The sequence below is a fragment of the Eleutherodactylus coqui genome, chromosome 5, assembly GCF_035609145.1.
Source record: "Eleutherodactylus coqui strain aEleCoq1 chromosome 5, aEleCoq1.hap1, whole genome shotgun sequence".
Classification (NCBI taxonomy): Eukaryota; Metazoa; Chordata; class Amphibia; order Anura; family Eleutherodactylidae; genus Eleutherodactylus; species Eleutherodactylus coqui.
The window spans coordinates 50,306,387-50,378,475 of record NC_089841.1 but is presented as its reverse complement, the minus strand read 5'-3'; positions in this window follow the sequence as shown (position 1 = coordinate 50,378,475).

The following is a 72,089-nucleotide window of genomic DNA, read 5'->3' as shown; positions in this document are numbered from 1 at the left end:
ATACAGATAGATTAAGGCTTTATATACTATCCTACTAAAAGTAAGTGGACCCTTGAACAAGAATCAAAAGTAGCATTTATTAATATATGTTAATACTTAGTGGGGCGCTTTTGGTCCTAATGACATTGGATACTTTCCGTGGCGTACTTGCTATTAACATCTTATACTTCAGCTGGTATTTCCCTTCATTCATCCTGCAAATGTCTGCTGAGTTCTCTCAAAAACGATGGATGCTGTTCATATTTTTGACCTGACGTTTTTGGTCGGGATCTGTGCAGCCGGTCCAATCTTGGAACATCTATATACTCAAACTAAAATAAAACAGCTTTGGATCTGTGACAAGGCACATTGTCTTGTTGGAAGTATTTCTGGCCATTCCCAGAGTATTACCATATTCTTAGCAGCACATTATTGCCTAGAATGTCAGGGAACACCTCCTATTGTCACTACGACCAAAAAACCGAGAACATGCCATGTACAACACCCCAGACCATAACGGAACCTCCACCGTACTTAACTGTTGGCACAACACAATCAGGCAAGAGGCGTTCCCTGAGTGTCCTCAACACCCAGGTACAGCCATCTCATGTGAAGACGGAGTAGTGTGATTTGTCATCCAATAGAACGATCTTCCATTGCTGAACTGTCCAATGACAATGCTCCTTGCACCGTTGTAAATGGACCATTGCTTTTCATGATGGTTGGCTGATGTGTGGCGGCATAACCAGTATATCCCGTCACAAATTTGTCTGGCACCTGCAATGGTCCATATCTTATGTAGTAGGGGTCCCCAACTCCAGTCCTCAGAAACCACCAACAGGTCATGTTTTCAGGATATCCTATGGTAAGAACAGCTGTGGCAATGTCTCGGGCACTGACAATAATTACATCACCTGTGCAACACTGAGGAAATCCTGAAAACATGACCTGTTGGCGGTCCCTGAGGACTGGAGTTGGGGAGCACTGTTATGTAGCATGGCTTAGGACATGTGAGATTTTAATAAGACATGGATAGGAGTGTCCAAATACTTTCAGAAGGATAATGCAGAGTGCTGAACTAATGATGCAGAGATTGTAGAATTGTGCACAGGTTGGGTAATGGTGGATCTAAAGTGCCGTCTCTTTATTGGACTGTGGAACTTCATAGGATAGTAGTATGGCCCTTTAAAATAATAAAAATCCAAAATATGAAACAATTTATCTAGCGCTCAATAATATCTCCCTACCATCACATCCTATGAGGTTTTATCAAATAAGTGCTACTAGTGAAAAACCCGTCATTATAAAAGGTGTAATTAGTACTGATGACCTTCTCTTGATTATTGTACATTATTACACATCTGAGTTTTCATTATATGATTTTTGATGTTTGGCTTTTAAACAAAGCGCCTCTTCCCCTTATAGTGACGGGGCAGGAAAACTGTAAATGTCCTTATTTATATAGAGCGGCACTGCTTTTGGGAGGATGTTGACCCTTTTCTCTTGAATTGGTTATTTATCTAGCGGATCTCCGTAGGCTCACGAGAAATAAACTCCTGTTTTCACAATAATCTTGGTTGCTTTATACTGAGGTCCCCGGCGCCAGTAACCATGAAAACACAGACACTTAACATTATTAGGGACACATTAAGGACAGCGCGGCCGTGTTGAGCTGCGGGTCATGTGGTCCAAGCAGCGACTCTAGTTTATGCGTTGTGCTCATTTCATTCTAGTTAATACAGAAAAAAAAAATCTGCATTAAACAAGAAGGCCCTTTCACAAAATAGTATGTGCAAAAAAACGCTTCCATAATCGCAACACATTTGCTTCATGAACGATGTGCTTTTGCACTAATTACTCAACTTTTTGTGCTTGCAGGGTCATTCACATGGGCGAGGGACACAGAACCACCATGACGCGATTTAGCATAATGAGTTCCAGATGTGTTCTTTTTACCATGGATTTGAAGAGCGTATTGCACATTTGCGTAGGTATTGATTTACACACATCCCATGGATTTCTATAGGGATTTTTGGTGGTCAGATGTGCACAAAAATAGAGCATGCTGTGCTTTTTTTCTTTCTACGTGTGTGCAAAATGCGCACGGCAAAAGGCGTGATCGTAATGAACCCATTAAAATCAATGGGTTCTATTCTCTGCGTATTCCAAATATGTGCGCAAACACGCTCACATGAAGCCGCCCTAAGGGGTTAAACTGTTGTTACAGTCATGGACAGTAAGATGTGTCAAAAATTACGCCAACGTCATCACATGCGCCAAAATGTGCACCACCTAAACTTTATATAGCATAAGGGCTCCTGCACACTTGCGTTTTTCTTGTGCGTTTTTTCACGCAAATGTCAATGGGACTTTCTAATGTTAAAAACGCATCGCAGCCATCTGTCACGGCGCTATAAAGTTTGCAGGTAATTGCAGGCAAGACACGGTAGACATTTTGGAGATTGTTTAGGAAAGTCTCCTTTTGGTAGCCTTCCCTATGAAGTGGAGATGGCATTGCTCATAAATTTTATACATCACTTTTAGGCCCCCTTCACAAGAGCTTTTGCGTATTTGCGGAAGAACTATTGTAGTAGCCCAGTACATCTGTTTCTGGCCCCATCCATAATGTCATAATGTCGTGTCTTTTGTAGGTGCTCTGTGCCAATCGTCTAGTCATTCTGTTATGTGTGTTGCACAGCTGCAGCAAGTAAGGAGGTAAGTGTTTGTATGAGCCTGGGAGATGCTTTTAATGTATCAATTATGTCCTGTCATGAGGTATGAGTGAGAATATAAATAGGAGTACATGAGAGTGGGTAAAGGTCCATTCTTCAAGGTTGAGTCTCTGGTCTATTTTTCTGGGTTCCGGAGAGTGCCAGACATATGGGGGTACCTTCAACTCTCATGTGGTGAAGAATAGAAGAGGAGGAATGGTTCCTGATATTCTGTGTGCTAGTGATCGTGGAGGAGTGAGAGCCCCCAAAAGAGAGAGAGCGTGTTGGTGGTGAGTCAAGGCCAAATCCCGTGCAGAGGTACTCCCTTACTACTGTTCCTACGCGGCCATCCTGTGCCTGGGATCACTACATAGAAGTACTCAAATACTGCTGTTTCCTACATGGCCGTCTTGTGTCAGGGATCACTGTGTAGAGGTACTATCCTACAGTTTGGTTTTCCTGCACCTCCAACTTGTATAAATTGTGCCTTTCACCCTGTGAGGTCTTTAAGTAAAGTTCTGACAGGCCCTAACTGTTCCCAGGGACCTGAGGTCTCCAAGGTCTGCTGCTCATTTCTTATGGCCGAGGGTCATTCTGGTGGCTATCAGAATGGTGGTGTAACTCATGACAACCCCTATTCCTGTTCTCAAGTTTATTGGGCATCCCTCTCCGATGGCTGGCCAGAAGAGGCCCAGCGCTGCCTTGCTACATGCGTCCCTCTGGTAGGAAGCGTGGTAAGTGCCACCGTGACAAGCAACCATCTTACCCTCCCAGCTCCTCAATGTACGCCCTGTGTCCTGTGCTTTTTTACGCACACATCACCGTATTTTACTGTACTTTTTGTGCAAGCAAGGCATGTCTATTTGAAATGGCTAATTAGTCTAATGAGTTTCAGATGTAAAAAGATCATCTAATATTAAAGGATTGCGCCCTGACTTGTTGCTCTTTATGTTAAGTTGGCAGTATGACCCATTATCGCCATGACAGACTCATTCGGGAATAGCAGAGTGCAATGAAAAGCAGTAGGCAATCAACGCATCAACATATTGTGGACTCAAGGGGGTTAAACCTCCTCAAATATTACTGGAACTACTGTACTAACCACTACTGTACTAACCCTAGAAACACCTTATGTAAAAATATGATCTGTAGTGCACGTAGTTCATTGGCATTATGAGGCATTTTGCCATCTGTGCCCTATAAAATTTGGAGTCACTTTTTTTTTTGCTGGGTTCTGACTCTCTATTTCAAGATTTTGAAATTCCAAATAGTAACACCTCGCTCCTCTACTCATTTCACCATTCTGGCTGGTAGTTTGTAAAGTCATACATAAGTTATACAATCCACCCCCAGAGAGGTTGATGGGAAAATACCGGAACAGGTAACACTCAACATTTTCACAGGAAAGAATAACATGCCGGGGGATGTAGATGGTGTTAACTTCAAGTTTTCTTCATTGAATACCAAACAGTGAAATATTCCACCTCCTCAGTAACACTGGCTGAGCACTATAATATGAGAAGTATAGCAAACAATCCAAAAATGTTGTGTTTTGAGGTATTCACTGTGGCTGGAGCACCCATAGGTCCATCGGAAAGGTAATCATCTTATGACTATTGGGATTAGAATGCCTATAGTCATCCAAGATGGTCTATCTGGAAAATACAATATACGCAACATGTTTTGGATCTAGACGTTGCAAATCCCAATTTATCCTTGCACTCACCTTAAAATCTTAAGGACACTAATTAGCTTGGAAAGGTGTTAATCATGGCAGCATTACATATTAACACCCCCTTAATGAATCTCTGGGTAGTCGCTAGCAGTAAACTATGAAGAGCACACTGGCATAACACCTCCAAACTCATTGGCATTCAGCACCAGCTGTCAGTCAGACTGTAGCCTCCAACGAGGTATTTTAATGTTCCTATCGATTGCTATTTATCAGATTATGCCAGTTAATTCTGCAATGGTTGAAATGATGAATGCAGCGTTAACTTAACAAATGTCTTCAATGTTCCATGAGTAAGAATCAGCCGAAGCGAAATAATGAGAAGAAGATGTCTGAGCAGAAAGTGAATGGATTTAATTCAAGCAATGCGGTATCTCAGCCTGAAGGCATGGAAGACGAAGAATAACCGTATCATGAACAAGTCAGATTTCTCTTAAAGGGACCTTTGAACATGGTGTCTGCTCTGCCTGGTAACATGCTGTAAAGCAGGAGCAACTGAGTAGATTAATATTTAAGTTTGTGGGAAAATATTCAGTATAACTTGTTTTTTCCTCTTATATATCTGCTTTTTTCTATACTAAGAAATCAAGTGGGTGGTCCTAATAAGTAAAGGACTGCCCACTGGACTCCTAAGCTTAGATAAAGTGTAGGGGGGTACCCGGTTGTTTTGAACTGTGCAGTTTATGCCTTGTTATTGTTGCTAATATTTATTAGTATTTGTATATACCAGAAGCAATGGGATGAAACTGAAAGGGAGAAGACACAGATTAGATATTAGAAGACACTTTCTGACACTTAGGGTGATCAATGAGTGGAACAGGTTACCACGGGAGGTGGTGAGTTCTCCTTCAATGGAAGTGTTCAAACAGAGGCTGGACAAATATCTGTCTGGGATGATTTAGTGAGCCGGCATTGAGCAGGAGGTTGGACTCGATGACCCTGGTGGTCCCTTCCAACTCTTCAATTCTCTGCGCTCTTGGACTTGAGGAAATTACAGATCTGATGGTCTATTGGTTATAATAACCATACTTTATTAAGTCATAAAGTCCTATACATCAATCCACAGCAAAAGCCCTTCCCACAAAGTGACGCCACAGCTGCCATACCGGCGTCTGATGCGGACATCATGATTGTAAGTTCTTTTTCGTATATATACAGTGGGGGAAAAAAAGTATTTAGTCAGATACCAATTGTACAAGTTCTCCCACTTAAAAAGATGAGAGAGGCCTGTAACTGACATCATAGGTAGATCTCAACTATGAGAGACAACATGAGAAAACACATCCAGAAAATCACATTGTCTGATTTTTAACGAATTTATTAGCAAATTATCGTGGAAAATAAGTATTTGGTCACCTACAAACAAGGAAGATTTCTGGGTCTCACAGACCTGTAACTTCTTCCTTAAGAGGCTCCTCTGTCCTCCACTCATTACCTGTAGTAATGCCACCTGTTTGAACTTGTTATCAGTATAAAAGACACCGGTCCACAACCTCAAGCAGTCACACTCCAAACTCCACTATGGTGAAGACCAAAGAGCTGTCGAAGGACACCAGAAACAAAATTGTAGCCCTGCACCAGACTGGGAAGACTGAATCTGCAATAGGCAAGCAGCTTGGTGTGAAGAAATCAACTGTGGGAGCAATAATTAGAAAATAAAATTAAAATAAAATTAAAATAACGATCCGTGCCACCATATAACAATTGATGAAAATGACTCACCTGGTGCACAGCGGGGTTCTCATGCAGCGTTAAGCACACCCCGCCTGCAGCTGTGGTCCAAGTGTGCCTGTAGTATATGAAGAAACTCCAGATATCCTTCAGTGAAGAAGGAGAGCCGCAGGAATGAAAGATCCCAGAGAGAGACAGTTCCCTCAATGGGTTAAATAAACATGTTTTCAAAAGAAAAAAGTTTTCTTTCCGCGCTCCTCCTGTGAATCTTCTTGGAATAAAATCAACTGTCGTGGCAGACAGTTTTTTATAATATATTTATTCCCAAAATACAAATAAAAAGGATTGCAAGCAAGAAAAGGGTTCTTGCTGCGATAATTATACAACGCGTTTCGGCGTTCTTAGACGCCTTTCTCAAGTATAACAATGAATTAAAAGTACATCTATTAAATAGTGTGTCTTACCTTATGGAGGTGGGAGTTACAGGTGCTCGGCGTGCGCCTTCGTATCGTGTCGCCCTGGCGCAGTGTTTGAGCCGAGCACCTGTAACTCCCACCTCCATAAGGTAAGACACACTATTTAATAGATGTACTTTTAATTCATTGTTATACTTGAGAAAGGCGTCTAAGAACGCCGAAACGCGTTGTATAATTATCGCAGCAAGAACCCTTTTCTTGCTTGCAATCCTTTTTATTTGTATTTTGGGAATAAATATATTATAAAAAACTGTCTGCCACGACAGTTGATTTTATTCCAAGAAGATTCACAGGAGGAGCGCGGAAAGAAAACTTTTTTCTTTTGAAAACATGAATAATTAGAAAATGGAAGAGATACAAGACCACTGATAATCTCCCTCGATCTGAGGCTCCACGCAAAATCTCACCCCGTGAGGTCAAATTGATCACAAAAACGATGAGCAAAAATCCCAGAACCACATGGGGGAACCTAGTGAATGTCCTGTAGAGAGCTGGGACCAACGTAACAAAGGCTACCATCAGTAACACACTACGCCGCCAGGGACTCAGATCCTGCAGTGCCAGACGTGTCCCCCTGCTTAAGCCAGTACATGTCCGGGGCCGACTGAAGTTTGCTAGAGAGCATTTGGATGATTCAGAAGAGCATTGGGAGAATTTCATATGGTCAGATGAAACCAAAGTAGAACTGTTTGGCAGAAACACAACTCGTCGTGTTTGGAGAAGAAAGAATCCTGGGTGGTATCCAAAGAACACCATACCTACTGTGAAGCATGGGGGTGCCAACATCATGCTTTGGGGCTGTTTCTCTGCAATGGGACCAGGACGACTGATCCGTATACATGAAAGAATGAATGGGGCCAGGTATCGCAAACCTCCTTCCATCAGCAAGAGCACTGCAAATGAAATGTGGCTGGGTCTTTCAGCATGACAATGATCCCAAGCACACAGCCAGGGCAATGAAGGAGTGGCTTTGTAAGAAGCATTTCAAGGTCCTGGAGTGGCCTAGCCAGTCTCCAGATCTCGACCCTATAGAAAACCTTTGGAGGGAGTTGAAAGCCTGTGTTGCGCAGCGACAGCCCCAAAACATCACTGCTCTTGAGGAGATCTGCATGGAGGAATGGGCCAACATACCAGCAACAGTATATGCCAACCTTGTGAGGACCTACAGAAAACGTTTGACCTCTGTCATTGCCAATAAAGGATGTATAACAAAGTATTGAGATGAACTTTTGTTATTGACCAAATACTTATTTTCCACCATAATTTGCAAATAAATTCATAAAAAATCAAACAATGTGATTTTCTGGATGTGTTTTCTCATGTTGTCTCTCATAGTTGAGGTCTACCTATGATGTCAATTACAGGCCTCTCTCATCTTTTAAGTGGGAGAACTTGTACAATTGGTATCTGACTAAATACTTTTTTTCCCCACTGTATGTTTAGAATTTGAATTGTTATCTAATGCTTGAGAAAGGCGTATGGAAACGCTAAAATGCATTGCATTAAATTTAGGACTTAATAAAGTATGGTTATTATAGCCAATAGACCATCGGGTCTGTAATTTCCTCAAGTCCCAGACCGGTTTCTCTTTTTTCTTCAATTGGCTTTATTGTAAGCCCTCTGGAACACAGCGGGCTTTATCCTCCAAGACGCCTCTCCAGACCCACTGGAGGAGTAATACGATACGTAGACCTAGACACTAGGTGCCAGTGGATTCCCAGAGGACCTATGAGAAATTCCACCATCCACCAGGTGAGTGTGAATCTATTTGGATTACTTCGTAAATGTGACACAAGACGCTGTTAGATGTCAACCTGTTTGAGTTTAATTCTGCAATTCTATGATTCTATATTTAAAAGTGGGTTACCAGGGAATCTGGCGCGTGGCCCCTCCTCCTCACGTGTTATACCAGACCAGTTGCCAGGATGGTAACAGTGGTTGGTGGACTTCTGAGTGTAAAGACAGCTCTGTAAGACAACTGGCCCCCATGGGTAAACAATATTGTTCGCCCAATGGGCAAACATATCAGCAGCAATGCATAATCTTGTACAAGAGGTGCCTGGGCATCTCAACTCAATCCTGCTCTGCCATTGTCAGTACCTGGCCCAAGACATGGACTCTGTGCCTCAGAGAGTGGACTATTAGAGTGGAAACATTGTACAGTAGTGCCTCAGGACTTTGTTATTGTTAAACAGTTCGTGAGCAGTTTACAGCTTGCATGTTAAAGACTGCGGCCGACTTTGGTCTTGTACTACTTGCTTAAAATGCTTATTAGCCTAAAGACTTTCCGTGGCCTAGTTGTGTTCAGTTAATAATAGTTCTGTGAGTATTAAAAATGTCTGGCTATGAGAGTTCTTCCTGCCGCACACGATTGGTACCATTTAAAAGGTGGTGTGGTGCAGAGTGTTAAGGCAGCAGTATGCAGTCCTAAGCTCTTGCTTATGACTTAAGGTTCAATCCCTGCGTGGTTCAGGTAGCCAGCTCAAGGTCAACTCATCCTTCCAAGGTTGGTAAAATGAGTACTCAGCTTGGTGGAGGGTAATAAATAAATTACCTGAAAGCGATGCGGAATAAGTTGGCGCTATACAAGATTTATTTTAAATCCAGATGGACATGAGTAATAAGAGTAGCATCGGCTGAACTGGCCCAAGAGAAAGCAGAAGACAGGGAAAGACCCCAATCAACTACAAGGCCATCCTCACAACTGCAGGGATTTAAATGATTTTATTTGAAGAGAATGCTTTGCCTCCATTTTTTTTAAAACATTTTTCATTCTTCTAATTTGTTTTTAGTCTCTAAATTAAGATTTTTTTAATTCTATTATTTGTAAATGACTATGGAGGTAGACATCTTGCCTTTGTTTCAGAGATATGCTTTACAGCAGCATCATGAACCATTCACACAATGGACAGGAACTGATCCATTCACTTGTATGGGATATTGTTCTAAGCATACTCCGTAACCTATGCGGAGGTCACCATGAAGGGAAGGGGAGGAGGTGTGCTGTGACCATCAGTTATTGTGAATGATGGATCTTGTGTTATCTAAATATAGGTGTTATCTTTACTATAATCCTTCCTATAGAAGAGGTGGAATTAGGAAGGACAAAATGGGCAAATGATTGGTGGCTCCATCAGGGTTAGACTGGGGCTAAAAAGCAGTCCTGAAACATTATCGACGCTCAGTCTGCCCCTTTAGTGGGAATTTCTTGTTGGAAATAACCAGGAATACTAAATCGAGTGTGTAGAATCCAGTGGTGAAAGAAAATTTGGGGGTTGCTGCATTAAAATTCAAGCAAAGGCCAAGACAACAAAATTTCAGAATTTTTTTTAGCCTATAACCTTCTCTGGGTCGAAACTATACTGTGTGCAAAATTTCATGTCAATCGGTCGTACAGTTTGTGCGTGATGCTCTAACAAACAAACAGACATTGACAGATATATAGAAGACGTGCCGATATGTGCACAAAAATGACGCGTTCATGCGCCCATAGATTGTGCTGAGGCAAGCGTATTTGTGCATATGGTCGTCTGAAGATGCCCTAAGGACCCATTCAAAGGGCCATATTTTAGACCGTGTACTGTCCGTGTATTCGACAGACAGCACAAGGACACATAATATCCTATTAGGCTGTGCTATTAAAACAACCAAGAAATACAGCATTAAAACTAAGTGATTGTGTTGTGGGGGTGCCAATGGGCTGACGGGGGCACTTCAGAACATCAGAAGGAAGAATGCAGAGCAGAAGAAGGATGATCTATGTAGCTCCACAAAATGCTGCCACACAGAGGAAGAAGATCGTCCGGACAGGTGGGCCTAAATCGCTGATAATCCACAGTTTACACCTGTATTTTCTACAGGGTAGGCATAGAATTAATAGGTCTCCGGGGCCTCGCTATGAGCCCTTATGGGGATATAGAAGGCAAACTTCAGGAGGAAAACACTGTTTTCTCTGAATAATGGGTTAACGATGATCCACCTAGCAACAAAGCCCCTTCCAATTGGAAAAAATATTCTGCCTCCCGACTCGGCGATCATGTGACTGCTGGGGTCAGGTGGCACTCAACGGTCACATGATCGCCGAGCCAGGAGACAGAAGGGAGAATGCGGAAGACATCGGACAGGTAAGCAGGCCCCCCCACTGTGCAGGCTCCTGGCTCGGCGTTCATGTGACCGCTGGGGGTCAGGTGACACCGGCGGTCACATGATCGCCAGCCGGAATCTCTGTGCATTACATAGCGCTAATTGAGCGCTATGTAATGTATAAAGGAGAAGACAGAAAGGGTTAAAAACCCTTTCTGCCTTCTCCTCGGGGGTCCTCAATGAGGACCAATGCAGGAGTGTATCTGCACCTGATGTGTCTGACGATCAGGTGCAGATGTACTCCTGCACTGCAGTGTCGGGCCTGCCCCGACATCGGAGCTGTGGAGGGAAATTATGATGTCGGGGCAGGCCCGACATTGGATTGGAAAGGGTTAATACAGTTACCCCTTACGGCCTAAATGAGAACATCAGCTCTCCCGGCGGTGTGGGTCAGCCAGCGTGCGGCGGCGTGGGCGTGTCCGCCCGTAGGGTGCCGCCCGCTCTCCCCCACCTTCCTTATGCACAGTGGGAGAGTCGGCTCCTCCCACTCTCCGCCCCCGGGCGGAGGCTTGAAGTTAAAGGGCTGGCAGTGACCTGAGCTCACTGCCAGTTATTGGTTCTGCTAGCCTCTAGTCAGGTCTGTTCCAGTCTGCCCTAGTTGCTTGTCAGTATCCTTTTGTTTGCCTGTGAGCTCCACCTCCAGCCTTGATTTACCTAGTAAGTTTTGTTGGTCTGTTACACCTGCCTCTTCTGTCGGCACTCTGCCCCCTGTTAGTTAGTTCCATCGTGGTAGTCGCCAGGTCCCTAGCCAGTACAGGGACCGCCGCCCAGTTGTCCGCCTGGGGTTAGCCAGGGCCGAGGCAAGTAGGCAGGGACAGTGGGGTGCGGGAAGTTCAGGGCACCCCACCTGGCGCTCGGGGGGCAGAGTGCCGTAACATGAAGACAGAGAAAGAGGATAAGAGGTTCAGCAATGCTTACCAATCCTTACTGTCATCTAAGCCTTACAGCTCCTTCATACAGACGTATTTGTGTGCATTTTTGCAATACACAAAAAATAGAACCCATTAATGTCAATGGGTTCATTCTCAATAACGAATTACATGCATATGCAAAAAAATAGAACATGCTGTATTTTCCTGTGTAATTGCACATCAAGTGTTTCAATAGAAGTCTATGGGAGGTGCGCAAATGCACAAACTAACACATTGGGAATAGCATACACCGGGACCTGATTAGGAGGGGGGAGGCTTGTGCACATGTGAACATGCTATGCCTATGAAAAACCATACAGTAGAGTACCCAGGCATGCAAACAAGCCTCGTTTACTATGCAGACATCTTGCACTGAGGCAGGCATATTTGCGCATACGCTCATTCAGCCACCATTTACAGAAACAAGAATCAAGACAGGTTCTTGATGGAAAATATCTCATTTCTAGGCTAGCAGATTTTGAGGTGGGTCTCCTGTCTCACATCAGTGCTGTGAACATCCTTACAGTCTGGTCTGGTTTGAAAATTCTTTTCCTGTGTTTGGCAAGGGGAGCCCTTTTATGATAATTGCAGAACGCAGCAATGCCAAAAATGAATGCTCTCATAGAGTGTACGCTTGTTAGAGTAAAGCTACAGATGTGCCTTGTCCTAAACAATCTCTAATTAGGAAGCTTAAAATATGATGGACTACAGAGATTCTGACAGGAGTTGGGCAGAGTTTCAAATAAGTGCAAATGGGTATTAAGTCTGTCCGCATATTATGAGTCTTGCTGGAAGTCTATTAATTTTCAGGGAGTGCAGCGGACTGTATTTAGTGTTTACTTAGTAATAATTGGGACAATGAATTATTTTTGCAGTTGGATTGAGCTGATGAAATTATTTTGGAGATGACAGCATGGAAGATATTACAACCTCGGGGAGGATGGAGTATAGGTTGGAACTGAATGGGAAATGTGGCTGCGGGGAAATAGCTACAGGGGCTGCAGAGGTAGTAGTTGTAGTAGTAGGTAATAGTTGCCCCCTGACCATTTGTACCAGTTGTACTATTGCACATGGTAATTATTTTGTGGAGGTTTTCAATAAGATGCTCACCAGGTATAGAGTGGCCTTATCGGGTATGTGAAGTGAAGCAGGGGGCAGCGCTCCGACCCGGAGCCAAAAGGTATATAAATGCACCAAAGGTATACAAGGAGTAAGGGCCCTTTTACACTGGGCATCAAGCGCAAATCTGAATGATAAATCGTTCAGTGTAAAGGCATCCCCCGACTGAATGACAAATGAGAATTTGTTCGCTTCCCATTCCTCATTTAGTTTCTGCATTTAGAAGGACTGCCTGTTTATTGTGAATGGAGGCAGTTGGGTTGGAATGATCTCCGGCCCGCTTCTCCTCCATTCACTGAGCAATCATCTTCCTGTGTGAAAGCACAGGAACCATTATCACTGGGGAACTTGTTGGGCATCTGCACCCGACAGGTTGTTTCATGTAAAATGGCCCTTTTACTGTGTGGTGACCCAGAGGGGTCCTATAAAGTACTGTAACTACAATCAAGAAACTTAGGCACTCATTTATAGGAGTGGTTCCTAACGTGGGTGTTATTGCCCCTTGGGGGCATTTTTACCTCTTAAGGGGTCGGTAGAATGAAAAAGGGTGGCAGGGAGGCGTTGAAACATAAAGGGGGTAGTAGGGGGGCATTCTCTGTTTGCTTTGTTGATTTTTTTTCCATCTGGTAACTACATTTTTCAAAAAATTAGTAATGATACCTCGTTTTCATCGATAATCCATCCAAAAACAATCAGTGAAAACCAAACCTGACGAAAACCGAGGCGATTATTTCCATATGAATCATTTACATATGAATCATTTACATGTAATGGGAGTTGTGTGCAGCCTGCGCGCCTCTATCATATAATGTATGACTTTTATAACTCCATGACTCCACTACAGATCAATCACACTTCATAACACTGGATAGCCTACAGCACAACCTAACCCGTTGTTTTCCACAATATCACTGATTATCTGGAACTGCTTCGAACTTTCACTTGGGTGGGTCTCTGGGAGTTGTTGCTTAGTGGATGCCAAGTGTCTTTTCAGAACACTGATATAAACTACAACTCCCAGAGACCCACACAATTGAAAGTTCCAGCCAATCAGCAGCATTATGGAATACAACGGGTTAGGTTGCTCTTTAGGTTACTGTTAAGTCCGCTCAGCACACTAAAGTGCCATGCCTCCATACGAACACAAGATTGTGTCCTTTTAAAACCGCAATCACACACATAGTATTGCAATGACCAATTACACCTCTCCAGGTAAAAGATGAAAGGACTCATGTCTCTTACAAGTCAGGGAAAGTGTGGCACTCCTGCCTAAAAGCGGGATGCTCGTCTCGATAAGGTCAGCCCCACTATCTTCATCTTGGACCTTGCTATCCCTGATTAGGCACCTGGAGAGATGTACTAGAAACACATGCAGCACCCGAGCCAGACGCACCAAAGAAGTGGAGATCACGGGGACTGTAAGATGGATGTCACGGGTGGCTCTGTAAGCTCTCACAACAATGGTGGCAAATGTGCCCTGCTCAGTCGCCACACAGTGGCACAAATAAAAGATACAGTCTTAATTAACAATGGATTGTCATGTGACGTCAGCGTTTCACCCAAAACTGTAAGAGTCAATGGTGGAAAATAACTTGACACGAGTCCTGGTAGCTTTTAGTAGTAAACGGGAAGTGCAGGGTTTACTGAAGCTCTTAAGTAATCAACAGAACATAACAACGACAGTTTTGAGCAAAGCAGTTAATCTTGCAGTAGACAACACGGTGCAAGTCAGTTGAATCCTGAACATTTCAACGCTCTCTCTCTATCTTTAGAGATGGCACAGTAGAAATTCCCAGAGGCCTAGTTATCTATTGGGCTTACTGAAAAGTGATGGATGCAGTTTGGAGATGAAGATGTTTTGTGGGCCTTTGAATATCCCTGGTTTGGACTTCACTCACTGTTTACATGGACTGTGTCCCAGATGCTCTCCTCCTCACTGCTGTCAGGCTAGGGAGCTGATGAATCCTAGCTCCCCTGCTGCACAATCGAGTGTTGTACTTGTTCACTCTGCTGACCTCCTCCTACATGTCCTCTTCCGACAACCTCCTAAGCAGACCCTCCTACTAACTCCTTCACTTTCTTTCTTGCCCCCGCATTTTCTCTCCTCTCCTCACCCTTAGCATAGAGGCTCACAGTGTATAAAATAGAATGGGAACCCCACTCAGAGCTCACATGCATACAGATGATAAACCATAGCCAGTCCAAGTGTCCTCACACCAGGGGAATAGCAAGTCAGCCACCATTCTGACATAGGAACAGTGTCAGGCATTATCCATCTGACAAACACACAAGACATAAGACGTTTGTAGGCCACATCTGTTAGAGGGAAGGGAAGAGCGGGTCTGCATACGATACAGACAAGGACTTCAGGTGTCCATACCCTCCTCAGGGGGGAGTGAGACACTTCAGACAAGCATGCACCACACCAGCTCTGAGTGAGATTAACAGTATTACATAAAATGACCAGCATCAACTACTAAGAGATGCTGGTTTATATATACAGCAGACAAGAGGGGATTGACTGGCGGAGAATACCACACCCAGCCAGCTCAATTTACCCTTACCTGTAAATGTGTGCACAAGGAAACCTGTAGAACCACAGGCACACAATCCTAACAGTTATCCAGTGTGATTGATCTGTAGCGGAGTCATGGAGTTATAAAAGTCATACATCATTATACGACAGAATGACATAAGCAGTGCATTCTTGAAGTATACTTTATAAAAATAGCTGAGAAGAAGAAATGCCTTCAATATTCAAATGAATACTTTAAATAAGGATTCATCCCTTCTTCCACAAACGGACAGCTTCCCTTGTGCCTCATTTGTGAAAAGGCATTTTCAAATGAAGCTATGAAGCCTTCGAAATTGAGTGATCACCTTACAAAAATGCATTCAGACAAAGTGGGTGAGCCTATTTCATTTTTCCAAGGTTTAAAGTCAAAGTTTGAGAACCGCAGCACTGTAGGCAAGATATTTGGAAAATCTGCTCTCACTTCTGGCAAAGGCCTCCTTGCTTCCTATAAAGTGTCTTTATTAATAGCGCAATGTGCCAAATCACATACTATTAGGGAAACACTTGTGTTCCCCACAGTTGAAGATATTGTCAGTATTATGCTAGGGCCTAAAGTGTGTGCCATGGTGAAAGGGATTACTTTGAGTAATGACACAGTTTCAAGAAGAATTGGTGAGATGCCTACCGATGTGGAAGAAATGCTTTTGGACATGCTAAAGAACACAGAATTTGTAATGCAAATTGACGAGTCTACAGTTAGTGACAACGAAGCATTGCTGCTGGCTGACATTTGTTTCATTAATCGGAATGAAGAGGTAGTAAGGGAACTGTTGTTTACCAGAAATTTAACCACAGACACGTAAGGCTCCTCTATATACAAAAAAGTTGAAGAATTTTTCCAAGAAAAAAATATCCCTTTAACGTACTTGCTTGTGCAAATGACAGAGGTACTATGCAATTAATGCTGTTAACAAGATAAAAGACCACTCTTTGAATGAACATCTTTTCCGCGAGCTCTGTCAAGACCATAACAAAGAATTTGAATATCTACTCATACACACCAAAGTGAGGTGGCTATCAAGAGGAAAGTTCTTCCGACGCTTCTAAAAACGTTTTGACATAGCAGTCGAGTTTTTTCGGCCAACTGACCCAAGCCTTTGTGATGCAGTCGTACTATGATGTCGTGACGTTGCCTATCTTGCAGACATATTTGACAAACTCAACAAGGTCAACACAAAGCTACAAGAAGACAAAATGAATTTCATTAAGGCTAAAGGTATAATCTCTTCCTTCATTGCCAAACTGGACCTTCATACCAATAACCTGAGTTAACGCGAGCTCTGTCAGTTTCCGAGTCTTTAAAAAATTGCATGGGAAGACTGAGACAAACTTCAAGATGCAGACTTAAATGTTTTTTGCTCACACCTCAAACAAGCCAAAGAAGACATGCAAACTAGGTTTCATGATCTAGATCTATGTTTCCTTGAAATACCAATGTGGGTACTCAAATCCATTTTCAGCAAATGCAGGCGAATTTCATCCCAGATTACAAGAGTAGTTGATCGACTTGAAACATGATAGCAAAACCCAAGAAATTTTCCAACAATGTGGCTATGAATGTTTTTGGATGAAAGTGAAGAATTCCTATCCTATCCTGTGGCAGGAAGTTAAGTTGCTCGTGTTAGCTTTTCCATCTACGTACTTAGTGAAGAGGGGCTTCAGTGTGGTTCAGCAGCTCCGGACAAAAGCGATAAACAAACTTTAGATATGTGTAAGGCGCGACTTAAAACTGCGGCTGCCGAAGATAGAACCAGATATCGCGAAATTGGCGTCCGCTCATCAGGCCCAAGGCAGCCATTAATGACACCGATTGTGGCAAACATTATTATTATTATTATTATTATTATTATTAATAATAATAATAGAATTTATTGTTCTTGCATTTTAATTAGTCTTCTGACCATTAAAGGGGTTTTCCCGCACCGAAAGCTAAAATGTTTTTTTTGCCCAGTCCCCCAGTACCTGTAAAGGAAAACCCCTGACATGTGTTAATAAAAAAAAAAAATTCCCTTACCTGAATCCCCGTTTAGCAACTTTAAAAAATCTTCTGTCCAAGATGGCTGCCGCTGGTCTTCTCCCACAGTGCACCATGGGTCTTCTCCCATGGTGCACTGTGGATGTTCTTCTGCTGTCTGCGTTCCACTGCCGATTCCAGCCACCTCATTGGCTGATTGGCACCATGTGACAGGGGCGGAGCTACGTGATGATGCTGAGAAGGGGGAGGAGCCAGATGCAGCTCGTGAGCCCGGACCATCCAGAAGAGGATTCCTCTCTGCGCAAGCCCAACTGTTTTGTGCGACCAGAGAAGAAGTTTGATCGTCGCCATGGAGACAGGGACGCCAACATCGGAGGGGGTAAGTGTATAACTTCTGTATGGTCAATATTTAATGCACGATGTATATTACAAAGTGCATTAATATGGCCATACAGAAGTGCTGAACCCCACTTGCTTTCGTGGGAAAACCCCTTTAAGGATTAAGGTGTATCTTGCATTTTCTTTATACTTTGTACATTTTAATTGTATGATAAAAATTGTATTATTGCTTGCTTCCCCCAAAAAATGACCTTCTGCAATAAAACCTATTTATTATTGGATCCACGATTAACCGGCTTTTGAATATTTAGCACCTACATTTTAGCAGCTAAAATTTTGGTGACTAAAATAGTTCTTTGGTAATTTTTAGAGACATATTTTCACAATTAATGCTAATCTGTTAAATACTATCAAGCTTTCCAAAAAAAAGGATTCTGTATTTTAATTGTACTTTTAACTTTGCAAACAAGGTAAATTTTGACCGGGTTTAAACTAGTAAGGTTTGGGGGACGCTGGCCACCATCCTAATACCTAAAGAGGCGCTGAGCTGAAAAAGGTTGAGAACCCCTGGTTTATAGCACAAAACGGTTAAAACCATACCCCCTGAAGAGTGAGGAAGACTCCTAGCAATGGAGTACTCTAGACCCCTGCTATTGCTTGCAGGCAGTGATTTTCTCATTGGCTAGTCTACCAAATGAGACAAATAACGCTATTGACCAGAACAAAGTGGTGCGAGAGGGAGAAGTCATGTGATTGGAGGAGAAGGAAGGTTTTACAAAGTCCCCACGGAGGAAGAACGGAAGTGTGCAGTGAGTTTAGTGAGTGTCAGTGAGGAGACATACTTTTGGCATCATTGTAAAACTTTAAATATTGATAGCGCTGACAGAAGCGGAGCTACAGCAGTTGGAATTAGAACGAGCTTTATTCATCCAAAACTGTAATGTCCTTTTCCTGCAGAACAAACTGAGCTCATCCCAATTTGTTGGGGGTTAACCCTTTCCAATCCACTGTCTGATGTCTGAAGACATTCTGATTGAAGGCTGTACAGCTCCGATGTCGGAAGACATCCGGCAGGGTATTCTTACTGTATATTACTGGCTGCTCCGCTGTCAGGGGTCTCTCCAGCATGTCCCATACTGCAGTACTGGCTCTAGCCAGTAGATGGCGCCATTGTATAATGGCAGAAAGAGAAAGCCCCCTAGGAAACCCTAAATCCAAAATTGGATTGCAAAGGGTTAAATCAATTTCAGGCAACATATTGTAATTGATTCATACAGGGAGGGAAGATAGTAAAATAAGCAGCCATTGACAGACTTCACCAGGTAGCAGCACGGGATTAGGAGAGTGGGGGAGTATAAAAATGCATCCCCGGTTACCCGTCTCTTAACTCATAACTTAGTTTATGGTTCTGTTTGGTGGTGAGAGGTTCCCATTAGAGAGCAAGTTAACCCCCTGAAATTCTATGTATTAAAACAATGATAGTAATTGAATGAATGTAGGATATACATTTTATAGGGACATTTGAAGTAATACTGGTCCAAATCCTGGTAAAATGCCTTGTAAACACATGACTATTATTTGTTTTTTTCGCAATTTCATTATTATGTTTATTTCTAATTAACATGACATTCTTTATCACAAATGGTAGAACCATTAGCTGTAAACTATGGCTCACATATACAATGTACAAGTGCATAATCAGTACGTAGATAATTACATTACTTACCAGCATTTATTTTCATGATTGCTTTAGCTGCTCGCCTTGAACTTCAGCGCCTTTTGTTTTGCCGTTTTTCCTGCTTTTATGTATAGATTTTTTAAAAAGAATATATTAAAATATTCTATAAAATAACAATAAAGACGCCAGACATCTTACTATTAAGATTCATACCGCTAACCGTGAATTTATTAAATACAATGTAAAACACAATGAGCGTAGATTGACATTTTTTTCAGATTTTTTTCTTTGAGCAGTAGATTTTTATTAAATAAAATCTTTAACAAGTATAACAATATAGTAAAATTGAGTATACAAATAAGAAATCATAGGTATCAGACTTTGAGAAATTACAAAAACAGTATGCTCGAACAAATAAATATTTTTTCTTTAATGAAAGCGAAAACAATAAAAGCAAATCACAGAAATTCCTATTTGTCGACACTAAAGAACAACTTCAAGCTTCTCTTAGTTCATTTTCGAAGTTCCTACTGAACATTACTGTTATTGTGAAAGAGAATTCCACATATATTATATTTTTATTAGGCCTTGTTCACACAGGCGTGCATTTGCACGTGTGTAGGTACGCATAAATCCGCGTGTGCACGCACGTGCCAAAACACAGGTGAACGAAGCTCAATGCAGCATTGCTCTCAATGGGGCCGCCCCTGCAGTGATTTTTGGGAAAGGACTTTAAATATAAGCCCTTCCCTGAAAATCATCCCTAGAATGTGTAAAAAAATAAAAATATACATAATATACATACTCACCTCTCCGCCGCTGTCAGGGCTCAAGCGTGTCTAGCCGCTTGATCCCCTGCACTGCTCTGAAGCTCTATCAGCACGCAGTGATTTAAAAACCTCACCTGCTGAAATGGCTGCATCTGACTGGCTGAGGGCTCAGCCAATCACAGGAAGTGCTCAGCTATTCATTGAATGACAGCTAAGCTCTGCCTGTGATTGGTTGTAGTGCTCAGCCAATCACAGGCAGTGCTCTGCCATTCATTGGCAGCCCCATTGAAATTAATGTAAGAGCATCGCGATCCTCTGCCACAGCTGTTACAGCTGTGACAGTTGGGGCAGGGAATTTCCTTACTCCCCGTGGGGAGTCCCCTTGTCACTGAACACTGTGACAGTGCTGTCACAGTCATAAGTGACAAGGGGATTCTCCGCGGGGAATATTGATATGCAGCATGGATCTATGGTGCACGCATGTCCTATGTTTTGCCGGTACGTGCGTTTGCACGCCTGTAAAACACGGACATGTGAACACACCATAGGGAACCAATGATTCTAATAGGCGGGCGGTTTTGTACGTATGTATGTAAGCACATAAACACGCTCGTCTGAACCAGGCCTTAATCAGATACTTGTACCACAATACTAACACGGACGATTTGCCACGGATTTGAAGCAGGATCTGTGGCATTTCCAATCTATGCCAAAATCCACATCCAAAAGTGTCCCATGGATTTCCATGGCATTAATAAATGGTTTGACGAAAATTTTATTTCATTTTTCTATTGATAACAAACAAAATAGTAAAGTATAACAGGGATTGTGACTTGGGATCAACACAAGTTCTCTAATGCATTTATTAAGTCTATCTATCTATCTATCCATCCATCCATCCATCCATCCATCCATCCATCTATCCATCCTGTAAAATGGTGTCCAAAGGTAAACACACCCTTTAAGCTTAAAGGGAATGTGTAATCAGAAAATGACCTATTGTATAAATCATGTTTTTATGTTAAGCATATCTTTATAGTGTTTTCTTTTATTTATGATTTCAAGATCTATGTTATAAAAAGTCTTAAAATCCTGCAGAGTTCACACCAACCACTAAGCTTAATAATAGTCTGACACCTCCTGTTTTGTAGATCTTCAAACACTAGTGGGGTCAGCAGCACTTCCAAATGAACCACTACAGTGGGAGGTGAATGGCAAGCAGAGCTCAAAGAAAAGGACTTGACTCCAAAAGTTCACAGAACTTCATGCAAATAGACGAATGATAAGCAGCATAAGCAAGTGCTTTTAGAAAAAATCCATCAGGCTTGATGCTCCTTTATTCCTCCATATACAACGTTTCGACCAACATTGTGGTCTTTTTCAAGAAGCAACTTCCTGTTTTGTAGTCATCTCTTTATCAGCATTGTCACAGGTGTAGTGGTCCAAAGTCTATATTTTTGGTCCCTCCATAAATGTCATACATGTCATGTCTTGTGTGTAGATGCACTGTGAAAATGTGTATTGCACAGTAGCAGCAAATAAGAGGTTAATGTCTGCATGTGTCAGATATGTGGAGATATGTCTGCAAAAGTATCAATTTATGTCCTGTCACGTGGTATGCCAAAGACTATAAATATGAGTGTTTGAGAGCAAGGTGTGGCTTGAGTTAGAGACTCTTCATCACTTTCAACGGTAGAGAGTGGAGTAGAGTGCCGGCCACATGGGGGTACCTTCAACCCTCATGTGGTGAAGAGTGATGGAAGAGAAAGAGAGGTTACCTGAGGTCCCCAATTCAAGGAACCATTAAAGAGAGAGAGAAAGAGAGAGAGAGAGCGAAGTGAAGCACACGCCGTGCAGAGATTCAAGTTCTTAACAAGTGAGTGTCTGTGGAGGGTCCCTACCCCCATCCTCCTCTGAAGACTAACCCTTCCAGGAGCGGTATCTGACAGATTACTTGCACTGCAGGAACAATATTTAATCCTGAGTTTCCTCCCTGACCTCAAGTCTCCTGTCCTTCCTGCACTTGTGTGTATTTACGCTGTGTACTGCTAAAGCTACAAGTAAAGTTTCACCAGCCCTGACCATTCCCAGGGAATGTGGTACTACAAAGTTAACTGTGTGTGGATTCCCTTCATTTCTCCACCGAAGTTCATTCCGGTGAGTTGGGAACAGTGGCGTCACGTGACAATCCTAAAGTACACTACACGTATACAGGCCATCTCTGTTCCAGGAGTGTCCGGAAAAGGCCTAGTGGTACTTGGGCCAAGGTTGCGTGTGTCCCTCCGGGGAGGAGTCTGGTAAGTGCCACCGTGACAACTGACCACTCTATCCTCCCAGCTCCTCAGCATGGGCCTCTTGTCCCAAGTGGTCCTTTGGGACACCACACAGGCAGGGTTACAATGAAAGATGACACATGTGTATAGGTAACATAGGATCTACTATCCATAATAGGAGATGGTCATAGCTCAACTCCTCCTTTCCCCTGCATAGATCATGCCCACAACACTCTTCCATAGAAGTCAATGAGCCCCTCCTGTCCATTGTCTATTTAGTTCATGTGTTGTGCGGTAAACCATCTCTAAATGCTGTGAACGTCAACACCGACAAGATGACTGCCCTCATAGTCATGTATATTACCAATTTTCATTGACTTAGATCTTACATTTGTTTTTTACTAACTTTTAGCTTCTGAATCCAGAAATGACCCCAGTTTTTACTTATCACATGAACTTTTTAATATACAGGATACCCTCCATTTTTCTCCAAAACCATAGAAAATGTACATACAATGGAAAATAAAAATGTAACCTGAATGTAATTTTTTTTAAAGTTATCTCGTCCCTACAAAGGGATATATGGTTTTTGTACATCAAATTGTGTGCAAGTCATAGCAGTTAAGGGAAGTATTTACGCTTATAGCTTTTCCATGAGCGTTCAATCTGTGGACAAGCTCACCTGATGCACCAACAATAGTCCACCATCATATGTACATTCATCTACCCTGATACGGATTCTCCATGACCTTCAAATCTTGTTGGAATCATTCGCCATGCCAATCATTGACCCCACCAAAGTTTTCTGGGAAGTTACCAAGATGCCTATGCAGAAAAAGTAATTGACCATGTCTTTGAATGATAACCAAGCATTCTTTTAGAGCTCTGACATTGTCCTGATGAAATGTTCATCTTTGATAAGTTGCTGAATTAGTGGGCCATCAAACGCACCGGCTTTTATTTTTTCAAATGACAGGCTAGGAAATGTCAAAATGAGGTACTGGAAACAGTCTCCCTCAGCTGGCAAAGCTTTAACGAATTGTTTCATGAGGTGGGAATATAATGTTCTTTCTGTCAACATGGCTCATGTAGAATGTTTGGATCACCAGGTTTGAGGTCGGTTCTTGGAGGCCAATTCCTTTCCACCCAATGTTACTCGCAAGCTCTGCTGTCCCACAGATAACAGGGATACTTGGTGTATCCGCATTGCCAACCAAGAAGGAAGCATATCATTTTAAGGTCAACACAGATGGTCCAATTGTGTTTGTGATATTGCTACAACTCAATGACTCTCTTTATGTCTCCATATTCTTCACAAAGATAAACTGAATGGCCAATTGGGACTGCACTGAATAAATTGCCATTGCAGAGGAGGACACGGTTTAAGCTCTGCTTTGAGCTATCTATGAACAGTCACCATTCAGTTGAGTTATAGATTGGATTTCCCAATTCCTCCATTAAACCATGTATGTTATGGCAATACACAAAGCCACTGTAACTTCTAAAGTACTACAGTAATGCAATTTCTATGGATCAAAAGTAGGATATATTCACTCCTTCTTCAAGCAAGTTTTTCTCATGCAGTCTTGATACTAGAAGTTCTGAAGCCTTTTTTGATAGTCCAAAATCTTGTTATTCAGCTCATATTGATCAAATCACTTATGGACTAAGCCTTCTTCAATTTCAAAATCTTCATCATTGCTTTCACTTAGTTCTTCACCATAATCATATTCTTCAAGAGGAGATAGTTCAACGAAAACTGGCACTGGGATTTCAGCTGAATGAGACACTGGACATATAGTTGATGGTAGACTAGGATACTCTTATTTTACATTTATTTTTCTTGTTATGTTCTGAGGTTTTCACCGGAATGATCTCTTGCCTCTCACCACATGTTCTCTTCATCCACATCTGTAAACTCTCAACACACTGCTTTCACATCTTGTGAGGGACCCAAGACTTATCTGAGCTCAGTGGACTGATTTACGATGTATGTCTTACCTCTGTCTGTCTGTTGTTTTAAGTTTCGAGTGTAAAACAGTCTCACATTTCTGTGTGTGAACATTTATTTAGATCAACAGGAATGTGTTCTCCTTACCTCTTCATCTGTATGTTATAATTGTGTGCCATCGTAACGAGTTTCATTCAATAGCCTGACAAAGGGGGCGATATCCCCTAAAGCTTGCTTGCTGAAACATTATGCAATTATGTTAGCCATTAGAAGGTATCATATCTACAAAATTACTTGGTTTCTCTCACTGAGAACAATCACACAAATATAGCAAAAGAATGGGGGCTATTTAGGCACTTAGATGAGAATTAGCAGATACAGACAGGATCTGAAGAAAAGGAAATAAGTGTGTAAATAACAAAATAAATTTAGCTAATTCACTATATAGAGCAGCACACAACTCCTTACCACACTGTCCTATGTGTAACTGAATAGCCTAGACAAAAAACAACCTGTCGCTGGTGGCCAAGTTCATCCTCCCCCCTCCCCAGTTGAGAGAGGTTCGCTCTCGGCCAATGAGAAAACACTAGTGCTTTACTTGACCCAGGCTTGAGTAATTGCATTAAGATAAGCTGTAGAGAACAAAAAGGTGATGTAATAGAAGAAAACTAACTGCATTTTTCAAATCAGCATGCCTATTTTAGTCTAAATCACTAGAAAAACTGAAGATAACTAAAATTTTGTTCAAAATTGTTCCCCAGTGTAATAGAATGAAAATAAACCTATAGTCAGAAAATAAAAAACAGAAGAAGAAAAAGGAAAATATTTCACTGTCTGGTTTTAGTTAGTAAAATAATAAAAATAATAATCTTTATATGTATAGCGCCAACATATTCCGCAGCACGTAAAAAAAAATAAATAATAAGAATACTTTCTGTCACAGCTGTGTCAGATCTGGGCCAGGGTGACATCCAACGTTTAGTCTTTGCTCACATGATATACAAGCTGGCATACTCAATATGATTCTGGCACTGGATACCCACATGAACACTTCTCTGTTGGTCTGTGGATGGATGGATCAACAATTAGTGCCTGCCTGTGCACATTTATTCTGACTTACCCTTACTATGAACACCAGTTATACTTTTTGTGAAGGGCGTTTCTGGTCAAGTCAGTGGTTTCAGTCCTGTCTCAAAATTCAAGATAAGTCTGTTTGGCGTTAATGTTATATCAGGTGTTGTAACATCTATTTCCTGATAAATTGCTACCTTTTGCATTAGCGTACCATTATTTAATTGTGAGCTTGTGTAACATCTTCTCCACATATTTGTTTATCCATTCTAGTAACTTTTATCTCTGTTTTCCAATGGAAAAGTCAGGGTCACCCCAGGCTCCTACTGTGGGGTTGCCCTCATCAGAGTGAGTACTCTGCTTTTAGGTAGGGCTTCCACGTATTTGTAGGTTAGGGACAGAGTTCCTGTTTTTTGATTTTGTGATAAATATATTGTGTTTAGAGATGAGCGAACGTGTTCTTCCGAGCTTGATATTCGTGCGAATATTAGGGTGTTCGGGATGTTCGTTATTCGTAACGAACACCATGCGGTGTTCTGGTTATTTTCACTTCCTTCCCTGAGACGTTAGCGCGCTTTTCTGGCCAATTGAAAGACAGGGAAGGCATTACAACTTCCCCCTGTGACGTTCAAGCCCTATACCACCCCCCTGCTGTGAGTGGCTGGGAAGATCAGGTGTCACCCGAACATAAAAGTCGGCCCCTCCCGCGGTTCGCCTCAGATGCAGTGTGAGTTAGATGAGGGACAGTGCTGTTTGTACCGGAGCTGCTGTAGGGAAAGAATTGGTAGTTAGTGTAGGCTTCAAGACCCCCCAAAGGTCCTTATTAGGGCCACTGATAGCTGTGTGTTGGCTGCTGTTAGCAGTGGCAAATTTTTTTTTCTCAAAATCGCCTCTGCAGACCGTTGCACCTGGCATTAGGGACAGAAGTGCTGCATGGGCAGGGAGAGTGTTAGGAGTGAGTGTAGCCTTCAAGAACCTCAACGGTCCTTTCTAGGGCCATATTTATCCGTGTGCAGTACTGTCCAGGCTGCTGTTAGCTGTGCTGCATTTTTTTTTGCTTCTCAAAATTGCCTCTGCAGACCATTGCACCCTCCATTGATACTGCAGGGAAAGAATTGTATAGGCAGGGCGACAACACAGTTGTTATTCATTGAATATACGCAGTGCTGCCTTTTGGTGCCAAAAAACTGAAAACAAATCTATTTATCCAGCCTCTGTCCGTCCTAAGGGCGGTGGACACGTGTGAGCTGCGTGAACAACATTGCTAAATCAGACGCACCCAGCTACGCTTTACTGCTGGCTTCGCCATTTGCTTTCCTTAATTGGGAAAAAAATACCTGCTCTCCAAGAGTTATAATAACTCTGCTACCCTCACGTTCTGTGACACATAAGCAGGGACACAGCACAGTTATTAAACTTCTCATGTTCATTGAATATACGCAGTGCTGCCTTTTGGTGGAAAAAAACTGAAAACAAATCTATTTGTCCAGCCTCTGTCCGTCCTAAGGGCGGTGGACACGTGTGAGCTGCGTGAACAACATTGCTAAATCAGACGCACCCAGCTACGCTTTACTGCTGGCTTCGCCATTTGCTTTCCTTAATTGGGAAAAAAATACCTGCTCTCCAAGAGTTATAATAACTCTGCTACCCTCACGTTCTGTGACACATAAGCAGGGACACAGCACAGTTATTAAACTTCTCATGTTCATTGAATATACGCAGTGCTGCCTTTTGGTGGAAAAAAACTGAAAACAAATCTATTTGTCCAGCCTCTGTCCGTCCTAAGGGCGGTGGACACGTGTGAGCTGCGTGAACAACATTGCTAAATCAGACGCACCCAGCTACGCTTTACTGCTGGCTTCGCCATTTGCTTTCCTTAATTGGGAAAAAAATACCTGCTCTCCAAGAGTTATAATAACTCTGCTACCCTCACGTTCTGTGACACATAAGCAGGGACACAGCACAGTTATTAAACTTCTCATGTTCATTGAATATACGCAGTGCTGCCTTTTGGTGGAAAAAAACTGAAAACAAATCTATTTGTCCAGCCTCTGTCCGTCCTAAGGGCGGTGGACACGTGTGAGCTGCGTGAACAACATTGCTAAATCAGACGCACCCAGCTACGCTTTACTGCTGGCTTCGCCATTTGCTTTCCTTAATTGGGAAAAAAATACCTGCTCTCCAAGAGTTATAATAACTCTGCTACCCTCACGTTCTGTGACACATAAGCAGGGACACAGCACAGTTATTAAACTTCTCATGTTCATTGAATATACGCAGTGCTGCCTTTTGGTGGAAAAAAACTGAAAACAAATCTATTTGTCCAGCCTCTGTCCGTCCTAAGGGCGGTGGACACGTGTGAGCTGCGTGAACAACATTGCTAAATCAGACGCACCCAGCTACGCTTTACTGCTGGCTTCGCCATTTGCTTTCCTTAATTGGGAAAAAAATACCTGCTCTCCAAGAGTTATAATAACTCTGCTACCCTCACGTTCTGTGACACATAAGCAGGGACACAGCACAGTTATTAAACTTCTCATGTTCATTGAATATACGCAGTGCTGCCTTTTGGTGGAAAAAAACTGAAAACAAATCTATTTGTCCAGCCTCTGTCCGTCCTAAGGGCGGTGGACACGTGTGAGCTGCGTGAACAACATTGCTAAATCAGACGCACCCAGCTACGCTTTACTGCTGGCTTCGCCATTTGCTTTCCTTAATTGGGAAAAAAATACCTGCTCTCCAAGAGTTATAATAACTCTGCTACCCTCATGTTCTGTGACACATAAGCAGGGACACAGCACAGTTATTAAACTTCTCATGTTCATTGAATATACGCAGTGCTGCCTTTTGGTGGAAAAAAACTGAAAACAAATCTATTTGTCCAGCCTCTGTCCGTCCTAAGGGCGGTGGACACGTGTGAGCTGCGTGAACAACATTGCTAAATCAGACGCACCCAGCTACGCTTTACTGCTGGCTTCGCCATTTGCTTTCCTTAATTGGGAAAAAAATACCTGCTCTCCAAGAGTTATAATAACTCTGCTACCTTCACGTTCTGTGACACATTAGCAGGGACACAGCACAGTTATTAAACTTAGATAATTCATTCACTAGAGGCAGTGGGGCCTTTCGTTTTCCAAAAAGGGCAAAAATTATATTTGGCCTGCAGTCTTGCGCCAATTTATTTCCTGCCTGTGAAATCAAATCACTGGTAATACAGCATGCTGAGGGGTAGGGGTAGGCCTAGAGGACGTGGACGCGGCCGAGGACGTGGAGGGCCAAGTCAGGGTGTGGGCACAGCCCGAGCTCCTGATCCCGGTGTGTCGCAGCCGACTGCTGCGCGATTAGGAGAGAGGCACGTTTCTGGCGTCCCCACATTCATCGCCCAATTAATGGGTCCACGCGGGAGACGGTTATTAGAAAATGAGCAGTGTGAGCAGGTCCTGTCCTGGATGGCAGAAAGTGCTTCGAGCAACCTATCGTCTACCCGCAGTTCTGCGCCGTCCACTGCTGCCAATCCGAATCCTCTGTCTGCTGCTCCTCCTTCCTCCCAGCCTCCTCACTCCACTACAATAACACCTGCTCAGGAGCGGGAACACTCCCAGGAACTGTTCTCGGGCCCCTGCTTAGATTGGGCAGCAGCGGTTCCTCTCCCACCAGAGGAGTTTATCGTCACTGATGCCCAACCATTCGAAAGTTCCCGGGGTCCGGGGGAAGAGGCTGGGGACTTCCGCCAACTGTCTCAACAACTTTCTGTGGGTGAGGAGGACGATGACGATCAGACACAGTTGTCTTGCAGTGAGGTAGTAGTAAGGGCAGTAAGTCCGAGGGAGCAGCGCACAGAGGATTCGGAGGAAGAGCAGCAGGACGATGAGGTGACTGACCCCACCTGGTGTGCAACGCTTACTCAGGAGGACAGGTCTTCAGAGGGGGAGTCAAGGGCATCAGCAGGGCAGGTTGCAAGAGGCAGTGCGGTGGCCAGGGGTAGAGGCAGGGCCAGACCGAATAATCCACCAAGTGTTTCCCAAAGCGCCCCCTCGCGCCATGCCACCCTGCAGAGGCCGAGGTGCTCTAAGGTCTGGCAGTTTTTCACAGAGACGCCTGACGACCGACGAACAGTGGTGTGCAACCTTTGTTGCGCAAAGCTCAGCCGGGGAGCCAACACCAACAGCCTCACCACTACCACCATGCGCAGACATATGATGGCCAAGCACCCCACAAGGTGGGACGAAGGCCGTTCACCGCCTCCGGTTTGCACCCCTGCCTCTCCCCCTGTGCCCCAACCTGCCACTGAGATGCAACCCCCCTCTCAGGACACAGGCACTACCGCCTCATGGCCTGCACCCACACCCTCATCTCCGCTGTCCTCGGCCCCATCCAGCAGTGTAGTTCAGCGCACCGTTCAGCCGTCGCTTGCGCAAGTGTTCGAGCGCAAGCGCAAGTACGCCGCCACGCACCCGCACGCTCAAACGTTAACCGTCCGCATAGCAAAATTCATCAGCCTTGAGATGCTGCCGTATAGGGTTGTGGAAACTGAGTCCTTCAAAAGTATCATGGAGGCGGCGGCCCCGCGCTACTCAGTTCCCAGTCGCCACTACTTTTCCCGATGTGCCGTCCCAGCCCTGCACGACCACGTCTCCCGCAACATTGTGCGCGCCCTCACCAACGCGGTTACTGCCACGGTCCACTTAACTACGGACACGTGGACAAGCACAGGCGGGCAGGGCCACTACATCTCCCTGACAGCACATTGGGTGAATTTAGTGGAGGCTGGGACAGAGTCAGAGCCTGGGACCGCTCACGTCCTACCCACCCCCAGAATTGCGGGCCCCAGCTCGGTGCTGGTATCTGCGGAGGTGTATGCTTCCTCCACTAAAGCACCCTCCTCCTCCTCCTCCTCCTCTGTCTCGCAATCAAGATGTGTTAGCAGCAGCATGTCGCCAGCAGTCGGTGTCGCGCGGTGTGGCAGCACAGCGGTGGGCAAGCGTCAGCAGGCCGTGCTGAAACTACTCAGCTTAGGCGATAAGAGGCACACGGCCCACGAACTGCTGCAGGGTCTGACAGAGCAGACCGACCGCTGGCTTGCGCCGCTGAGCCTCCAACCGGGCATGGTCGTGTGTGACAACGGGCGTAACCTGGTGGCGGCTCTGCAGCTCGGCAGCCTCACGCACGTGCCATGCCTGGCCCACGTCTTTAATTTGGTGGTTCAGCGCTTTCTGAAAAGCTACCCACGCTTGTCAGACCTGCTCGTAAAGGCGCGCCGGCTCTGCGCACATTTCCGCAAGTCCCACACGGACGCTGCCACCCTGCGCACCCTGCAACATCACTTTAAGCTGCCAGTGCACCGACTGCTGTGCGACGTGCCCACACGGTGGAACTCTACGCTCCACATGTTGGCCAGGCTCTATGAACAACGTAGAGCTATAGTCGAATACCAACTCCAACATGGGCGGCGCAGTGGGAGTCAGCCTCCTCAATTCCTTTCAGAAGAGTGGGCCTGGTTGGCAGACATCTGCCATGTCCTTGGTAATTTTGAGGAGTCTACCCAGGTGGTGAGCGGCGATGCTACAATCATTAGCCTCACCATTCCTCTGCTATGCATCTTGAGAAATTCCCTGCAAACCATAAAGGCAGCTGCTTTGCGCTCGGAAACGGGGGCGGGGGAAGACAGTATGCCGCTGGATAGTCAGGGCACCCTCCTGTCTATTTCTCAGCGCGTACAGGAGGAGGAGGAGGAGCATGAGGAGGATGAGGAGGAGGGGGAAGAGACAGCTTGGCCCGCTGCTGACGGTACACCGGCTGATTGCCTGTCATCCTTTCAGAGTGTATGGCCTGAGGAGGAGGAGGAGGAGGAGGAGGAGGAGGATCCTGATAGTGATCTTCCTAGTGAAGACAGCCATGTGTTGCGTACAGGTACCCTGGCACACATGGCTGACTTCATGTTAGGATGCCTTTCTCGTGACCCTCGCGTTGCACGCATTCTGGCCACGACGGATTACTGGGTGTACACACTGCTCGATCCACGGTATAAGGAGAACCTGCCCACTCTGATTCCCGAAGAGGAAAAGGGTTCGAGAGTGTTGCTATACCACAGGACCCTTGCGGACAAGCTGATGGTAAAATTCCCAGCCGACAGCGCTAGTGGCAGAAGGCGCAGTATCGAGGGCAAGGTAGCAGGGGATGTGCGTAGATCGAGCAGCATGTACATCCCAGGCAGTGCAACAGTCTTTAAGGGCCTGGCCAGCTTTATGGCTCCCCACCAAGACTGTGTCACCGCTCCCCAGTCACGGCTGAGTCGGCGGGAGCACTGTAAAAGGATGGTGAGGGAGTACGTAGCGGATCGCACGACCATCCTTGGTGACGCCTCTGCCCCCTACAACTACTGGGTGTCGAAGCTGGACATGTGGCCTGAACTAGCGCTGTATGCCCTGGAGGTGCTTGCTTGTCCTGCGGCTAGCGTCTTGTCGGAGAGGGTGTTTAGTGCGGCTGGGGGAATCATCACAGATAAGCGTAGCCGCTTGTCAACCGACAGTGCCGACAGGCTAACACTCATCAAGATGAACAAAGGCTGGATTTCCCCAGACTTCTGTTCTCCACCAGCGGACAGCAGCGATACGTAAGCAATACGTAGGCTGCACCCGCGGATGGAAGCTACGTTCTCTCTCACCATCCAAAACGGGGACATTTCTGCTTCATCAATCTGTGTCTAATATTCCTCCTCCTCCTCCTCCTGCTCCTCCTCCTGAAACCTCACGTAATCACGCTGAACGGGCAATTTTTCTTAGGGCCACAAGGCTCACTCAAATAATTTTTCAGAACAATTTTTATAAGTTTCAATGCGCTTAAAAGCATTGGAACTTTAACTTGAACCAATTTTTCGTTACACTGGGCTGCCTCCAGGCCTAGTTACCACTTAAGCCACATTAACCAAAGCGATTAATGGGTTTCACCTGCCCTCTTGGCTGGCCATGGCCAATTTTTGGGATGTACATTAGTACTGTTGATACAGCAATTTTTGTGGGCCCTCGCCTACAGTGTAATCAAATTAATTTTTAGCCCACCTGCATTACAGCTGACGTTACCTCAGCTGTGTTGGGCAATGCAATGGGATATTTTTATGTACCGCCGGTGGGTTCCAGGGAGCCACCCATGCTGTAGGTGCACACTGAGTTTTTAATACATCTGTACACTTCTAAAGAACCCGTCTGACTGGGGCATGCAGTGTGGGCCGAAGCCCACCTGTATTACGCACGACATTACTACCTCAGCTGTGTTGGGCAATGCAATGGGATATTTCTATGTACCGCCGGTGGCTTCCTGGCACCCACCCAGGCAGTGGGTCCACAGGGAGTTTAACCTACATGTGTCCACTTGTAAAGAACCCCAGTCTGACTGGGGCATGCAGTGTGGGCCGAAGCCCACCTGCATTAAGCACGACATTACTACCTCAGCTGTGTTGGGCAATCCCATGGGATATTTTTATGTACCGCCGGTGGGTTCCAGGGAGCCACCCATGCTGTAGGTGCACACTGAGTTTTTAATACATCTGTACACTTCTAAAGAACCTGTCTGACTGGGGCATGCAGTGTGGGCCGAAGCCCACCTGTATTACGCACGACATTACTACCTCAGCTGTGTTGGGCAATGCAATGGGATATTTCTATGTACCGCCGGTGGCTTCCTGGCACCCACCCAGGCAGTGGGTCCACAGGGAGTTTAACCTACATGTGTCTACTTGTAAAGAACCCCAGTCTGACTGGGGCATGCAGTGTGGGCTGAAGCCCACCTGCATTAAGCACGACATTACTACCTCAGCTGTGTTGGGCAATGCAATGGGATATTTCTGTGTACCGCCGGTGGGTTCCAGGGAGCCACCCATGCTGTGGGTCGACAGGGACTTCACAATAGGGAGTTGTACCTGCCTGTGTCTATGAATTAAAAAGCCCGGTCTGACTGGGGCATGCAGACACCTTGACAGAATGAATAGTGTGTGGCACATAGGTTCCCCATTGCTATGCCCACGTGTGCAGCTCCTGATGGCGGTGGCACAGGATTCTATTTCTCATTGCTTCTGTACAGCATTGTGGGCTATCGCTCCGCCACTTTTAAAGAGGGTCGCTGCCTAGCCGTGCCAACCTCTGCAGTGTGTGCCTGCGGTCCCTCGTCATGGCAGACGCAATTCTAAATAGACATGAGCGTGGTGTGGCATGAGGGCAGCTGAAGGCTGCCCAGGGACACTTTGGTGTGCGCTGTGGGGGGGGAGGGGGGGCGGTTGGGCAGCATGTAACCCAGGAGAAGTGTCAGTGGAGTGTCATGCAGGCAGTGATTGTGCTTTGTTGGAGGTAGTGTTCCCAGGAGAAGTGTCAGTGGAGTGTCATGCAGGCAGTGATTGTGCTTTGTTGGAGGTAGTGTGGTGCTTAGCAAAGGTATGCCATGCTAATGAGGGCTTTTCAGAAGTAAAAGTTGTTGGGAGGGGGGGGGCCCACTCTTGCCGGTATTGTGGCTTAATAGTGGGACCTGGGAACTTGAGATGCAGCCCAACATGTAGCCCCTCGCCTGCCCTATCCGTTTCTGTGTCGTTCCCATCACTTTCCTGAATTGCCCAGATTTTCACACATGAAAACCTTAGCGAGCATCGGCGAAATACAAAAATGCTCTGGTCGCCCATTGACTTCAACGGGGTTCGTTGTTCGAAACGAACCCTCGAGCATCCCGGGAAGTTCGTTCCGAATAACGAACACCCGAACATTTTGGTGTTCGCTCATCTCTAATTGTGTTCTCCATGTTAATATATTGTGTGCATATCCATCCTTACTGGACAAACTATTACGTCTGAACAAGGTGTTTTGTGTCCAGCTTGGACATAACACTTTCCCTTTAAAGTAAATGGGTTATTCACTTCCATCCAACTAGTTTTGGATAAAATTGCATTTCTATTCATCAATGTGCTGCATTGCGCTTAGGTTTACTGGCCTTCTCATTGTCCAGTGCTTGGCATTATCATCCCGTTATTTGCATTGGCACGCAGACACATTGCAATTACTGTCAGATTAATTATACATTTCTATCATAATATAGGGCTATGGTACAATAAAGAGCTGTAATGTTTCCTATTTTATATGGGACATTATCTTCATCATTGAGATTTCATTAGGGTTTACATTTTATTTTAAAATGACTAAAAATGCAAAAACAAAATTAAAAAAATCTAGAAAATTAAAAAACATTAAAATAATAAAAATATATATCTTATGCAATTAAATCCGCTGATCCTTCTGCTACTGATATTGTATGGGATGGTAGATATTGACACATCCATAATGTTTAATATTCTGGACCTGGGAGCTGGAGGACTTGAGTGATGGCTGCAATAAACATCTTAGTGGCAGCATTACAGTGTTAACCCCCACACCCGTGTACTTACCTATAAACATGATGTATGTAGTCCTTTATTTTAATCCCACTAACGGCTTTTGCTGAATATTACTAGAAAGCAATAAAATTAAGAATTACAAATGTAGTTATTCTGGGTCAGAAGGTCAAGGAAGGAAGATTGCACGTAGTAGGATTTAATAAACTACCGCTATCTTATATGATGCTGCGCTCATTTTATGACTTGATTTACAAATTTTATCTGATTATTTGAAGTATGCAAACCTTCCCTTACAACAAACTCTGCTATGCAATGTAATTACTTAGCAAGCCAAATATTTAACCTCTTCGCAACTTTTTAAATTTATTTCCATTCTTGCTTTTTTTATCTTCCTTTTCGCAAAATCTTTTAAATGTTTCCATTATTGTTTTTTGTGGGACAGGTAATAATAATAATCTTTATTTGTATAGCGCCAACATATTCCGCAGCGCTTACATAGACGGGGGATACAGAAAGACAAAAGTACAAACATTACAGAACCACGGTTACATAGTAATCAATTGATGGAAACAATAGGGGTGCGGGTCCTGCTCCAACGAGCTTACATACTACAAGTAATGGGGTGATACAGAAGGTAAAGGGGCTGGAGATGTGCACTGTATGGCGAGGTGGAAAGTGAGGGATCCTATACACATAGACAATGGTCAGACATTTAGCATTGTGATGGCAGAAACAGTATGACTGCAGGAGCGGTTTATGATGGCTAGCAGGGATTGCAGTCAGTAGGTCAGGGAGCATGTTATCAGGCGGAGTACAGAGGGGTTTGTTTAGGGAATTCGGTATGCCTCCCTGAAGAGGTGCGTTTTTAGAGCACGCCTGAAGTTCTGCGAGTCCTGGATTGCTCGGGTAGCCTTTGGTAGTGCGTTCCAGAGGACCGGTGCTGCTCTGGAGAAGTCTTGGAGGCGGGAATGAGAAGTTCGAATTAAAGGGGCGCTCAGTCTGGTTTCGTTAGCAGAGCGGAGAGCCGGGGCTGGTTGATGGATTGAGATGAGGGAGGCGATATAGGGGGGCGCTGCGCTGTGGAGGGCTTTGTGGATGAAGGTGGCGAGTTTAAATTGAATTCTGTATTTAACAGGCAGCCAGTGCAGTGACTGGCACAGGGCAGAGGCATCCGAGTAGCGGCTGGACAGGAAGATGAGCCTGGCTGCCGCATTCAGGATGGATTGGAGAGGGCAGAGTCTGGTGCAGGGGAGGCCGATCAGCAACGAGTTGCAATAATCGAGTCGGGAGTGGATGAGGGCAACAGTAAGCGTTTTTATTGTGTCCACAGTGAGAAAAGAGCGGATTCTTGCGATGTTCTTGAGGTGCAGCTGACATGTTCGGGACAGAGATTGGATGTAGGGGGTAAAAGAGAGATCAGAGTCAAATATGACCCCAAGGCAGCGGGCATGTTGTCTAGGAGTTATGGTGGCGCCACACACTGAGATGGAGATGTCAGGTAGCATTTTCAATTCAATGTACCATGTAATGCGCTGGAAATCTTTTTAACTAACTGAAGTGAACTAAATGAAACACAATTTCAGCATTCCTTTTTGGGGGGGTGGTTTTTATATTGTTCACGGTGCAATAACTTTATTCAGTGGGTCAGTACAATTACAGCAATATGAAATGTATAAAGTTTATGTCTTACTATTTTAAGAAATAAAAAAAAAAATTAAAAAAAACTTTTTGGTGCTATCTTCTGAGACCTATAACTTTTAATTTTCTGTTTGATGGGCCAGTGGGAGGGCTCATTTTCTGTGAGGTGAGCCTTAGTTTCTACCTGTACCATTTTGGGATACACATGACTTTTTCAGCATTTTATATTCAATATTTTATTAGATAGGGAATGACTAAAAATTGCATTGATTTTTATGGACACAATTATGCCATTTATACTTCATATTGTGTTATTTTTTTATGCTTAGACTGGATAAGGGGTTATTGAAAGTTTAAAACCTCTTTGTAGTACTTAAGAAATGTTTCTTAATCTTATTTTTGCTTTTTTTTCAGTGCCCATAGGAGACTTGAAATTGTGTTAGTTTGAGCACTTGCACAATATATTGCAATACTTCTCTATTGCGGTGTATTGTACTCCTAGTGGCAGCACATTAAGCACTGCCGTAGGAAAATGAGATCAGTGGCAAGTCTGGGAGCCTTCACTTCACTTCAGGCTGCTATGGGAGCCCATCAAAATACTGCGATTGTGTAAGGGAGCGGCCAGTGGGAAAACAGAGGCCCCCTCCAACCAGCTGCTTAGATTCTAAGGTTCTAAATTGGGAACTATTTCTGATTTGGGCCGTTGTAGCCAGCTGTCAACTGTACAAAGCAGGTGACAGCTGCAGGGAATGGTGGGCTCAGCTCCTGAGCCTGCTCCATACTCACCACACACAACAAGGACATTCCATTAAGGATGGTTTCACATAGTTTTTTTTTTTTTTTTTTTTTTTAAATACTGACTTTTTTGGTAGTTTCTCAGTACAACAACCTTTTTTTTTTTTTTTTTTTAAATCCTTGAGTGTGAAACCAGTGGGTGTGGGCAATGAGCGGCTAGTGGCAGGTCGAGATGGTGTGAGATTTAGTTGATGCAGCATGGAGGTGGGAATACGTTCAGGTCCATGAAGCACTTGGAGAACTCATTTTAATTCTGTTTTAGGCCTACATAGTCATGAAAAGGCAAATACTGATACAAATGATTTCCTTTCATACCTGGAATGATGTTCCAAATACACCATGGAGACCATGCAGTGATTACACATTTAATTAAAATTAGACTCATTTAAATACAAGGAGCGCCATCTACGCCGCAGCCACAATTTTCCTTTTTAAAAAAAGGCTTGTAGATATGTAATTTGTCTCCTGTAATTAGAATTCAATGAAAGCAAAAAACAAGCAATTCATTTCAAAGGAAGCGAATATTTCATTATAAAGCACTCTCCACCGCACTAGTAAAAGTGCACGAGACAGAATTCATTACGATGGAGGAGGCTCGCTCTTTTGGTCAGTGTTCTTACACACAGCGGGAGGAACCTTGAAGGTTTAAGTGGCTGTTGTGGTTATGACTAATTTTTTTATGTTAAATGAGCTTCTTTAGTAATAATGGGAAAAACCTTGTAACTTGTAAGAGTGTCGGGAACCGAAATATCCGCCATCACTGATCATGGAACTTAATATAATTGGATTGCACACTGTAACCCTAAAAAGACTCTGTCACCTACTTTTAGCCCTATAAGCTAAGCTTATGGGCTGAAAATAGGTGCCTTGTTGGGTCTAAGGATGTGTTATATTTACCTTCCCACGTCGTTCCCCTGATGTGAGCACTGAAAGCCGCCACTTAATGCATTGAGAGGCGCTGCTAGGTAGACCACCTGTTTTAATTTTATAATGGGCGGACTACTTAGCAGCGTTACTCAATGCACTGCAATGGCACTTTCAGCACTCACAGCGGGGGAACGACAGTGAAGGTAAGTATAACACTTACATCCCTGGATTCAGCGGGTCACCTACTTTCAGCCTATCAGCTTAGCTTATAGGGCCAAAAATAGGTGACAGAGTCTCTTTGACCCCTTCCCGCCACAGGACATAAGGTTACATCATGGCAGGGTAGTACTTAAGGCAACATGATGTAAACTTACGTCATGTGGATCTCGCGGGATCTGAAGAGATCCTGCAGCATCCAGCAGTAGGAGACGGCTGTTACTGATAGCCAGCCTCCTGCTGCAACAGCAGGGGTGCATTGGGACAGCAACCCCCACTGTTACACGCCACGATCTATGTAGATTGCGACGTGTAAAGGGTTCACAGAGGGAGCAAGCTACCTCTATGACGCCATCGGACCTACCCCCACCCCTGATGTAATCAGGGAGGGTCGGCAGGTTGCCATGGCAACAGGATACCAGCTACAGGTCTCCTGCTTTGCCATTGCCTATGATCGCTATAAACAGCGATAAGGCATTGCAGGACAGAAGTCCTGCAATTCCCTTACCATAGCTACCATAGCAGCTATAGATCAGGTCCCCTTCAGGGACCTAAACAGTGTAAAAAAAAACTAAAGAAATAGTATAAAAACAAAAGATATTTAAAAAAATAAGAAAAAAACTTTTTTTGCTTATTTTCCTCTATTTATATGAAAAAATTTTTAAAGAAAAACCTCACGTGTGGTATCATCGTGTCTGTAATGACTTGTGCTATAATTTTAGTACACCATTTATCCTGTGCAGGAAAAACCTCTGAGATTGTAGGTGAGTTGGGCATGTCATTCTGCCCAGCAGAGTGGCCCTAAGATTGCGACTGGTAAGAGACAAAGACCTGAGTGACAATGATTGTGCAGATGAGCCACGCATGGAAGAAAAGCCTGCAAGTGGTCACAGACCACTGCCCAGAGAGTCGTTGAGCGATCTACCAAACTCTCTGTAAGAGTGACTGTGCTAATTAGCCAGTAGATCAGGTTGTCTGGCTGAGCGACATGGAATGATAGCTTGTTCTGTGATGTGTGTACATGAGACCTGTTGGTGTGTGAATAGCTGCACTAAAGGCAGAAGAAAAGGCCAGTCTTGCTAAATAGATAATCACCTGGCACATCTGTGATAGAGAGACTGTGCACTGAGGTAAAATCACATTTCTGTGTGAGCAATGATTGCGTTTTGGAGACTAAGTAGCAGAAAACAGCCAAGTATTTGCCTCTGTAAAGAAGTGTAACTAGTAAGCCTGTTGCCTCATTGAGAAACTTAGCCAACATGCCTATTGACTCATATTGAGTAAAGACATAGTCTGGTTAACTCTGCTGTGTTACTGGCGTTGTCTGTGACATTGGGATGGGTGGCATTCTCTGGACCCAAGGCACAGCAGCACCTATAAGACTCTTCCCCTGTAACTCATGAGTGCCCATTTGCACCACCCTCCACTTCACCACCTCATATTTTAATGGAACAGTCAGTTGCACTGGTGGCGAGGGGGGAATGTGGGATGCTGGAAAGGATTGCTTCCGACACCACATCGTTGCATATCAAATAAACAAAGCACAATCACATTAGTAATCACACTACAATAAATGGCCCTGTTTGGCAGCAGCAAGATAAGCAATGGGATGGCGCTTCAACACTCACACCAGTCTCACTGAATTAAGTTGTCGATTTTCCTATCTCTGTCATAGCCTTTACATATTTTCGTCCCAGTGTTAATGTCAGTTTGCACACACCAACCACTGGCACCGTAAATCTCCTCCATGTTACCATGTTAGTTGCACAGGCCAATTACCAACTCTCCAAGCATGTATGGGAGTATCCTATTTCTCTAACTCACTCCAAGATGGCGCCGTCCGGCACTCTCTCTGCCCGCTCACCACAATCACGCTGCTTCTTCTTCCACTAAGGGGGTCTCTCTCATAGACCATTTCTGACAATCATCAGCCTTGCTAGGCACCATCACAAATTGAGGTTATTTCTCAAAGAGACATTGTGCAATAAAATGTACAGACAAAAAAAAACCCTTTTCACATCTTACACCTGCATTATTACCTGTAAGTGACAGCTGACATGCCTCCAGCTGACATAGCTCCAATCCCAGCTATTAAACCCCTTATATACCAGGCATCATATACAAGGATGTAAGCAAACTGTGGGTCTACATTTTCACTCCATTCATGCAAACACAGGCTGGCAATGGGTTGGGCAGCCAGAGACATATTGAAGTCTTTTAGGGTTACCATCACTAGGCCCTGCCTTATTCATGCCCAGGTCCGGACTGGCAATTGCCCAGATCAGGCAAATTCCTGGTGGGCCGCCCTAACCTAACATCCAGTGGATTGGCCCATGCTATGAACCACTACTATAATATTCAGCTGCCAAAAGCAGCCTTTAATTTCCCCCCTCTCTGGCCCCAGTCAAGACACATTGACTTCTTTCATCGTGATCTCGGTTTGTCCTCACCTGATGTTCTGCGAAGACCTATCACCACTGTCAGGACACTTTATAGATGCACTGTGCTGCAGGATGTACCTGACTGCAGAGCTCCAGCGAAGCTTGCCTGTGGAAGTTGGACTCGGGCGTGGTCAAACAGTGTGGGTGAGTTTATGTTCAGAGCTTGGTTCTAGTGCTGTATGTATGTTATGAGCTTGGCTCTGGTGCTGTATTCATGTACTAAGCTCAGTTTTGGTGCCATATTTTTTTATGAGCTTGTTTATTTGCTTGAAGTTATCATAAGACATTGGTTCTGATACTGTATTTATATAATTTACTTTGTAAAATACTATACAATACAATAATATATATTTGGAGTATTGTAATTGTTTTATTAATTGAGATAATTTTCTGCAGTGCGTTACATTGTGACCACCTAAAGGCTTCTGCACACGGGCAGATTTGATTTGCGAAATGTGTGGCTGGCTGCTGCCCCTGGATTCCACAGCAAATACCACCCATAGCCTCCTATGGAGCATGCCCAGGGATTAAATATTGTCCTCAACAACTGACACAATCAATAAAGTCCCTGGGCATGCTCAGTTGATGCGGACACACTTAATAATTTTTTTAAAGTATTGCACATGCTCTATTGAGACAGCCGCGCCTGTTCTGCACTGGGCGTGCTCTGGCAACACACTATGATTGGTGGAGGCATGAATATGGGATTGATTAAACTACAGCACCATTCGCTGGATGTCAAGATTTTCTCACATCATTATTTACTGCTGTCTTGTCTCCGGTCTAAATTTCTGCAACAATGGGGGAGCACAATATTTTATGTGGGCTGGTGAGATTTATGTCCAGGGCTGCTATTTAATCCCATTCCAACCCTGGTCATGACCTGATAGATGTCTGTCGATTTTTGACTTAGTTTTCCAATGTATTCAGCTGTGAAAGTTTCCTAGCGGGGCAAATAATATGAAGAATAGAGTAAAACTTTACAGAAGGGCTTTTCAAGATCCATAACTTCCCCAATGAGATCCAATTTTTTTTAGGGGGGGGGGTAGAAATTCTGCCTTTAGTTATTGTGACTTTTTTGCATTTGTGGTGGGTAATACATAATATCTGTATTACAGGCTGCTACAATCACTGCAAGACAAAATATGTAATTTACATATGTAGTTTATATATCTGGAACAGTTGCAGGAATTTTATTGAATACTGAGATTTTTTAATTTTGGGGTCACGGACGTAAATTGTTTTATGTCTGAAAAGCCTCTTAATTATAATAATTACAGTCATTAAATAATAACTAACGTACAAAAGATCATCATCCGTTAATGAGAGAACAGCAAATGTAGTTATATTTGTAGAGATGAAATCATGAATAAAAAGCCCCATCGAGCATTTTTAATTAGTGATTTCTCTTTTTTATCTGCGCTGTGTGTATTTATAGACCTCACGAAGAGGCTATTCTGAGTAATGAACAATATTCACCATTATTCACCCTGGCCTAGAAAATAGAATCCTGAGGACGAGGGACACAATAGCGCTCAAATCTCTGATTTATTGATTTATTTATATACTAGCTTAATAAAGAGCACTGTGTGAAAAAATCTCCAGCGCTATACAAAACTGTTGTCGCTCAGTTCTTTCATTTTTCATACAAGTATCAGAGAACCATTAAAATACAAAATGTGGAGGCATCTGCAGGATGATAATCTCGCCAGTGAAAGAGATGTGGACCCCCTTCTGCGTGATCGCCCGCGGGTTTTTCATAGTATGATTTTATAGGTTTTTTAGTTTTCGTTTTTTTTCCAAACATTTTGCTTTATTTTTCAATATATTATATGATGTATAACTAAAAAAACATAATTCCTGCAAAAACCGAACCTTCATATGGCAATGTCAATGGGAAAAAAAAGGTATGGCTTTTCAATGGCAGAGATAGAAAACCTAAAATTGAATACTGAAGAAATGGCCAACCCCTTCCTGACCGCAGGACAGAATTGTATGTCATGTGGTTGCGAAGGGTTATGGAGTGGACTAGGAAGCTGTGTCCATTCTATACCTGGTAGACATTCAATTCCATGGGATAGCTCGTGCAATCTGAGAAGAGTCATCTTGCCTTGTGGCATGCGATTTTCAGCGAGTGACACCGCAAGAATCAGGGAGAAGGGGAGTATAAAAAATAACTTAGTTTATGGTGCTGTAGGGAGGTGTCAGGTTGCTTTTAATAAGGGGAAGTATAGTAGAAGACAGCAGCACTCACCACAAACCATAAGGGGGGGAAACAAAGGATCTCTTCCAAAGAGCATAGATTGCACGCCTTTACTGGGATTGAATCCAGGTCCCATAGAAGTACAGCGATCAAAAAAGGAAAACAGGCAGCACATTTTTGGTGCAAAAAAAGACTTTTATGCCTCCATAGGAATGCAGAATAGTTACCGCATCATCTCACAAATGGTCTTTTTTTTGCAACAAAAATTTGCTGCCTGTTTTTGTCTTTTAGATTGCTTTTAGTAGACATCAGTAAATTGTAGTATATATTGCAGTACTGAAGTGCAGTATTGCAGTGTAGAAGTCAAGTGTATAAGTAATCCCCCTATGGGAACTAAGAAAAAATGTTAAAAAAAAAAGAGGTTTCATAAAGTTCTGAAAAATATTTACAAAAACTTACAGTAAAATTAAAATTGAAAAAAAATTCCAATAAAAATTGAATTTAAAAAAAGCATACATTTGATTTTGCCATGTTCATAAAGTCCCAGCTAGTAAATTACCACAGTATGCATGGTCCACAGTGAACTCAATGCAAGACTTGCTGGGGTTTTTTGTTACCCGTTTTCACAAAAAAATGCAACTAAAAAAGGATTAAAAAAATGTATCTACCCCAAAATGGTACTAATAAAAAAAACAGCTTGCCACGCAAGAAAACAAACCCTTACACAGCCCAGTTAGTGAAAGACTAAAAAGTTCTGGGTGTCAGAATATGGTGATGGAGAGCAATTTTTTTTTTAAAGAAAAAAAAAGGTTCTGTACTTTTTAAGGCCTCGTTCACACGAGCGTTGTTTTGTGCACATCTATGTAAACACAAAACAACACATCTATTAGAACCATTGGCTCTCAATGGTGTGTTCACATGTCCTTCTTTTGCGCACCTGCAAAAGATAGGACAGGCACGTGCCGGGAAGGTCCGTGTTGCGAGTAAATATTCCTCAGGGGAGTTCCCTCAGCACTGTCACAGTGTTCAATGACAAGGGGAGTAAAGAATCCTCTGCCACAGCTGTCACCGCTATGGCAAAGGACCACAATGCCATCCCATTGCTTTCAAAGGGGGCACCGCTGCTGCCGGCGGCCCCATTGAAAGCAATAGGATACAGGAAACTACTGCAGGGATTTTGGGGGAATGGCTCTAAGTATAAGCCTTTCCATGAAAAGCATCCCTAGCTGGTGTAAAAAAAAAAATATATATATATACTCACCTCTCCGGCGCTGTCTGGGCTTGGCACTAGAGATGAGCGAACGCGTTCGTCCGAGCTTGATATTCGTGCGAATATTAGGGTGTTCGGGATGTTCGTTATTCGTAACGAACACCATGCGGTGTTCTGGTTAATTTAACTTTCTTCCCTGAGACGTTAGCGCTTTTGTTTGGCCAATATAAAGACAGGGAAGGCATTACAACTTCCCCCTGCAACGTTTAAGCCCTATACCACCCCCCTGCTGTGAGTGGCTGGGGAGATAAGGTGTCACCCGAGTATTGAAATCTGCCCCTCCCGCGGCTCGCTATGGATGCATTCTATATGCGCTCAATGGGGCCAGCGGCAGCAGCGCTGACCCCATTGAGAACATATAGAAGACAAATCCTTCTTCTCTGGCACAGCTGTAACAGCTGTAGCAGAGAAGAACGATGTTTGCCCATTGAATTCAATGGAGCGGCAATACAGCATGTTCCACTGAATGCAATGGGCTGCCGGCGATCGCAGGATGAATGGTCGGAAAGGGGTTAAATATATAACCCCTTTCCTGCAATTCATGCAGAAATGTGTTACACTAAAAATATATACCGGCGTATAAGGCGACGGGGCGTATAAGACGACCCCCCAACTGTCACCTTATACGCCGGTAATACAGTGGAGCAAAGAATAAAAATCATTACTTACGTTTTTAGATGATCTGCGGCGCTCCTGCAGGCTGTCACTCCCTCCTGGTCCACGGCAGAGTATTGCTTTCTCCACGAAAGACTTTAAATCCCTGCCTCCAGAAGCACACGTGCCTTCAGCCAATCACAGCCAATGACAATGATGTCATTGAATGGCTGTGATTGGCTGTGTTTCTGGAGGCGGGGATTTCAAGGCTTGAAATCCCCGCCTCCAGAAACACAGCCAATCACAGCCATTCAATGACATCATTGTCATTGGCTGTGATTGGCTGAAGGCACGTGTCTTTCTGGAGGCAGGGATTTAAAGCCTTTCATAGAGAAAGCTTGTCTGCCGTGGATTAGGAGGGAGTGACAGCCTGCAGGAGCGCCGCAGATCATCTAAAAACGTAAGTAATGATTTTTATTCTTTTCTCCACTGTATTACCGGCGTATAAGGTGACAGTTGGGGGGTCGTCTTATACGCCCCGTCGCCTTATACGCCGGTATATATTTTTAGTGTAACACATTTCTGGATGAATTGCAGGAAAGGGGTTATATATTTAACCCCTTTCCGACCATTCATCCTGCGATCGCCGGCAGCCCATTGCATTCAGTGGAACATGCTGTATTGCCGCTCCATTGAATTCAATGGGCAAACATCGTTCTTCTCTGCTACAGCTGTTACAGCTGTGCCAGAGGAGGACGATCTTTATGCTGACAGTGGGGGGGGGGGGGCACTCTTGCCGCTATTGTGGCTTAATAGTGGGACCTGTGAACTTGAGATGCAGCCCACCATGTAGCCCCTCGCCTGCCCTATCCGTCACTGTGTCATTCCCATCACTTTCCTGAATTGCCCAGATTTTCACACATGAAAACCTTAGCGAGCATCGGCGAAATACAAAAATGTTCTGGTCGCCCATTGACTTCAATGGGGTTCGTTGTTCGAAACGAACCCTCGAGCATCACGGGAAGTTCGTTCCGAATAACGAACACCCGAACATTTTGGTGTTCGCTCATCTCTACTTGGCACGTCTTGACGCTTGGCTCCCCAGCACTATACTGAAGTTCTTTCACCAGTTGGCATTTTAAAATCCCCGCCTCCTGAAAGGGCTGTGTCTGATTGGCTGAGCGCTCAGCCAATCATTTGTGAAATGTATTTCACTGCATTATACAGATCCTATTAGCCTCTGTCTCTAACATGGTCTAATGGATGTACTAAGGTGGTAGACTATTGTCAAGCCCTTATTGGCATGCCGTGATCCTTCTAGGGAGGGACAAGCTTCGGTGCCCTGCCATCACTATAACAGACAATTATGTCAATTTTCGGGAACTGTATAGATCCCATGACACAATAGTCATGAGGTTTCAAGGTGTTAGTATTAACTGTCACTTTACATTGTGTTTATGAACATGCTTGATATGAAGTAGTAGTTTTATATGGTTCTGTGTCTTTACAGGTTGATTGCAAGGCCTCACCGGCAGCTCAGTAAGGAGCGATGCTACTAGACCTCTTCACTACACAAATCCATAACGTATTAATGGTAAATACTTCTGAGAAATATCAGGGAGGCAATAACATCGATCAACTTTTATTACTCAATGCAAGAATCTTGTCACATTATGAAACACGCTTTAAATCTCAGGTCCTAAAATGTATTTCACAAGCCTGTTGTAGGAGGTGACTGAAAGATATACTGTGTATTGCTAAGATTTTATCCCCGACCATAAATCAATGAAGTCATGTTTGCTTCCCGTCCTATAGAGCCTATAAGCTGGCAATGTGTGACTGCATAGAGCATGTACAAAATATAAGATTCCATGGGAAGACCCCATAAGGATCAATGCATAATTTTAGTAAATATCTATATATATGAAGACGAAAGCCCTCACTGACTCACTGACTGACTTGCCACTAATTCTCTCACTTCCTGATGTCGTAGAAACATGTAATTTGGCACAAGCATAGATTATGTCCAAACTAGGAAAAGTTAATGGGTCCCAACTTGATTATTCAATTCTAGCACAAAAGAACTAGCGTCCAAATTTTACGTACGAAATCTAATTCTCTCACTTCCCAATGTCGTAGAAACATGAAATTTGGCACGAGCATTGATTATGTCTAAAATAGGAAAAGTAAAGGGGTCCCAACTCGATTATTCAACTCTAAGCACAAAAGAATTAGCATCCAAATTGTACGTACGTAATCTAATTCTCTCACTTCCCGATGTCATAAAAACTTGAAATTTGGCATGAGCATTGATTTTGTCATAAATAGGAAAAGTTAATGGGTCTCAACTTGATTATTCAATTCTAAGTGCAAAAGAATTAGCGTCCAAATTTTACGTACGTAATCTAATTCTCTCACTTCCCGATGCAACAAACGATTACACAAATTTTTACCACACAAATGTGAAATTTGCCATGACCATTCTTTGCGTACTAAATATTGGAAATTTAAAGGGTTGCAACTTGATTATTCAATCCTATGCATAAAAGTAAGTGACCCCATATGTAATGTAACTAATAACAAACATCTGTACTGTACAAACTTGAAATTTGGGATGACCATTCCTATGTTATGTAACTAATAACATATCTGTACCCCGCAATATATGAGACAGTTATCTTCTCAGCAAAACAAAATGCATTTAGAAATATGAGTATATACTGACAGGAATAAAACTGACAGTCGTATGTCGTATTGAAAGGCTGTAAAGTACAAAAGAAAGTGGACATGGACTGCTGGGATGGAGTATGCCTTTAAGTATAATAAGGGGCCGCAAGCTTTAGTCTGGATAGGAAATTTGAATAAAAAGGGGCGTTACCTTTCAGGGTGAAAATGAGCAGCATGTGTGAGGTGGCACATAATGTGGGGCAACATTTCCACATACAGTCTGAGATAAATCTCTCTCCAATCTGCCTACACACTGAGGAAACGTGGCATGGTTACCTCCACGTGGTGTTTCCTGGGTAACGCAAAGAACCTTGCAAAATGGTGAACATATTTCTTTCCTCGGTATCTAGTAGTAGTAACGACTACTTCATAAGATTTTCCGGGTGAACACCAGATAAACACCAGTACCAAATTAACTCGGGCGAAGCCGGGTATATCAGCTAGTTAATCTATATGTTCCATTCAGGAAATTCTTAACCATTTCATAACCACGGGTCAATAATGCTCCTGTGTCCACATCACATTCCTGCTGCCAAAACTTTTTGATCTTTCTGGTGACATAGCTGCATGAGGGCTTGTTTTTTGCATTATGTTTTTAATGGAAGCATTATGTACCGCATACTGTATCGGAAAATGTTTAAAATTTAGCACGTGGTTGAAATAGGAAAACACAATTACACCATTATGGGGGGTTGTTTTTACGGTATACGCGCTAAAGTAAAAACACCATGTTATCTTTGTTCTGTGGTAATTTAGTATGATAATGATGATAACAAATTCATATAGTTTTTTATGCAGTACTAAATAAATAAAATACCCTTAAAAAAACAACAAACAATTGCTTTCTATTACCATTTTTGACCCTCATAACTTCCTTATTTATCCATCATTGGAGCTGTGTGAGGACTCATTTTTGGAGAGGCGTTTAGCATTTTTTTTGGTACCATTTTGGGGAACATATGATTTTTTACAGCATTCACCATGCAAGATTAATATTGTGATATTTTAATAAAGTATAATTTTACAGATGCAGCAATATCAATTTTTACATTTTTATTATTATATCTATTCTTTTGATGCAGCAACCAGGAAAAGAAGGGAGATTACATTTTTTATATTTTTTACAATTTCCTTCTGATTATTTGGGAAAGCGTCAGCAAGCCGTGCTGAAACTAATCAGCTTAGGTGACAAGAGGCACACAGCCCCCGAACTGTTGCACAGTCTGACAGAGCAGATCGACCTATGGCTTTCGCAGCTGAGCCTCCAACCGGGTATGGTCATGTGTGACAACAGCCATAACCTGGTTGCGGCTCTGCAGCTCGGCAGCCTTACATATGTGCCATGCCTGGCCCACGTCTTTAATTTGGTGGTTCAGCGGTATCTGAAAATCTACCCCCACTTATCTGACCTGCTCGGCAAGGTGCGCCACTTCTGCGCACATTTCCGCAAGTCCACCACGGACGCTGCCACCCTGAGGACCCTGCAACGTCGGTTTCAGCTGCCAGAGCCCCAACTGCTGTGCGACGTGCCCACACGTTGGAATTCTATGCTGCACATGTTGGCCAGGCTGTACGAGCAGCGTAGAGCAATAGTGGAATACCAGCTGCAAAATGGGCGGCAGAGTGGTAGCCAGCCTCCGCAATTCTTTACTGAGGAGTGGACATGGATGGCAGATATCTACCAGGTCCTCGGAAACTTTGAGGAGTCTACACAGATGGTGAGTGGTGATGCGGCAATCATTAGCGTTACCATCCCGCTGCTTTGCCTGCTAAGAGGTTCGCTGCTAAGAATAAAGGCCAACGCTTTGCGGTGGGAACAGGAGACAGGGGATGACAGTATGTCGCTTGATAGCCAGACTACCCTCATGTCTATATTACAGCGCGTTTTGGAGGAGGAGGAGAGGGAAGAGACAGCTGGCCACACTGCAGAGGGTACCCATGCTGCTTGCCTCTCATCTGTTCAGCGTATGGGCTGAAGAGGAGGAGGATCCTGAAAGTCATCTTCCTAGTGAGGACAGCGATGTGTTGCGTACTTGGACCCTGGCACACATGGCTGCCTTTCCCGTGACCCTCACGTTAGACGCATTCTAGCCAACACAGATTACTGGGTGTACACCCTTCTCGACCCACCATATAAGGATAACCTTTCCACTCTCATTCCCAAAGAGGAAAGGGGTACGTGAGTGATGCAATACCACAGGGCCCTGGTGGAAAAAGTGATGCTAAAGTTCCCATCTGACAGCACTAGTGACAGAAGATGCAGTTCAAAGGGCCAAGTAGCAGGGATCAGGCATCATGTCCAGCGCAGGCAGGGGAACGCTCTCCAAGGCCTTTGCCAGCCTTATGGCTCCCCAGCAAGACTGTGTCACCACTCCACAGTCAAGGCTGAGTCGGAGGGAGCACTGTAAAAAGATGATGAGGGAGTATGTAGCTCCATACAACTATTGGGTGTCAAAGCTGGACACATGGCACAAACTTGCGCTGCACGCCCTGGAGGTACAGGCCTGCCCTGCCGCTAGCTTCTCGTCAGAGAGGGTGTTTAGTGCAGCATGGGGGGAATCATCATGAATAAGCGTACCCACCTGTCAACTGCCACTGCCGACATGCTTACACTCATAAAGATGAAGAAAGGCTGGATTTTCCCAGACTTCTCTTCTCCACCAGCGGAAAGAAGCGGAACCTAATGATTCTTTTCGCTGCAACAGAAAAAAAATGCATCATCTATTAACACAAAAAAGGGGAAATTAGCTTTGTCAATCACTCTCGGATATTATTATTCCTCCTCCTCCTACTCCCCCTCCTAAAACAGCATGTCATCCCGCTGAACTACCAATTTTTCTGCGGCTCAAAAGGCTCTGTTTAAAAGCTTTTTACAATTTTTCAAAGTTTCAAAAGTATTGATACTTCAACAGAAACCAATTTTTTTTCACAGGGCTGCCTTCAGGCTCTGTTACAAATTAAGCAACAGCGAGCTGTACCTTTAAAAAATATTTTTGGGTTTCACTTGCCCTCGTGGTTGAGCACTTTTTCAGGGGTGCACTTGTTATCTTGGTACACCGATTTTTCTGGCCCTCGCCTATACTGTTATCTAACTAATTTTTCCAGCCTTCGCCTACCCTCTTGATAAACAAAAATTTTTTCAGGTGTTCGCCTATACTCTTGGTACACCAATGTTTCAGGGGTTCACCTACACTCTTGCTACAGAAATGTTACAAGGATCTGCTTATACTTTTGCTACTGAAATGTTACTGGGGTCCGCCTATGGAGTTTCTGCTGAATGGTTTAAGGGGTTCGCTATATTTTTGCTACAGAAATGTTACTGGGGTCTCCCTATACTGTTGCTACAGAAATGTTATAGGGGTCTGCCTATACTTTTGCTACAGAAATGTTACTGGGGTCCGCCTATACTCTTGATACAGAAATGTTACAGGGGTCTGCCTATACTTTTGCTACAGAAATGTTACTGGGGTCCGCCTAAACTCTTGATACAGAAATGTTACACGGGTCTCTCTATACTTTTGCTACAGAAATGTTACTGGGGTCCGCCTATGCAGTTTCTACTAAATAGTTTGAGGGGTTCACCTATACTTTTGCTACAGAAATGTAACTGGGGTCCGCCTATACTCTTGCTATAGAAATGTTACTGGGGTCTCCCTATACTCTTGCTACAGAAATGTCACTGGGGTCTGCCTATACTTTTGCTACAGAAATGTTACTGGGGTCCGCCTATACTCTTGCTATAGAAATGTTACAGGGGTCTGCCTTTACTCTTGCTACAGAAATGTTACAGGGGTCTGCTATAGTTTTGCTTCAGAAATTTTACAAGGGTCTGCCTATATTTTTGCTACAGAAATGTCACTGGGATCTCCTTATACTTTTGCTACAGAAATATTACACGGGTCTCCCTATACTTTTGCTACAGAAATGTTACTGGGGTCCGCCTATACTCTTGCTATAGAAATGTAACTGGGGTCCGCCTATACTCTTGCTACAGAAATGTTACAGGGGTCTGCCTATACTTTTGCTACAGAAATGTTACTGGGGTCCGCCTATGCAGTTTCTACTGAATGGTTTGAGGGGTTCGCCTATACTTTTGCTATGGAAATGTTACTGGGGTCTCCCTATACTTTTGCTACAGAAATGTTACTGGGGGCCGCATATACTCTTGCTACAGAAATGTTACAGGGGTCTGCCTATACTTTTGCTACAGGAATGTTACTGGGGTCCGCCTATGCAGTTTCTACTGAATGGTTTGAGGGGCTCGCCTATACTTTTGCTACGGAAATGTTACTGGGGTCTCCCTATACTTTTGCTACAGAAATGTTACTGGGGTCCGCATATACTCTTGCTACAGAAATGTTATTGGTTTCCGCCTATGCAGTTTCTACTGAATGGTTTGAGGGGTTTGCCTATACTCTTGCTATAGAAATGTTACTGGGGTCTGCCTATACTTTTGCTACAGAAATGTTACTGGGGTCCGCTTATACTCTTGCTACAGAAATGTTACTGAGGTCTCCCTAAACTTTTGCTACAGAAATGTTACTGGGGTCCGCCTATGCAGTTTCTACTGAATAGTTTGAGGGGTTCGCCTATACTTTTGCTACAGAAATGTTACTGGGGTCCGCCTATACTCTTGCTACAGAAATGTTACAGGGGTCTGCTATAGTTTTGCTACAGAAATTTTACAAGGGTCTGCCTATGCAGTTTGCTACAGAAATGTTACAGGGATCTCCTTATACTTTTGCTACAGAAATGTTACTGGGGTCCGCCTATACTCTTGCTATAGAAATGTTACAGGGGTCCGCCTATACTCTTGCTATAGAAATGTTACAGGGGTCCGCCTATACTGTTGCTACAGAAATGCTACTGGGGTCTCCCTATACTCTTGCTACAGAAATATTACAGAGGTCAGCCTATACTTTTGCTACAGAAATGTTACTGGGGTCTGCCTATGCAGTTTCTACTGAATGGTTTGAGGGGTTCGCCTATACTTTTGCTACGGAAATGTTACTGGGGTCTCCCTATACTTTTGCTACAGAAATGTTACTGGGGTCCGCATATACTCTTGCTACAGAAATGTTACTGGTTTCCGCCTATGCAGTTTCTACTGAATGGTTTGAGGGGTCTGCCTATACTCTTGCTACAGAAATGTTACAGGGGTCTGCCTATACTTTTGCTACAGAAATGCTACTGGGGTCCGCTTATACTCTTGATACAGAAATGTTACTGAGGTCTCCCTAAACTTTTGCTACAGAAATGTTACTGGGGTCCGCCTATGCAGTTTCTACTGAATAGTTTGAGGGGTTCGCCTATACTTTTGCTACAGAAATGTTACTGGGGTCCGCCTATACTCTTGCTATAGAAATGTTACAGGGGTCTGCCTATACTCTTGCTACAGAAATGTTACAGGGGTCTGCTATAGTTTTGCTACAGAAATTTTACAAGGGTCTGCCTATACTTTTGCTACAGAAATGTTACAGGGATCTCCTTATACTTTTGCTACAGAAATGTTACACGGGTCTCTCTATACTTTTGCTACAGAAATGTTACTGGGGTCCGCCTATACTCTTGCTATAGAAATGTTACAGGGGTCCGCCTATTCTCTTGCTATAGAAATGTTACAGGGGTCCGCCTATACTGTTGCTACAGAAATGCTACTGGGGTCTCCCTATACTCTTGCTACAGAAATGTTACAGGGGTCAGCCTATACTTTTGCTACAGAAATGTTACTGGGGTCCGCCTATGCAGTTTCTACTCAATGGTTTGTGGGGTTCGCCTATACTTTTGCTACAGAAATGTTACTGGAGTCCGCCTATACTCTTGCTATAGAAATGTACACCGACTTTTCTGGCCCTCACCTATACTGTTATCTAACTAATTTTTCCGGCCTTTGCCTACCCTCTTGGTAACCAAATTTTTTCAGGTGTTCGCCTATGGAGTTTCTGCTGAATGGTTTGAGGGGTTCGCTATATTTTTGCTACAGAAATGTTACTGGGGTCTCCCTATACTCTTGCTACAGAAATGTTATAGGGGTCGGCCTATACTTTTGCTACAGAAATGTTACTGGGGTCCGCCTATGCAGTTTCTACTGAATGGTTTGAGGGGTTCGCCTATACTTTTGCTACGGAAATGTTACTGGGGTCTCCCTATACTTTTGCTACAGAAATGTTACTGGGGTCCGCATATACTCTTGCTACAGAAATGTTACTGGTTTCCGCCTATGCAGTTTCTACTGAATGGTTTGAGGGGTTTGCCTATACTCTTTCTATAGAAATGTTACTGGGGTCTGCCTATACTCTTGCTATAGAAATGTTACTGGGGTCCGCCTATACTCTTGCTAAAGAAATGTTACAGGGGTCTGCCTATACTTTTGCTACAGAAATGTTACTGGGGTCCGCCTATGCAGTTTCTACTGAATGGTTTGAGGGGTTCGCCTATACTTTTGCTACGGAAATGTTACTGGGGTCTCCCTATACTTTTGCTACAGAAATGTTACTGGGGTCCGCATATACTCTTGCTATAGAAATGTTACTGGTTTCCGCATATGCAGTTTCTACTGAATGGTTTGAGGGGTTTGCCTATACTCTTGCTATAGAAATGTTACTGGATTCCGCCTATACTCTTGCTACAGAAATGTTACAGGGGTCTGCCTATACTTTTGCTACAGAAATGTTACTGGGGTCCACCTATGCAGTTTCCACTTAATGGTTTGAGGGACTAGCCTATACTTTTGCTACAGAAATGTTACTGGGGTCTCCCTATACTGTTGCTACAGAAATCTTATAGGGGTCTGCCTATACTTTTGCTACAGAAATGTTACTGGGGTCCGCCTATACTCTTGATACAGAAATGTTACAGGGGTCTGCCTATACTTTTGCTACAGAAATGTTACTGGGGTGCGCCTAAACTCTTGATACAGAAATGTTACAGGGGTCTGCCTATACTTTTGCTACAGAAATGTTACTGGGGTCCGCCTATGCAGTTTCTACTAAATAGTTTGAGGGGTTCACCTATACTTTTGCTACAGAAATGTAACTGGGGTCCGCCTATACTCTTGCTATAGAAATGTTACTGGGTCTCCCTATACTCTTGCTACAGAAATGCTACTGGGGTCTGCCTATACTTTTGCTACAGAAATGTTACTGGGGTCCGCCTATACTCTTGCTATAGAAATGTTACAGGGGTCTGCCTTTACTCTTGCTACAGAAATGTTACAGGGGTCTGCTATAGTTTTGCTTCAGAAATTTTACAAGGGTCTGCCTATATTTTTGATACAGAAATGTCACTGGGATCTCCTTATACTTTTGCTACAGAAATATTACACGGGTCTCCCTATACTTTTGCTACAGAAATGTTACTGGGGTCCGCCTATACTCTTGCTATACAAATGTAACTGGGGTCCGCCTATACTCTTGCTACAGAAATGTTACAGGGGTCTGCCTATACTTTTGCTACAGAAATGTTACTGGGGTCCGCCTATGCAGTTTCTACTGAATGGTTTGAGGGGTTCGCCTATACTTTTGCTATGGAAATGTTACTGGGGTCTCCCTATACTTTTGCTACAGAAATGTTACTGGGGTCCGCATATACTCTTGCTACAGAAATGCTACAGGGGTCTGCCTATACTTTTGCTACAGGAATGTTACTGGGGTCCGCCTATGCAGTTTCTACTGAATTGTTTGAGGGGCTCGCCTATACTTTTGCTACGGAAATGTTACTGGGGTCTCCCTATACTTTTGCTACAGAAATGTTACTGGGGTCCGCATATACTCTTGCTACAGAAATGTTATTGGTTTCCGCCTATGCATTTTCTACTAAATGGTTTGAGGGGTTTGCCTATACTCTTGCTATAGAAATGTTACTGGGGTCTGCCTATACTTTTGCTACAGAAATGTTACTGGGGTCCGCTTATACTCTTGCTACAGAAATGTTACTGAGGTCTCCCTAAACTTTTGCTACAGAAATGTTACTGGGGTCCGCCTATGCAGTTTCTACTGAATAGTTTGAGGGGTTCGCCTATACTTTTGCTACAGAAATGTTACTGGGGTCCGCCTATACTCTTGCTATAGAAATGTTACAGGGGTCTGCTATAGTTTTGCTACAGAAATTTTACAAGGGTCTGCCTATACTTTTGCTACAGAAATGTTACAGGGATCTCCTTATACTTTTGCTACAGAAATGTTACAGGGGTCTCTCTATACTTTTGCTACAGAAATGTTACTGGGGTCCGCCTATACTCTTGCTATAGAAATGTTACAGGGGTCCGCCTATACTCTTGCTATAGAAATGTTACAGGGGTCCGCCTATACTGTTGCTACAGAAATGCTACTGGGGTCTCCCTATACTCTTGCTACAGAAATGTTACAAGGGTCAGCCTATACTTTTGCTACAGAAATGTTACTGGGGTCCGCCTATGCAGTTTCTACTCAATGGTTTGTGGGGTTCGGCAATACTTTTGCTACAGAAATGTTACTGGAGTCCGCCTATACTCTTGCTATAGAAATGTACACCGACTTTTCTGGCCCTCACCTATACTGTTATCTAACTAATTTTTCCGGCCTTTGCCTACCCTCTTGGTAACCAAATTTTTTCAGGTGTTCGCCTATGGAGTTTCTGCTGAATGGTTTGAGGGGTTCGCTATACTCTTGCTACAGAAATGTTATAGGGGTCGGCCTATACTTTTGCAACAGAAATGTTACTGGGGTCCGCCTATGCAGTTTCTACTGAATGGTTTGAGGGGTTCGCCTATACTTTTGCTACGGAAATGTTACTGGGGTCTCCCTATACTTTTGCTACAGAAATGTTACTGGGGTCCGCATATACTCTTGCTACAGAAATGTTACTGGTTTCCGCCTATGCAGTTTCTACTGAATGGTTTGAGGGGTTTGCCTATACTCTTTCTATAGAAATGTTACTGGGGTCTGCCTATACTCTTGCTACAGAAATGTTACTGGGGTCTGCTATAGTTTTGCTACAGAAATTTTACAAGGGTCTGCCTATACTTTTGCTACAGAAATGTTACAGGGATCTCCTTATACTTTTGCTACAGAAATGTTACACGGGTCTCTCTATACTTTTGCTACAGAAATGTTACTGGGGTCCGCCTATACTCTTGCTATAGAAATGTTACAGGGGTCCGCCTATACTCTTGCTATAGAAATGTTACAGGGGTCCGCCTATACTGTTGCTACAGAAATGCTACTGGGGTCTCCCTATACTCTTGCTACAGAAATGTTACAGGGGTCAGCCTATACTTTTGCTACTGAAATGTTACTGGGGTCCGCCTATGCAGTTTCTACTCAATGGTTTGTGGGGTTCGCCTATACTTTTGCTACAGAAATGTTACTGGAGTCCGCCTATACTCTTGCTATAGAAATGTACACCGACTTTTCTGGCCCTCACCTATACTGTTATCTAACTAATTTTTCCGGCCTTTGCCTACCCTCTTGGTAACCAAATTTTTTCAGGTGTTCGCCTATGGAGTTTCTGCTGAATGGTTTGAGGGGTTCGCTATATTTTTGCTACAGAAATGTTACTGGGGTCTCCCTATACTCTTGCTACAGAAATGTTATAGGGGTCGGCCTATACTTTTGCTACAGAAATGTTACTGGGGTCCGCCTATGCAGTTTCTACTGAATGGTTTGAGGGGTTCGCCTATACTTTTGCTACGGAAATGTTACTGGGGTCTCCCTATACTTTTGCTACAGAAATGTTACTGGGGTCCGCATATACTCTTGCTACAGAAATGTTACTGGTTTCCGCCTATGCAGTTTCTACTGAATGGTTTGAGGGGTTTGCCTATACTCTTTCTATAGAAATGTTACTGGGGTCTGCCTATACTCTTGCTATAGAAATGTTACTGGGGTCCGCCTATACTCTTGCTAAAGAAATGTTACAGGGGTCTGCCTATACTTTTGCTACAGAAATGTTACTGGGGTCCGCCTATGCAGTTTCTACTGAATGGTTTGAGGGGTTCGCCTATACTTTTGCTACGGAAATGTTACTGGGGTCTCCCTATACTTTTGCTACAGAAATTTTACTGGGGTCCGCATATACTCTTGCTATAGAAATGTTACTGGTTTCCGCATATGCAGTTTCTACTGAATGGTTTGAGGGGTTTGCCTATACTCTTGCTATAGAAATGTTACTGGATTCCGCCTATACTCTTGCTACAGAAATGTTACAGGGGTCTGCCTATACTTTTGCTACAGAAATGTTACTGGGGTCCACCTATGCAGTTTCCACTTAATGGTTTGAGGGACTCGCCTATACTTTTGCTACAGAAATGTTACTGGGGTCTCCCTATACTGTTGCTACAGAAATGTTATAGGGGTCTGCCTATACTTTTGCTACAGAAATGTTACTGGGGTCCGCCTATACTCTTGATACAGAAATGTTACAGGGGTCTGCCTATACTTTTGCTACAGAAATGTTACTGGGGTCCGCCTAAACTCTTGATACAGAAATGTTACAGGGGTCTGCCTATACTTTTGCTACAGAAATGTTACTGGGGTCCGCCTATGCAGTTTCTACTAAATAGTTTGAGGGGTTCACCTATACTTTTGCTACAGAAATGTAACTGGGGTCCGCCTATACTCTTGCTATAGAAATGTTACTGGGTCTCCCTATACTCTTGCTACAGAAATGTTACTGGGGTCTGCCTATACTTTTGCTACAGAAATGTTACTGGGGTCCGCCTATACTCTTGCTATAGAAATGTTACAGGGGTCTGCCTTTACTCTTGCTACAGAAATGTTACAGGGGTCTGCTATAGTTTTGCTTCAGAAATTTTACAAGGGTCTGCCTATATTTTTGCTACAGAAATGTCACTGGGATCTCCTTATACTTTTGCTACAGAAATATTACACGGGTCTCCCTATACTTTTGCTACAGAAATGTTACTGGGGTCCGCCTATACTCTTGCTATAGAAATGTAACTGGGGTCCGCCTATACTCTTGCTACAGAAATGTTACTGGGGTCCGCCTATACTCTTGCTACAGAAATGTTACAGGGGTCTGCCTATACTTTTGCTACAGAAATGTTACTGGGGTCCGCCTATGCAGTTTCTACTGAATGGTTTGAGGGGTTCGCCTATACTTTTGCTATGGAAATGTTACTGGGGTCTCCCTATACTTTTGCTACAGAAATGTTACTGGGGTCCGCATATACTCTTGCTACAGAAATACTACAGGGGTCTGCCTATACTTTTGCTACAGGAATGTTACTGGGGTCCGCCTATGCAGTTTCTACTGAATGGTTTGAGGGGCTCGCCTATACTTTTGCTACGGAAATGTTACTGGGGTCTCCCTATACTTTTGCTACAGAAATGTTACTGGCGTCCGCATATACTCTTGCTACAGAAATGTTACTGGTTTCCGCCTATGCAGTTTCTACTGAATGGTTTGAGGGGTTTGCCTATACTCTTGCTATAGAAATGTTACTGGATTCCGCCTATACTCTTGCTACAGAAATGTTACAGGGGTCTGCCTATACTTTTGCTACAGAAATGTTACTGGGGTCCACCTATGCAGTTTCCACTTAATGGTTTGAGGGACTCGCCTATACTTTTGCTACAGAAATGTTACTGGGGTCCACTTATACTCTTGATACAGAAATGTTACTGAGGTCTCCCTATACTTTTGCTACAGAAATGTTACTGGGGTCTCTCTATACTCTTGCTACAGAAATGTTACAGGGGTCTGCCTATACTTTTGCTGCAGTAATGTTACTCGGGTCCGCCTATGCAGTTTCTACTGAATGGTTTGTGGGGTTCGCCTATACTTTTGCTACAGAAATGTTACTGGGGTCCGCCTATACTCTTGCTATAGAAATGTTACTGAGGTCTGCCTATACTCTTGCTACAGAAATGTTACTGGGGTCTGCCTATGCTGTGGGTGCACAGAGACTTCTTATTTTATGTATCCAGTACAAATAAACTGACTGACTTGGGCAGAAATGTGGGCCAAGGCCGAGGTCCTTCGTGGGGTGAAACTCTGCTATGTTTGGGCACTTTGATTTCTTCCTGTGTAATACCATCTTTGTGCACCCACAGCATAGGTGAGCCTAAGAAACTCAAAGACTTTTCATTGCGGTGTTCAGATATCTGACACCTACACAGAATGAAGTGTGTGGGGACCCATGGATTTCCCATAGCTATTTAAGTCACTGCACCTTGGGTCACACAATGTGGAGGCTGGAACTGAGCCTGACCCAGGGTCCGCTCACATACTTCCCACACAGAGTATTGTGGGACCTACCTCTGTCATGGTTTCTCAGCCTCATTATGCCACCTCCTCCTCCTGCTTGGGGTTTGGGGATCAGCGCTGGGCAACATATATTTTCTCTCGTGTAACCACAGTTATCTGAGACACTGGTTTGGGCCAAACAAAAGGAGCGTTACTGCATTAATGATACGTTCACAGCTGCACTAGCATCCGAGTCCGCTTTATGCCCATGATTAATGAGGGTGTGAGCCAAGGCCGAGGTCCTTGGCAGGGTGAAACTGCCATTTTTGGGCGCTTTGATTTCTTTATGTGTGATACTTTCCTTGGGTTCCAGGGGCTCGCCTATGCTGTGGGTGCACAAAGACTTCCCATTGCTTTTTTTACCTGTCTGGCACAAATACACTGACTGACTAGGGTAGAAATGTGGGACGAGGTCCTTGGCGGGGTGAAACTCTGCCATGTTTGGGCACTCTGATTTCTTCCTGTGTAACACCATCATTGTGCACCGACAGCATAGGCGAGCCCAAGGAACTCAAAGACTACCCATTGCAGTGTTGAGCTATCTGATACCTACACAGAATGAATTGTGTGAGGACATATGGATTTCCCATTGCTATGTAACTCGCAGCACCTTGGGTCACACAAGGTGGAGGCTGGGACTGAGCCTGACCCTGGGCCCGCTCACGTGCTTCCCACACAGAGTATTGCTGCATTGTGGAGATGTGTAGAAGTGCTGGCACCTGAGTCCCCTGACAATTTTGTGACAGAGGTGGCACGAGATTGGAGTAATGATCATACGTGAATTTATCATCAATTCTCAACAGTATTGTGGGCTATCGCCCACACTTTCAAAGAGAGTCGCTGCCTGGCCGTGCCAACCCTCTGCAGTGTGTGCCTCCGGTTCCTCTTCACCCAGTATGCACTTATAAATAGACATGAGGGTGGTGTGCCTATGCAGCCAGCGTGTGGCATGAGGGCAGCTGAACGCTGCACAGGGAAACTTTTGTGTGCGCTGTGGACGCAGGGTCGTGCGAGGGGGGGGGGGGGGGTTGGACTGCAATGCCAGCATGTAACCCAGGAGAAGAGGCAGTGGTGTTACCCGCAGGCAGTGATTGTCCTTGGTTGCAGGTAGTGTGGTGCTTGGCTAGGATGTGCCAGCGCATGTGCCTTGCTAATGAGGGTTTGTCCCAAGTAAATTGTTAGGGGGTGACCGCCAGACTCTTGCCCCCATTTTGGTTTAATAGTGGGACCTGGGAGCTTCAGATGCAGCCATGCATGCTGCCCTTGCCCTTCCCTATCCATTTCTGTGGTGTTTCCATGACTTTCTGATGTTTTCTGGTGTTTCACAAGTCATGACCTACGCGGAGCATCGGTCCCATACAAAAATGATCGAGTCCCCTATTGACTTCAATGGGGTTCGTTCCTCGAAACTAAGCTCTTGAGCATTACGAAACGTTCGACTCGAGCAATGAGCACAGGAGCATTTTGGCGCTCGCTCATCTCTATTCACTATGTATATAGTTCTTTACTTAGCTACACAAGTTTTCGCCCAGGTCAAGCTGTCTCATTTTGTATATCAGCCTATTATGCGGCACGGTGTCAAATGCTTTAGAGAAATCCAGGTATACAAGGTCAATAGACTCTCCCAGGTCCAGCCTAGAACTTACTTCATTGTAGAAGCTAATCAAGTTGGTCTGACATGATCGACCCCTCATGAACCCATGCTGGTGAGGAGTTATACCGTGTTTTTTTCCTTCAGGTATTCCAGAATGAACAATTCAGAATTGCCACAAAGGGCAATGCATACCACAGCCAACCATAATAATGAGCATATATACTCCTTTTAATCCCCAAAAAGCCCCCTGATCAAAAAGAGTTACATAAATAAATCATTGATTTCATCCAAGGAAAAACACATAAAGTGCAAAAGTGCATTAAGATATAAGGCAACGTAGATTTTTCTATCTATGCGGGTGTGTACATATATCTATGCATTGCTTTTTCTTGTTCATGTATCTATCTAAGTATGAACACATTAGTAGCCCCCCAATTTATTAGTAGTGCCTGTTATTTCATTGTCTTTGTGCATATAAATATGCACATTAGAGATGAGCGAGCGTACTCAGAAAAGCACTACTCGCTCGAGTAATTTGCTTTATCCGAGTATCGCTGTGCTCGGGTCTGAAGATTCGGGTGCCGGCACGGAGCAGGGAGCTGCAGGGGGGAGCGGGGAGGAATGGAGGTAAGATCTTTCTCTCCCTCTCTCCCCTGCTCCCCGCTGCGACTCACCGGTCAGCCGCAGCGGCACCCGAATCTTCAGACCCGAGCACAGTGATACTCGGATAAAGCACATTACTCGAGCGAGTAGTGCTTTTCCGAGTACGCTCGCTCATCTCTAATGCACATATAAACATAAGATGGGGACATCCAACAATCTGAATGACTTCCAACGAGGCCAGGTCATCGGTGCTAGACTTGCCGGGGCCGGGATTTCACTGCCAACCTTGTGGGGTTTTCTCATGTAGTGGTGTGTAGAGTATACCGAGAATGGTGTGATTGAGGAAAACCATTCAGCAAAAGGGGATTCTGTGAACGGAAACAACTTGCCACTGAAAGGGGTTAAAAGAGGATGTCAAGAATCGTTCAGATGAACAAGTGATGCACAGTCAAGCAAATGCAATACTGGTGCTTCAGCTCATTTGTCTATACACACAACGCGCCTTTCCTCAGTACGGATGTGCTTGACAACCAGTTGCAACATGATTGGGAAAAGAAACAGGATGGCGAGAATCCGATGGAAAAAACATCGCCTGGTCAGATTGATCCAGATTTCTGTTGCATCGTGCTGATGGGAGGTCAGAATTTTATCTAGACAGCATAAATCGATGACCCCTTCCTGTCACCTCCATCTATTTTGTGGCAACTATATAAGAAGCGTCCTATGTGAAGAGACTGACATTCATGCAGAATGATTTCATCAGCTAGTGGAATCTACACCATAGTTGCTGCTGTTCTGAAGCCAAATGATGGCCAACAGCCATTGGTTCAGCGAACACTGCATTGATTGGCTGAGAGCAGTGGTCGCTGGCCAATCAGAGCCATTGCTTCCTGGAGGCAGGATTTATGATCACCGCAACCAGGAAGTGATGTTCTGTCCGTGGCTGAGGAGTGCAGGAAGCCCAGCGGAGCTACGTAACTTCACAGACCAGCGGGAGGGACCCAGACCGCGCCTGCTAGGTAAGTATTAAGAAGACATCCCCCAAAAATAAGACCCTGTGCCTCTTTTGGAGCAAAAATTAATGTAAGACAGGGTCTTAATTTAGAAGAAACACGGTAGATGTGGGTCTCTAGTAAAGCGGACGTTCAATCTAGTTTTTTGCTTCTTTAATTGGCGATCAATAATTCTTCTAAGACAAATATAAGACTATTTCTGGAACAGTAAGTGATCACTGAGTATTGTATCATGGCATAGAATCTAATTAGAAGCAATGGGGCATTTCCTCTGAACGTTTTCTAGAGTCATCCATAGCGTTCAGAGATGACACATTTGCATAGAACTATTATTCTGCATGAAGGGATTTCATTGCCAGGGCTTGGGTTCACACTTTTGCTTCTTTGGTAAGTTGGCTTTACCTTTTCATGTACTTAGTTTAACATGAGCTTCATGAAGACTCTGAGGAAAGTATTAATGTTACCAACATGGGAAATGCTCCAGCTTTTTATGGTTACAAGGGACTGACTGCATATACAGGAGAGCATCGAAACGCAGCATCCTTTATACAGACGCACTACAGTGATAGCATGACACAGGTATTTAATATGCATTGACAGCAGCCATGCAATGCTCATTGTGTATGAACATTTGCCGTACCATCAGGGCTGCCATGAATGAATGCCTTTGGTATGCCTTAATAGACTGCCTAAAATGCGATATAACGTAAAACTATGGTATTACATTATACAGTATGAGCGCTGAACGATCACAAGTTCAAGCCCCCTATGGAAACTAAAAAGAAGTGTAAAAAAAATGTTTTATTCATTTTTAGAAAAATAAGAAGTAGCAAGAGTTTTTTATAAAAAAAAAAAAATTATAATAGAAAACTTTAAATAAGAAAAACGAAAAGCATATTGGTATCAATGTGTCTGTAAAAATCTGATCTATCAAAATAATACATTGGTTATCCCACACATTGAACATCATCGGAAAAAAAATACACAACGCCAGCATTGTGCTTTTTTGGCCACCCTGTCTCCAAGAAAAAATTTAATAAAAAGTGATCAAAAAGTTGTATGTACTTTAAAATGGTACCAATAAAAACCACAAGTTGTAACACAAAAAACATGCCCTCATCTAACTATATCGACGGAAAGATAAAAAGTTATGGTGGTCAGAAAATATATATACAGTATATATTTTTTCCAAAAATATTTTATTTTTTAAAAGTAGTACTGCAAGAAAAACTAAATAAATTTGCTACCATCATAATCATACTGAACCATGGAATAAAGCTATCATGTCATTGTTGCCACAGTGTGTATGCCTTGAAAAAATAACCCAAAGATGCAAAGATGGCGTAATTCCATTTTTTTCGATTCGCAAAAAACAAGCCCTGAGTCAGTTACATGACGAAAAAATAAGAGTTAGGATCTTTTGAAAGTGGGAACCCCGGATGTAGAATTCAGCTCGTTTGTGTGATTCTCCCCAAAAGTATGTGTGCCCCCCCCCCCCCCCCCCCCCCCCTCATCACGACCACCAAAAAGTGTTTCCTGAGTACTGTGCCCTGGCTGAAAATATTTACCTACCATCATTTCTGCAGTCCTCTTCATTGCGTGATCTTGCCACAGACAATTCCCTGATGCCAGGTGGGACACCAAGATGCTGTCTTGGGTGACACCTGGTAGCAAAGAGGAGTTTGAGTTACAGGAATGAGGGGAGGGGCATATCTGTAGAGTCAGCTCTAAGTTCTGTATTTAGGAGGTCTGGGGTCTGTATTAATATAACTGGCCTCTTTTAGCTTTATTTATTTAGGTGGTCTGGTACAGTATTTATGTCTGGGGTCTAATATTGTGTTTAGCATGTCTGGGCTGGGGTCTGTATTTTGTTTAAGGGTCTATTTTGATTTTAAGGGGACATATGCTACTTGTGATTTTATACGCTGCGTCCAAAGATAGATCTTGATCTATCTTTTGACGAGATACACTGGAAGCTCCCATAGACTTCTATGAGAGTTGTAAAAAAATGGAGGAGGAGTTTAGCTGCGTCCCAGACTGGGAAAGGAAGACAGACGGCTCTATATAAGCATTAGCAGTCATTCCAAGGATTTCTGTCGAGCGAGGGATTTCTGCGCTGCAGCGTATTTGTTTGCTAATACACAGCAGCCGCCCGTTTGAATGGCAAAGAATGCACTAATTAAGATCAGTACTTCATTCAGGCGATTTAACGGTACATACGGGCAACCGTCAAAATGTATTCGGCTGTGTGCTGTTACGTGTGCTGCTGGGATCTGTAGTTCTAGGCTTCCTAGCAGCACAGCTCCACAGGAGGTGGATGGTTAATTGATTGAGCTGGCTGGGTGCGGTACTTCCTGCTAGCCAATCTCCTGGATCTATGCTCGCATATAAACCCAGCTCCTGGTCAGTCTCTGTATGGCCCCTAAGGTGAGCAGTCATGAATGCTTGTCTGGTGAGGTTTGCAGTGTGATCTGGTTTATGTCCATTTGTACGTTTAAATTCTGTCAGTTTTGTTAGCTTGCTGTGTGTCCTGCAATCTGTGTAATGTCCTGTTGCAGGGTGTGGTGAATTGTGTCCGGTTCTGCTGGACTCCTGGTTAGTGTAGGGACTAGCAGTATAACCAGGAGCCGTGAAGTGGCCTGCTAGCTTTCAACATCTTGTACAAAATGTCAACCAATACCTGATATTTATATTCAGCTTCCAATCTGTTACTAGTGGTTGCATGTTGTATGCGGTGTATTCTGGGTCTGTCATGTGGCATGTGAATGCATCCTGTTCTGGTGTGTGGCTCTTAGGATCAGCGAGGGCCCAGATCCGAAGACCGCTGGGCTACCCTTATTGGGGCAATGTCCCCGCTTAGGTAGGGCCATGTCTACCTCCTTATAGCCAGGGCCAGTTGCCTGAAACCGGTGTGAATCCCGTGTGACCCTGGTGAAACCTGTATGCATATTGAGTCCCTTTTGTCATGATCGTGTGGGCCTCGTGCTTTGTTAGATGCCCAGACGATCGTAACATGTGCACTATATAAAAAGGCAGAACATACTGGCTTGTGAAAGAATTCTGCATGAACCACTTCACAAACCGCTTTCTACTCAAAGTCTACTTACCCTATGCCAATTGGCAAGTTTTAATTCTGGGAAAGCTAGGAATGTAATAATCGTGGACTCTTCATTTGAGATAGAAATGCCTTTTGGACCCTCCTAGACTACAGGCTGACTGTGACTGGAACCTCTGCACCTCTATAGTTACATCCCTGACTATTTGTTCTGAGTATGGACCCACAATGCTCTAAACAGTATGTGCTGCTGTGTGCAGGGTCAGCCTTAGGTTAGTTGGTGCCATGTGATATAGACAGAACAGCGAATATAGACTCATTGTGTCACAAACCGATGTGGCTTAGATTTGCCTACTTTGACTAGATTTTAATACTCCTGAAGCGGCATCTAGGGGTCCCTTGGTTTTTACTCTTTTACTTGTTGTGATATGCAGGGTACTCCAGGGCTTTACCCCAAGATAAGGCTTGGTGCTGGTCAGAGTAACCAAGCTGAGAATATGACAAGCCAGGGTTCAGGTCAAAAAATGACAGAAATAACATAGGACAGAAAAAAGCCAAGGCCAAGAATGGGGAAGTTGAACAGAACAAGCACAGATCAAACCAAGAGTCAGAGAGAGTCAGAAAGCACCTACTCTTTTCTGAGTATCCCGGGCCTTTACCCAAGTGTTAGACTCAGTGCTGGTCAGAGTAACTAAGCCGATGATATGACAAGCCAAGGGTCAGAAATAGCATGGTCCAGAAACAAGCCAAGATCAGGAATGGAGAAGGTAGGAAAGCTGAAGAGAAGCACAGATCAAACTGGAAGTCAGTCAAAGTCAGAAAGCACATTTACATACCAGACATAACTAATTGCTAAGGCACCCTCTAGAAGTGGGGGGTGCCTTAAATACCCAGATTCTCGTCCAGATTGGCAGAGGATGGGAAATCTGGGGGTGTGCGCTAGCCCTTTATGAGGTGGAGCAGCCATGTGCGCTCCACTTATGAGCACCAGGAAACAGATGATGCAGCATTTGCCTCACAGGAAATTGGTAAAACTCTGCAGGCTGCGACAAAAGGCAGGAGCGGGTAGGGGATCCTGTAGTCCACAACCAGACGCGATAACATGTATTTTCTATTGTTGCTCCTTTCTATATCGTACCATATAGTGCACAAATCAAGTTGCCATAAAGTGTTAAAATAATACCGCAGATATTGCTTAAATAGCATAGTCCAATCAATAAACAGGGAGTGTAGCTACATCGAAGTGTGAAATCAGGAGTGCAAGTCCATCATATACAGTGGTGGCCCATTAGTAATGATTGCCTACTGATGGTGGAGCACCCCTAAGACCACCCCTGACCGTATACTACACCAGGAATACCTCTTTCAAATTGCATGCTCTGGACTATGCTGTCATCAGGGGTACTAAGATGTAAAATCAGCCCTACATATAAAAAGGCACGAGTATTATAAATGGCTTATGGTAGTTGGGGGTCAGATTTTGCATTGGGCCTGGGAACTTCACGTTACACCACTATATGTAGCCACCGGTGCTCTGTAAGTCAATACATCATTTTTAGATCCATTGGAGGTCAGGTCCTTAGTGACAAGTTGCCCATCCTGCAGGGGGATGTGGCAATGGCTCTATGACAAGCTTAATCTCATGTTTTCGGCACCTGTATCCTTTCTATTTTCAGCACCGGAGTCTTAGCGCCTAATAATTTCCTTTTTAAAGTGGATGTGATGAATCATAGAATTCAGACTGGTTTTATTGACATTGTTCTGAATCATTCCTGAAACTTGTTTACGGTTTCCCAAACCGCGTCCTTAGCAAAATGAATATGTGTAAACGTCTTTGTCACCGAGCTGTTTGTTATTTTGCATTTGGATTACAGACTACAGGAAGTGTGAGACGTGAATGGAATGTTCTAGTGCTTTATTGTTTGCCGTCTATTGATTGGAGCTATGTTTAGGATTGCGCTGCTTTTTCACATGGCTGATATTATGGGGGGGGAGGGGGGGGAGGATATGGAGTTCTATTTATGGGATGAATAGAATTCAGGTGCTTCTAAAATTTGGAGTCTGTATAAGGTTTTGGTAGATAATGTAGGTGGTTGCAGTGAGACTCCAATAGATCCCAGCCCATAGATAGGCGATAAAATTGATTTTGGTACAACCCCTTTAACTCCTTCCAGCTCCAGGAAATGAATGTCCGTCCTCGTTGAGAAGCAGTTCCCGCAAATATACATACACTTACATGGGTGGCGCCTGAGCATCTGCAGTAGGAGCCAGATGTGGCTGACAGCCAGCCTACGACTGCATCAGTGGGGATTGGCAAAAACAATGATCCCCGATGTTAACTCCTTACATGCTGTGATCGATGTTGATCGCAACTTGTAAAGGGTTTAAGGAGGAGGGCGTACTATTGTGCTAAAGTGGAGAAACCTAAAAAAAGAGTAATTTTGGTATTGTTGTAATTGTCCCAAACTGCAGAAAAAAATATTCTCATGTCATTTATGCTACAAGATTAAAGGGGTTTTGTCATTAAAAGAAAAATTATCTAAACTTACCTATTCCTCCCCTGTCTGTCTCCTTATCCCATCTTATCCTGGTTGAGCTTCTCCAGTGCCCCAGGTCAGCTCACTACAGGCTGGGCCCAGCTTGTTATGAAGGCTGCTTTATCACAAACTGCTTCCTGCTGGGTGAGTCAAGGTCACATCCCTGTGCTATAGCTTCACTGCCTAGGAAGGAATTGTAATTAGAGATGAGCGAACGTACTCGTCCGAGCTTGATGCTCGGGCGAATATTAGCGTGTTCGGGATGCTCGTTACTCGTAACGAATACCACGCGATGTTCGGGTTACTTTCACTTTCCTGTCTGAGACGTTAGCGCGCTTTTCTGGCCAATTGAAAGACAGGGAAGGCATTACAACTTCCCCCTGTGATGTTCCAGCCCTATACCACCCCCCTGCTGTGAGTGGCTGGGGAGATCAGATGTCACCCGAGTATAAAAGTCGGCCCCTCCCGCGGCTCGCCTCAGATGCCTTGTGAGATAGCTGAGGGAAAGTGCTGTTGTGTTGGAGCTGCTGTAGGGAGAGTGTTAGGAGTGAGTGTAGGCTTCAAGAACCCCAACGGTCCTTCTTAGGGCCACATCTATCCGTGTGCAGTAGTGTGGAGGCTGCTGTTAGGAGTGTTGCACCTTTTTTTTTTTTTTTGCAAAATCGGCTGTGCAGAGCATTGCGCCCTGCAGTAATACTACAGGGACAGAAGTGGTGGTTAGGCAGGGAGAGTGTTAGGAGTGAGTGTAGGCTTCAAGAACCCCAACGGTCCTTCTTAGGGCCACATTTAACCGTGTGCAGTACTGTGCAGGCTGCTGTTAGCAGTGTTGCTTTTTTTTTTTTTTTTTCAAAATCGGCTGTGCAGAGCATTGCGCCCTGCAGTAATACTACAGGGACAGAATTGTGTAGGCAGGGCTAGAAGACATATATTATTGATTGAATATAGTCAGTGGGCCTTTTCTTTTAAAAAAAAAAGGGAAACATTCTATTTGGCCTGCCTCTGACAGTCCTCAGCGTTCTGGGTACGTGTGTGGTGGGTGGAGAACGTAAATAAATCATACGCAGCCAGCTACGTTTAACAGCAGGCTTGCGCCAATTTATTTCCTGCCTGGGAAAAATCACCGCTCTGCTGCACTTCATATAACACTGCAGTTCTGTGGAACACATTTCTTATCTGATTGAATATAGTCAGTGGGCCTTCCCTTTAAAAAAAAAAGGGAAACATTCTATTTGGCCTGCCTCTGACAGTCCTCAGCGTTCTGGGTACGTGTGTGGTGGGTGCATAACGTAAATAAATCATACGCAACCAGCTACGTTTAACAGCAGGCTTGCGCCAATTTATTTCCTGCCTGGGAAATCACCGCTCTGCTGTAGTTAATAACTCTGCAACCCTGCAGTTCTGTGACACATTTGCAGGGCCAGAAGACATATTTATTATTGATTGAATATACGCAGTGGGCCTTTCCTTGAAAAAAAAAGGAAAACATTCTATTTGGCCTGCCTCTGACAGTCCTCAGCGTTCTGGGTACGTGTGTGGTGGGTGGAGAACGTAAATAAATCATACGCAGCCAACTACGTTTAACAGCAGGCTTGCGCCAATTTATTTCCTGCCTGGGAAATCACCGCTCTGCTGTAGTTAATAACTCTGCAACCCTGCAGTTCTGTGACACATTTGCAGGGCCAGAAGACATATTTATTATTGATTGAATATACGCAGTGGGCCTTTCCTTGAAAAAAAAGGGAAAACATTCTATTTGGCGTGCCTCTGACAGTCCTCAGCGTTCTGGGTACGTGTGTGGTGGGTGCAGAACGTAAAGAAAAATCATACGCAGCCAGCTACGTTTAACAGCAGGCTTGCGCCAATTTATTTCCTGCCTGGGAAATCACCGCTCTGCTGTAGTTAATAACTCTGCAACCCTGCAGTTCTGTGACACATTTGCAGGGCCAGAAGACATATTTATTATTGATTGAATATACGCAGTGGGCCTTTCCTTGAAAAAAAAGGGAAAACATTCTATTTGGCGTGCCTCTGACAGTCCTCAGCGTTCTGGGTACGTGTGTGGTGGGTGTAGAACTTAAAGAAAAATCATACGCAGCCAGCTACGTTTAACAGCAGGCTTGCGACAATTTATTTCCTGCCTGGGAAAAATCACCGCTCTGCTGCACTTCATATAACACTGCAGTTCTGTGGAACACATTTCTTATCTGATTGAATATAGTCAGTGGGCCTTCCCTTTAAAAAAAAAAGGGAAACATTCTATTTGGCCTGCCTCTGACAGTCCTCAGCGTTCTGGGTACGTGTGTGGTGGGTGCAGAACGTAAATAAATCATACGCAGCCAGCTACGTTTAACAGCAGGCTTGCAACAATTTATTTCCTGCCTGGGAAATCAAATCACTGGTAATACAGCATGCGGAGGGCCAAGTGAGGGTGTGGGCACAGGCCGAACTCCTGATCCAGGTGTATCGCAGCCGACTACTGCGCGATTACGAGAGAGGCACGTTTCTGGCGTCCCCACATTCATCGCACAATTAATGGGTCCACGCGGGAGACCTTTATTAGAAAATGAGCAGTGTGAGCAGGTCCTGTCGTGGATGGCAGAAAGTGCATCCAGCAATCTATCGAACACCCAGAGTTCTGCGCCGTCCACTGCTGCAACTCTGAATCCTCTGGCTGCTGCTCCTCCTTCCTCCCAGCCTCCTCACTCCATTACAATGACACATTCTGAGGAGCAGGCAGACTCCCAGGAACAGTTCTCGGGCCCCTGCCCAGAATGGGCAACAAGGGTACCGAATCCTCTCCCACTGGAGGAGTTTGTTGTGACCGATGCCCAACCTTTTGAAAGTTCCCGGGGTCCGGGGGATGAGGCTGGGGACTTCCGGCAACTGTCTCAAGACCTTTCAGTGGGTGAGGAGGACGATGACGATGAGAAACAGTTGTCTATCAGTGAGGTTGTAGTAAGGGCATTAAGTCCAAGGGAGGAGCGCACAGAGGATTCGGAGGAAGAGCAGCAGGACGATGAGGTGACTGACCCCACCTGGTTTGCTACGCCTACTGAGGACAGGTCTTCAGAGGGGGAGGCAAGGGCAGCAGCAGGGCAGGTTGCAAGAGGCAGTGCGGTGGCCAGGGGTAGAGGCAGGGCCAGACCGAATAATCCACCAACTGTTTCCCAAAGTGCCCCCTCACGCTATGCCACCCTGCAGAGGCTGAGGTGCTCAAAGGTCTGGCAGTTTTTCACTGAGAGTGCAGACGACCGACGAACAGTGGTGTGCAACTTGTGTCGCGCCAAGATCAGCCGGGGAGCCACCACCACCAGCCTCACCACCACCAGCATGCGCAGACATATGATGGCCAAGCACCCCACAAGGTGGGACGAAGGCCGTTCACCGCCTCCGCTTTGCACCGCTGCCTCTCCCCCTGTGCCCCAACCTGCCACTGAGATCCAACCCCCCTCTCAGGACACAGGCACTACCGTCTCCTGGCCTCCACCCACACCCTCACCTCCGCTGTCCTCGGCCCCATCCACCAATGTCTGTCAGCGCACCGTC